At 45.7% G+C, this 70,603-nt stretch overlaps 1 protein-coding gene across 1 annotated transcript; it reads left to right on the forward strand.

The window, feature by feature from the left end:
* Window positions 1–30,128: 30,128 nt before the first annotated feature.
* LOC129329944 (ceramide synthase 4-like) lies at window positions 30,129–60,292 on the forward strand. Its single transcript, XM_054979704.1, has 11 exons — window positions 30,129–30,133; window positions 30,334–30,507; window positions 37,043–37,163; window positions 50,314–50,432; window positions 51,685–51,742; window positions 51,954–52,004; window positions 52,863–52,952; window positions 55,233–55,361; window positions 55,897–56,003; window positions 56,672–56,828; window positions 60,212–60,292. The coding sequence occupies exons 1-11, from the start codon at window positions 30,129–30,131 to the stop codon at window positions 60,290–60,292; spliced, it is 1,092 nt and encodes a 363-aa protein (XP_054835679.1).
* Window positions 60,293–70,603: the final 10,311 nt, after the last annotated feature.

Here is a 70,603-nt window from a genome sequence, read left to right on the forward strand (position 1 = left end):
AACTGCTCTAACTTTCCCTAAAATACTCAAATGTTTATTCTTCCAATCCTTCAATTTCTTTGTTATCTTTGTCCAAACCTTATTATAATTGATTTTTTGTAGCTTCTCTATGTTTCTAGCAAGATATACTCCTAAATATTTAATTTTACTTACTCCTGAATTCATCCCCGTTAGAACTAATATCTCTCTCTTTTAGTTTCCCTATCTACGTTAAGAAACACTATTTCAGATTTCTTAATATTGACACCAAGCCCCGAGCTTGACTTGAAATCTTCTAAAATAACTAGCAGTTCTCTTATTGCCTGTAGCGGATTACTTATTGTCAGCAGAATATCATCCGCAAAAAGATTTAACTTAAGTTCTTCCTTACCTATTTGAAATCCCTGAATTCTACCACTATTTCGAATCCTATCTGCTAGGGGTTCCATTGCTAATGCAAATAGCATCGGGGATAATGGGCAACCTTGCTTTACTCCTCTCTGGATTGAAATTTCTCTAGTATATCTATCGTTTATTCTAATAACTGCTTTACCGCCCCTATAAATTTCCCTTATAGTATTTAGGAACGGTCCAGTAAAACCAAATTTCTCCAATACCTGCATTAAATAATTATGATTTAAGGTGTCAAACGCCTTATAAACGTCTAATTTTAGCAGAGCTAGGGTTTTCTTTTCTTTACCAAACAAAACATTTAATATATTTCTCAATGGATGGGCTATAAATCTATTCTTGACAAAACCATATTGATCTTCCTTAACTAGTTTTGGTAAGTGTTTTTCCAATCTATTAGCTAGAACTTTTGCGAATATTTTGTAATCTTGATTCAATGAACTAATTGGCCTATAAAAATTTGTATCTAAAGGGTCTCTCTGGGGTTTTAGAATTGGAAGCTTTCTTCAATGAATCTGGCATTTTACCTTCTTTTAATATATAGTTAAATAATCTTTGCTTTTCTGATATCAGTAACTCCGCAGTTCCTTTATAATATTCTGCAGTGAATCCGTCCAAACCAGGGGATTTTCTATTTTTTAGACCCTTTAATACTTCTGCTATTTCCTGTCGTGTGATATCTTTATTCAGGCTCTCCCTCTGTTCTGTCGTTAAATTGTTGTCTAACTGTTCATCAAATTTTTGATTTTCTCCAGATTTAAATAACTGTTGATAAAATTGAGCAAATTCCTCTCTTATCTGAGTATTTTTAAAAAGCTGTTTATCCCCATCCCCCTTGATGCATCCAATTTTTTGCTTTTCCTTCCTTGTCTTTAAGTAATTGGACATTCTTTTCATTGTATTTATATTGATTCTGTGATATTCATTTTTCACTAATATTTCTTTCTTCCACATAGATAAAGAGTCTAAATTCTCTGGCTCTTTTTAAAGTTTTTTTAGGAGTTCTTGAGTCTGTCTACTGTAATTTTCCTGCAATTCTTTTTGTTTTTGTATAATTTCGCTTACTTTCCTGCTTCTTTCCTTATTGTTTTCCCTTCTAATTCTAATTTCTTTAGCAATATAAACTCCCCTTATGACTGCTTTAGCAGCATCCCAGAGCACTTCTTCCATAACTGAGTTCCTATTTTCTCTAAAATAGAGCTCTATATCTCTTCTTAAGTCCATCCGATCCTTTTCTGTTAACGGCATATTAGCCTTATATTGCCAAATATTCTCTTTCTGGTCTTTGCTTAATTTGAGTTGCACTATTAAAGGGGCATGATCCGAAATCCATATAGGTTCAGGTATTGTTTTCACCACCTCCGTCTCATTTGTTTCCTTTATCAAAATGTAGTCTATATATGAAAAAGTCTTAGATCTATTAGAAAAATATGTAGGTTGTGGTGTTTTCCCTCCATAAGTAAATGCGTCCTTCAATTTCCATTTCTTAAGTTTCAAAGTTTTACAGAGCAGAGGAATGGACATGAAAGAAAAGCCTATGAAAGAGATGTGTGGGAAAGGAAGGAAGATTTTCCTTTCAGAGATAGAACCAAGGGCAGATAAGCAATGGCAATCGGGTAATATTGTAATTGTGCTGTTGACCTAAGTTGTTTCTTCCAATAAGAATACCCCCGGACACTTATATCATGAAAGGTGGTCACCCACTTGATTTCCTTTATCATGCTATGGAGTGGTAAACACAGTTGCTGTAGGGACTTTTTGGAGGGCAATGTTGTATCCCTGCATGTTGATGTCCTATATTGTCAGGGCAAGCAGAGGCACATAGACAGCAACGTGTGGGCCTTTCCTGCCATCTCCTATCTGAGACCAATTAACTGAAGATACTGTGCTGCTTAGCCAGCCTCACCAACCACAAAAAAAGAAGCTGCCTGATGCTGAATCGAATCACTGATCCATAGAAGCCTTTTATTGCCTACTATTATCGATCCTTTACACCACCCGCTACCCAAGAAACTTTTAATGGGAGGTGAAGCCTGGGACCTTCTAGAAGCAAAGCCTGCTGCCAGTTCTGCCGCCAACCCAGTTCTGCCATCAAACACAGGAGAACACAGGCACCAAGTTTTACATATAGCCAATTTAAACCGCTCCTTAACCAACCACAGCTCTATAGGGAATAGGGCTGAGAAAGTTTTTTCATGGCTACCTGCAATCCTTGGAGCTGAGTTTCAAGTGCTGGGCCCCATCTTTCAAGCTCTGATCAGTCTCAGACCAGGGCACGCAAAAGATCCTCTTATCCCATACAAACCGAGCCCATTCGTTGAAATCTCCCTGAAAGGTCTTGCTCTGTGGGCTCCTATGTTCAGAGGCCCGGTAGGCAGCGTTTGTGGGGCAATTCAAACAGAGGCACTGTCTACATCACCCTGATCTACTGTGTTCCCATTGGGTGTTTCCTTGGAAGAAATTTATGCAATGGGGCAATATTGCCAGGAATTCCCATCATGACACAGATCTCTGTGTTTGGCTCTTTGTCTTTCCTTTGTCTTGATGCCTTCAGTTGATAATACTAATCATTAACACTTCTTATGCACTCAGTACTGGAGGAAAAAACAGACTAAAGACTACAGGATTAAATATGGCTTCACTCAGGTTAAAACAGATTCTGACATTCTGCCTCCCTTAAAATCTCCCCCCCCCCCGGTTTGTGAGGGTATGCTTGATGAAATTATTTAAGGAGTCTGGGTGCTTTTACATGGATAGACTCCACCCATTCTTGGTACCCTATTTCAAAGTCTTTCTAGCGAATCAAATAAAACAGCTTATTGTATTTAACTTTAGAGTCCAAAATTTCCTCCACCTCATAATGTACTTGATCATTGATGAGTGTGGGAAGGGGTACAGGAGCAGGATGCCACTGGTCTGGTGCAGGGGCTTTCTTTAACAGACTTATGTGAAAGGATGGGTGTACATGCGGAAGGTTTTTTGGTAGAGTTAATTCGACAGTTACTTTGTTGATTAATCGATTAACAGGAAATGGTCCTAAGTATTTTACAGCCAGTTTCTTACTGGATTGATTCATCCAAAGATTTTTTGTTGAAATATACACTTTGTCTCCTGGTTGCAATTCCCATTCCTTTGCACAGTGGCGATCTGCGTATTTCTTATAGTCTGCTTTGGCTTTGTTTAGTGCTGTTTGTATAGCTGTCCATTGCGAACTAAGGAAAGTCCACCATTGTTGTAAATCTCCGGCGGATTGTTGTTCTTGTGGCACTTCGAAGGGGAAAGCTTTCCCATCATATCCATGCACAATTTTGAAGGGAGTTTCTCCTGTTGAACTGTGGACTGCGTTATTGTATGCGTATTCGGTGAAATGAAGAACTTCCACCCAATTATCTTGCTGGAAATTAATATAGCATCGAAGAAACTGCTCTAATATTTGGTTAGTTTTTTCCGATTGTCCATCGCTTTGAGGGTGGAACGCGGAACTGATTCCTTGTTCTATTCCAGTTAAGTGAAGTAATTCCTTCCAAAAATTAGCAATAAATTGTCCGCCGCGGTCGGAAATCACCTTAGAAGGAAAGGAATGTAATTTAACAATATGCTTTATGAATATCTCAGCTAATTTTTTGGCGGTAGGTATGGTTGTGACGTCTCTATAGAAATTGGCAAACCCCAAAAATGATTGCAATTGTTTACGTGTACGTGGGGTTTGCCATTCTTGTACAGCTTTGATTTTGGCAGGATCCATTTGCAGCCCTTGTCCCGAAATGCAATAGCCCAAATAGTCTAGTTCAGATTGGTGGAATTCACATTTGGACAGTTTTATAGGGAGTTTATGGCACATTAATGTAGTTAGTACCTCTTTAACTAATTTGACATGCTCTTCTTTAGTTTTTGAATAAATTAAGACGTCATCTAGGTACACGACTACTCCCTTGTACAGAAATTTATGTAGGACTTCATTGATCATAGACATGTATACAGATGGTGCGCCAGATAAGCCAAAAGGCATGACCAAGTATTCATACTGCCCTAATGGCATGTTGAACGCAGTTTTCCACTCATCCCCTTCCTTAATTCTGACATGGAAGTAAGTATCTTTCAAGTCCAATTTTGTAAAGATCTTACCTTGTGCCACGACGATGAGTAGATCTCTGATAAGTGGAATGGGATAAGCATTGGTTGCTGACACTGCGTTAATTCCTCTGAAGTCTGTGCAAAGTCTTAATCCTCCATCCTTTTTTTTAACAAACAGAATGGGTGCAGCATGAGGGCTATTAGCTGGACGTATGAATCCTCTTTCCAAATTTTTGTCTATGAATTTTCTCAACTCTTCTCTTTCTAGTGGGCTCATGGAGTATAGTTTCCCTTTGGGGAGCTCCTCTCCTGGCAGGATTTCGATGGCGCAATCCATAGTGCGATGAGGGGGAAGAGTGTCAGCTTCTTCCTCACTAAACGCTTGTTGCAAACTTCTATATTTCTTGGGGATCTTGTTTAACTCCTCTTTTGTTAGTAGCGCAACATCCATTGCGGGGGGTTTGGCTTCCCCCATTCCATTTGCTAAGTATGAGGCTTACAATTCTCATGGTAAAAGTTTATTTTTCCTGTCGCCCAATCTATGTGGGGGTTATGATCCCATAACCATCGACTTCCCAGTACCAGAGGGTATTTGGCTGCTGGACTGATCACATAACACCGTTTCTCCCAGTGGTTTTTTAAACCAGTGGGTACTGGTTCCATTTCTAATACTACTGGGGGCATACTAGAACCGTCCATTTGTTCAAAAATAATAGGGTTCTCCAGTTCTTTAGCCTTGAGTCCCAATCCATGCACTAAGGCGGGGGCTATAATGTCTCTGGAACAGCCAGAATTAATTAATGCTTGTACACATATATGTGTCCCCTTTTTTGGGTTTACGAGCGTAACAGGTGTAAATAAGACAGACCCTTTTTCTCTCACCTCTCGGGGGGAGTTGTCTTGTTTGATCTGTCGGTCAGGTCTTTTCACGACAGATCCATCTCGTTTCCCGACTGGGGGCTGGGTGCTTCCTCCTCCCCTTCAGTAGTCAGCACATCTAGTTCCATTAAAACTTCATCAGCTTCCAAGCCTTTTTCTGGTTGGTTGCGTCTCGGAATCCCTCTTCCGCAGCCCGCTCTTGGAGCTGGGACAGGTCGCGCCAGAGCGGGAGGCGGTTGCGGCAGCAGCTGGTTGGGACATTGCACCGCAAAATGCCCACTCCGGCCACATTGAAGGCATAGTCCCTGCCGCCATCGGGCGTCCCTAGATGCATGGGCCGGGGGTCCCCCCTTTCCTCCCTTCTGAATTATGGAGGTTCTCCGGGTCCCCATGGCTTGTTGCTGTTCTACTAGTCGCACTTGTTGTATGCGATTCTCGACTTCACAGGCCAGTTGGATCCAAGTGAGAAGGGTTGGGGGGTCGTCTTGCATTAACGCCTGGTCTAGCAATCTGGGATTCATGCCCCCTTTAAACATTACTATCTTAGTTCCTTCATCACAATGAGAGCATTTAGCTGCTAATTGTCTGAATTTTGCAGCATATTCTCTGACTGGTTGCGTGCCCTGTTGTAACATTTGTAATTCCATACGAGATTGGTCCTCTTCCAAAGGGTCTTCATATTGCGCGCGTAACGCCGCCATTAGAGATTGTAAAGTATCCAGCTCCAGAGCGCTGGAGTCATACAAGGTCACATACCATTCGGCGGCCTTGCCTTCCAGTCTCGAAGCAAAGTGGTCAATACAACTTTCTTCGTCTGGAAATAAATGTCCCCATCTATTAAAAAATTGAATGGATTGAATGATGAAAAATCCCAACTTCCGTGTATCTCCATCAAATGTAGCTTCCAATTTAATCCACCCCCACAGTAATTCCGGCTCGATTCTTCTATCTGGCAACTGAGGAGGTGGCTGTATGGGTGCTTGTTGTATTCCCCGTGGTGGTCCCCTCGGTACCCCCATTGATCTGGGCCTTGGTGGGTTCCCTGGTGGAGGTACTCTTGGCGCCGTCCCTGGGGGTACTTGTAGTGGCGGGGACGGTTGAGTTACCATCTGTCTTGGCGTCAGTGGAGGAACTTGTCTCGGAGGTGGAATGACTTGCTGCCTTGGAGGAACAGTTTTATTGGGGGACGGTTGTTGGATGCTTTGAGTAGTGGAGGTTGGTGGAGTTGGAGCCAAAGGTGCTGGCAACACTGATTGAACTACCTCCGTGGCGATTCGTTGTTGCTGCGGAGCGGACGTTGCTCCCGGCGTTGTGTGAGCATCTTGTTGTTGCTGCAGTAGTGAAGAAGGATGCACACTCGAACCTGGTGTGGACTGCGTAGCTACCGACCTCGGAGCCTGTGGCGGTACTTGCCCCTGCGCTGACAATAGCGAGCATCGAGCTTGATCTGCCACGGCTCGTTCTTCTCTCTGCCCTTTCACCAACTCATTTATAAGAAATATGGCTTTTCCCAATTCCTCCTCCGTCGTCTCCATTCGCCTTTCCATGTGGCGATTGTATTTAGCCATCTCCCGCACTGCTCTACTCCCTCTGGAGCTGGTCTCGGAGGATGATCTCGCCGGAGGGGGAACGACATCTGATGGCCCCGCTTCCATAGGCCTCTCCTCATCCTCCATTGGTCTCTCCTCGTCCTCCATCGGTCTCTCCTCACTCTCGCTCGATCCCTCTTCCTGGGGACTTGGCCCTCGGCTATTATCAGGGGGTATCGGACTTGTTGAAGCATCTCCCTGCGTACACCTTTCTTCTTCCTCTGTCATACCGGTTAGTATCCCTTTTGCTAGGCCGGTGACAGCTGAAATCCCGGTATCCACCGCTCGGGTCCGATATTCCAATTGTTGTGTATGGCGATGCTCTCATGCTCTGGCTGAATTTACATCTGAGTAATCCCAACTCATGAGTTCATGTCTAGTGGTTTCCCAATCCTTGAGGCTGTCTTCGCCCCTGGGATCCCACTCCTCTAGGCGGCTCGCAGCTACATTCCATTTGTACCAGGGCTGTGTGCTGGCCCGCGCTTCCTCGGGTGTTCGTGTAGCCCGCCGTAGATTCCATATGATGCTGGGGCCTTCTGATTCCGTCGACCCGACAGTGCATCGAACATCAATCATGGAGCGAGAGAACATGGTTCCCGCTCTTCTCTCCCGCGTTTCTCTCAGCCGGGAGCCCCACTGCCAGGGAGTTGGCAGCCAAATTAGCTGAGTCTGTCTGTTAGCCCCTCGCACTTTTGGTCGCGCTCCGGCTATTCCTGGATCAGGTGGTTCAGCTCCTCCGTCCGGCACCGTTCCCGCTCCATCCTGGAGAACTCCCTCTTCAGGGACTTCGTAGGGTGCCTCACTAGGTAGTTTAGCAGGGTCTGGGATCTCCCCTGACCCATTCGCTGGTAGCAGCGGTAAGGAGTCGTCCTCCTCCTGTCCAGGGACAGGGAGATCAAGTAGAGATTCCTCAGATTCCATCTGCCCTGGGTGAGGTGGTTGTCGACTTCAAAGGGTGATTCTTGTCAAAATGTCAGACTATGCTACTTCAGAACTGATAGTCTGGTTCACTCCCTTCAGCAAGAAGACCAAGTCTTTCTATTTCCAAAGGATTTATTGTGAAAGACAGCATTCATCTCTGAGCATGCATAATCCAGGACAGAGATCCTGGCCGACCAAAGAAATTGACAAGAGTAACACATGAAAAGAAAAGAGTTACAATTCACACCCTTTGGCTCAGCCTCCGCCCTGAGTTCACATAGCAAAGTTTCTCAGAGACACGACATGCTGGCCAAGGACGAGTAGAAGATAAGAGAGTTTCCTTTCCCATGGTTGCAACTCTCTGCAGGTGTTGAGCCCTGGAGAAAAAAACAGACTAAAGACTACACAATTAAATATGGCTTCACTCAGGTTAAAACAGATTCTGACAACAGGCACATGTCAGAGTTGTAATGTTCAAGCAAAATAGCCTGAAGGACAAGTCCAAAAAGGGTGAGGCAGAAATCATGGCATGTCTGGGCTAAGCCTATGAGTTATGCATGCTGCTGATATAGGGCATCTCACAGATACTGACCTGGTCCTAAGAGCTGGGTCTTTGTGCACCATCCCAAACCAATGCCTGCTAATCTTTCCCTGCTCTCTTCCCTGAGTTCTCTACAACACCATTTTGTGTCATGCTGTTCCCAAGTCTCTGTGTGGAATCCAAATTGCACAACAAATGCTTCAGTATATTTTGAACTCAGTCACATTGAAGCAATGACAGATGAAGTTCTAGAACTAATGGCTAATTAAAAATCAGTGTGTGTCTAGGTCCATACAGCATACCCTTAAGTGTTCTTAAGGAACTCAAATGTGAACACGTTGCTCTACTAACTAATGTTAATAAACTACAGGACTGGTTTCCCTCCCAAGGGCTGAAGTGGTCAGGAATGAGCAATGGTGTCAATAGCTTCAAGGAGCTTTCCATTCCAAGCTCCTACAGCAGACTTCATAGAATTTGTGTCTGAAATTCTAAAATCCCCCAAGGCATTTTGAAATCTAGAAAGATTCATGAGCCTTTGTGGGAGAATCATTTTAACTGGTCCCCACTTTTTGTGGGGTGTCATTACAGCTATAACTTGTATTGGAAGTCTGCAGAAGTTGAAGGATTCATGAAGGATAATTGCAACCCCTTCTTCCTACCTACTGTTGCAGTGTTGGTGTAGGACTAACTAGCCAGGTGGAGTTAGCTGTGGATGAGAGACCACATCATTTCCCTCCAGTCATGTCTCTGTTATGCAGATCACACCTAGTTCCTCTTCCTGCAATCCCAGCATCATCATGCATCCCAGCATCCCATGCATCCCAGCATCCCAGCAATGCATGCAATCTTGTTCCTAACAGATGTAGTATTGCCTAGTATAAGTGTAGCTGTGGGGAGGGGGGGAGTTGTTACCTAAATGGGGGGTCTCCTTGTTAGTTGGGGGAATTAGCATTCAAGGAGATGCAGTGAGAAGAGGTAACTAGGGATCTCCATCAATTTATTCTTAGCAGAATGGGACTCATGGCAAGCAGAGGGGAATTAGCAGCAAGGAGGAGGCTATGTGAGAGGGGTAACAAATCAGGATACTCCACCAATTTTTACATGGTTCTCTCCCCAAGAAAACTATTTAAAGGGGGAAACACACATACAACAAGTAATTCACAAGCACACAAAATCAAAAAGAGTCCAGTAGCACCTTTAAGACTAACCAATTTTATTGTAGCATAAGCTTTCGAGAACCACAGTTCTCTTCGTCAGATGCATGGAGGGCAGAGAGAAACTGGTCAGATATAGAGGAGGAGAGGGGAGGGCGGAGTAGATGCAAACAGTTCCTTCTGCTATGGAGATGCAAACAGCTCCTTCTGATATGGAGATCAGTTTGCTTCTGTAAAGGAAATCAGTTACTTTTGATAATTCAGCAGCTGAATTGGAATTCACATGTAAATTTGACTCTGTCAAGCTGGGACTGAATAGGGACTATGAATGGTTATCACATTATCAAAAGTGGGGTAGTCCACGGAGGAAGAAGGCTTCAAATGGCCAGCATTCTCAACCAGCTTAGGGAAGGAGACCCTAAGGGTACAGCACTTGAATCTGAAGAAGCGTGCAAAGCCCAAGTTTTTATAGGGCAAATAATGTCTTGAGACTGGGGAGCCCCCCTCAGCCATTAGGACAAAGACCTTAAAGGTCACCTCCTGGGAATGACAAAGGTTTGAGTACTTTTGATTGGTGCTACCGGAGTGTGAAAAAGAAATCAGATTGGGTGTTCCTGGTGCTTCGCAAAGAAATGGTTGCTAATTAGTGTTCCCAGCGCTTGGCTAATGAATTTAGATCCTTGATTAGATGTTCTCAGGAAAGTTATAAACTTATCAGAGCTGATTGACAGCCCTCGATCGTAGGATAGGATTTAATTATAGAAAATAGAGGAGATTGGAATGTTTAGTTGATAACACGTGAGTACCCTTATTGTCAAGATTGCACATTCCACAGCTTGGAGGGGCAAAAGCCAATCACGCCCAGTCCTCGGCATTTGCATTCACATTCCATTCATGACTCACTTTCCTGGGTGGGACTCAGCAACGTTTTGCTTAGCTGGCTGGGACTCTAATGCAAATTAGGGCACAACCGATTCAAACGGCTTATGATTTTTATATCATAAGCTACTACAAAATGGCAGAAGCCGGGATCGACTGCTCACAGTATGCCGGGATTGTTCCCTTAGAGAACTCTCAAATGTACTGACTGCAAAGAATATAGATCTATTCAAGAATAACTATGAAAAATTGTGGACTCAGATAGAGCAAGATTTGATTAAATGGAATAGATTGGATTTGTCATGGTTGGGAAGAATTGCAGTAGTTAAGATGAATGTGTTGCCAAGAGTGATGTTTCTGTTACAAACAATACCAATCATCTTGGATTCTAAGCAGTTTGAAAAATGGCAGAGGAAAATATCGGACTTTGTCTGGGCAGGCAAGAAGCCTCGAGTAAAAATGAAAGTATTACAGGATGCAAAAGAGAGAGGTGGAATGCAACTGCCCAGACTCTACTATGATGCAATCTGTTTGGTGTGGCTGAAAGACTGGATGACGCTGAAAAACCGCAAATTACTGGCCTTAGAGGGATATAAAAAAATATTTGGATGGCATGCATATCTGTGGTATGATAAAGTAAAAGCAGACTCTATGTTTTTACACCATTATATTCGGAGAAGCCTCTTCACAATTTGGAAGAAGTACAGAGATTACCTACAGGAAGGAATTCCCTCCTGGGTGGTTCCTTACAAAGTAATAGATCCGAGAACTGTCGATAATGAACAACAGCGTTTAACGTACAAGGAGATAACATGAATAGAACTTTCTAAATTAAGAATAAAGACGCAAGATGAGCTGTCTCCAAGCTACGATTGGTTTCAATATAGACAGATTAGAGATCTCTACAATTCAGACTGTGCGAAGGGAGGGGTGAGAATGGAGAATTCGGAATTAGAGGAGGTAATTCTACAAGAGGATAAAAAGGAAATTTCTAAGACTTATAAAGTGTTGTTAAAATGGTACACAGAAGATGAGATAGTCAAAGTGCAAATGGTGAAGTGGGCTATAAATTTTAATAAAGAAATAACAATGGAGGCGTGGGAATACTTGTGGAAAAACACACTGAAGATCACGACATGCACTAATATTAAAGAGAATGTCTACAAAATGATTTATCGTTGGTACTTGACACCAAAGAAAATTGCGTTAGGGAATTTGAACATGTCCAATAAATAAATGCTGGAAATGTAAAAAGCATGAAGGATCTTTGTACCATATGTGGTGGACTTGCGAGGTAGCTAGGTAGTACTGGGGGGAAATAACCAGAGTGATAAGTGAAATTTTACAATTTCAAGTTAATAAGAACCCAGAACTTCTGCTACTGAATTTGGGAATGGAGGACATCCCAGCACAATATAGGACATTGTTATTTTACATGACAGCAGCGGCTAGACTTTTGTATGCGCAAAAGTGGAAAGTACAAGAAGTGCCAACTATCGAGGACTGGATTTACAAATTGCTGTACATGGCGGAAATGGACAAAATGACAAGGAAACTTTGGGACCTTGATCCAGGACAGTTTAATATGGATTGGGAGAAGTTGAAACAATATTTGGTGAAAAAATGGGAGGTGGGAGGAGAACTGTGGCAGTTTGAAAATTACTGAAATATAACAAAAGAAGAGGGAAGTGACTTTACCGGGGGGAGGAAAGTTAAAGGAGAAATTCTAAGCAATTATATTATTTGACTATTAAATATAGTATTAAGCAATAGAGGTGTTATTATAATAATTATAAAGAATTATAAGGATAGAAATTAATTAGTTTCATTTCTGGCAGATAACTGTTTAACGGAGAAATTATATAATCAAAATAGAATGAATATAAGAAAGGTGGAAAGAAATATATAGTAACATACAGAATATGAGTTAAATTGTTTAACCTGTGCCGAATGTATATTGTGTTCATAGAAGTACTCAGAAATATGCAGTGTATGGGTCAAATTGATTGATTATTGCCGGCAGATAATTGTATAATGGAGAAATTATATAATTAAAATATAATGAACATAAGATAGGTAGAAGGAAGTAAAGAGTAACATATAGAGTATAGGTTAAATTGATTGACTTATGTCGAATGTATATTATGTTTATAGAAGTACTTAAAGTCATGTAGAATGTGAGACAAATTGTTTGTCCCATATTGATGAGACTAGAATGTGTAAGATAGAGTATAGAGTACAAAAAATAGATAAATGATTATTATTATTAAAGGGTATATGCCAGGAATGTAATGTCTAGTTGATAAGTTAAGTGGGAAAGGGAACAGAGATAGCACGGTGTTATAATAGATAAGCTTAGAAGAGAGTGAAAGTATATGTTTATTAGAATAAAATAAGTATGAAATGAGTAGGGGGAAAATGGATAAGGGGTTGGAAAACTGTTGGAAGTCAACAAAAGGGGGGGGAAAGGGAGGGGGTTAGAACTGGAATATTTAAAGGAAATTGATTGTAATGAGCATAATACTGATTGATTTCTAATCCAATAAAAAGTTTTCAAAAAAAAAAAGAGAACTCTCAAATGTGTCAGACAGTGGCTTGCTAAAAGTTGCAATCCAGACTACCTCTTGCAATGAGACAAGAATCCATTGATTTCAAAAGATTTACTGAATATAAACAACCATTACAGTCCACTATCCAAGATACTAGGATCTTGGCTGATACACTAGTATTGTTACGAATGACAGGCAAAAGCTAAGGTACAGAATAGCAAATCCCTGCAGGCCCCATCCTCCTCCCATAGTTCTCAAAACAAACGGCTCAGAGCTGAGAAAGTGAAAGTTTCCCAAGGCTGGAAAGGTTGTAGTCATAACATTCCTCTTCTCTAAGATAGCTTCTACTCAACTGCTTACCACCTGCAAAAGAAGCACTTAAAACACTGACAGGATTAAAATGGAGTCTCTTTGGTTTGTACATACAAGAAACATAGTCAGAACATGACATTCTGCCCCCTCTAAAATGCTCTTCCCCCAGGCTTGAGAGGGTACATGCATTCAACAATTTAGGAGCATGAACATGAATAGATTCCACCCACTCATCATACCCAGAGTCAAAGTCCTTCCACCTGATGAGGTAAAACAACTTATTACGTTTGATTTTAGAGTCCAAAATTTGCTGTACTTCGTAATGGATCTGATCATCAATTAAGGTTGGTATGGGAGGAGCACGGGTGTGCCATTGATTTGCTGGGGGAACCTTTTTTAATAAGCTGATGTGAAAAGTAGGATGCACGTGACGTAGATTCTTTGGTAAATCAAGTGCTACAGTCACTTTGTTGATTACTTTACGAACAGGGAAAGGTCTCAAAAACTTCAACGCCAATTTACGGCTGGTTTGTGCAACTTTCAAATTTTTCGTGGACAAATAGACAAGATCACCAGGATGCAGTTCCCATTCAGCCACACAATGGCGATCGGCATATTTCTTATAATCCTGTTTAGCTTTGTCGAGATGTTTTTGAATAAGAGTCCATTGCTGAGCTGCCTCCCCCCACCATTCTGAAACATCTTTAGAAGCTGTAGCGGGGGGAAGAGCTTCAAAAGGAAATGGTTTAAAGTGATAACCATAAACTATTTTGAAAGGTGTTTCTCCAGTAGAAGCATGCACACTGTTGTTGTAGGAAAATTCTGCTAAAGGCAATAAATCAATCCAATTGTCTTCTTGGAAATTAATGTAGCAGCGGAGAAATTGTTCTAATATTTGATTAGTTTTTTCTGATTGCCTGTCGGTTTCCAGATGGTGGGCAGAGCTTAAACCTTGTTCAATGCCCATAAGTTGAAGAAGCTCCCACCAGAAGTTGGCAACGAATTGTCCGCCGCGGTCGGATATCACCTTCGATGGAAAAGAATGGAGTTTTACAATGTATTTTAGAAAGATGTCTGCCAACTTTTTTTGCTGAAGGCATAGTGGTACAAGGAATGAAGTGGGCTTGTTTTGAAAACAGATCTACTACAACCCAAATGCAGGTGTGATTTTTGGAGGGGGGAAGATCTGTGATGAAATCCATAGAAATGATTTCCCATGGTCTACTTGGGGTTTCAAAGGGTTGTAAAAGTCCAGGAGGCTTGCCTTTTCGCGTTTTGGCGCTGAGGCAAATGGGGCATGAAGCCACATATTGTGAAACATCTTTGCGCATGCCTGGCCACCAAAATTGCCTTTGGACCAGATGGAGAGTTTTTAGGTATCTGTAATGGCCAGCGGTTGGGGCATCATGACAGCGTTGCAATACTTCTTTTCTCAAACTAGCTGGTACATAGAATCGATCACCCCAAAGCCATTCCCCTTGTTCGGATTGAATCAGCTTCTCTCTGGGCACACTCTCCCCCTCCTTTTCCACTTCGCTTTTCAGTTTTTGTCTCCACCCCTGATCTGACTGAAGGTCGCGTTGTGCGGCTGCGTGTTGTGACCACTCCTCCTAGTTGCGTAGGCGAGAATACTGTATCCACTGTCTCCTCCCTCCTGCTTTTGAGTTGGGGCATGCGCGATAGGGCGCCGCAAGGAAATTTGTTTTACTGGGCAGGAATTTGAGAGTGAAATTGAATTTTGAAAAGTATTCCGCCCATCTCAACTGTTTGGCATTTAGTCTCCGAGGACTACGTAAAGCTTCCAAATTTTTGTGATCTGTCCAGACTTCGAAAGGATGGCGGGCCCCTTCTAACCAATGCCTCCAAGAGGAGAGTGCCGCCTTTACAGCAAAAGCTTCCTTTCCCCAAACATTCCAATTTCTCTCTGGTTCAGAAAATTTTCGAGAAAGATAAGCTCAAGGTTTAAGAACATTGTCCTCCCCCCGCTGTAGAAGGACACCCCCAATCACGGCGTCGCTGGCGTCCACCTGTACTATGAATGGACGATTTTCATCGGGGTGTTGCAGCACTGGCTCGGAGTTAAATTGCCGCTTTAGGAGATCAAAAGCTAATTGGCATTGTGGTGTTCACAATAGTTTAGCGTTTGGTTTCTTTGCTTGTTCCCCTTTGTTTTTAGTTTTTAACAGTTCAGTGAGGGGAAGAGTTATTTGGGCAAAGTTTTGTATAAATTCTCTGTAGAAATTGGCAAACCCCGGAAAGGATTGCAGTTCTTTACGGTTGGTGGGGGTTTGCCATTCTTGTACTGCTTTTACTTTGCCTGGATCCATTTTTAGCCCATCTTTTGAAATGCAATATCCTAAATAACTGAGTTCAGTTTTGTGGAATTCACATTTAGACAATTTGATGGGCAGTTTGTTGCACATTAGAGTAGTTAAAACTTTTTGTACTAAATTTACGTGTTCTTCTTCTGTTTCAGAGTAAATTAGGACATCATCTAGGTAAACAACTACTCCTTTATATAAAATTTCATGCAAAACTTCATTGATCATGGACATGAAAACAGAAGCGGCCCCAGCCAGGCCAAAAGGCATAACTAAATATTCGTACTGTCCTAAGGGCGTATTGAATGCGGTTTTCCATTCATCCCCCTCCCTTATACGAACGTGGAAGTAGGCATCTTTTAAATCTAATTTTGTGAAGATCTTACCTTGTGCCACGACATTGAGTAGATCTCTGATGAGAGGTATAGGATAAGCATTTGTGGAGGAGACTGCATTGAGTCCTCTGAAGTCAGTACATAGTCTTAATCCTCCATCTTTCTTTTTAACAAACAGTACTGGAGCAGCATGAGGACTGTTTGCTGGTCGGATGAATCCTCTTTGAAGATTAGTGTCAATGAATTTGCGGAGCTCCTCTCTTTCATTTGGGCTCATGGGATATAGTCTGCCTTTGGGTAAGGTGGCTCCTGGAATGATTTCCACTGCACAATCTGTCCTCCTATGTGGAGGTAAGGTGTTAGCTTCTTCTTCTGTGAAGGCTTGCAAATAAGCCCTTTATTTTTTAGGTATTTGATTAATTTCTTCTTGGGTTAAGAGTGCTTGTTCCATGAGGGCAGGATTGTTACCCCAATTCTGGTTCCAACGATGATTTTTGCAGCTATCGTGTTTAAAGCTAATGCTTCCAGCTGACCAGTCTATGTCTGGGTTGTGGTCCCACAACCATCTACTCCCCAAAATCAGAGGGTATTTAGCTGTAGAGCTAATTACAAATGATCTTGTTTCCCAGTGCTGACCCATGCCTGTGATTACAGGTATTGTTTCAGTAGTGACTGGGTTCATACTTGTACCATCCATTTGTTCAAAAATAACTGGAGTTTCGAGCTCCTTCATTGAGAGTACTAGTCCATTCACTAGAGCAGGTGCAATAATGTCTCTGGAGCAGCCGGAATCGATAAGGGCTTGAACACAAATATGAGTCTTTCTTTCAGGATTAACCAATGTAACAGGCATGCATAATATGGACCCTCTAGGTCTTTCCACTATGGGAGTCAACTGGGGCTTGATCTGCCGTTTGGGTCCCTTTACGACAGATCCATCTCGTTTCCCGAGTTGGGGCTTTTGGGTCCCTCTTCGCTGGTTAGGGTGGTTGGATCAAGGTCCATAATTTCTTCTAGCTCTAACCCTTTCTCGGGAGGATTTCTTCGGGTAGCCCCTCGCCCCCTTGCTGTCCGTGGAGTTGGCATTGGGCGGTATGGTGGGGGAGGGGTGGTAGAGACTGTTCGCCGTGGTGGGAACGGAGTTCTTTGCTCAGGACTGGATGGACATTGTGCCGCGAAGTGACCACTTTGGCCACAATGTAGGCATAGTCCTTGTTGCCATCTAGCATCTCTCACTCCTCTGGCTGCGTATCCTGTTCCCCTTCCCCCTCTTACAATTATTGAAGTCCGCCAGTGCCCTGTCGCTTGCTGTTGCTCTACAAGCCGTACTTCCTGCATGCGGTTTTCTACTTCACATGCCAATTGAATCCAACCCAAGAGTGTGGGGGGATTATCTTGTATAAGGGCTCGGTCCAGCAATCTGGGATTCATGCCTTGTTTAAACAAAATTATTTTGGTGGATTCCTCACACCTTGGACATTTAGCGGCTAGTTGTCAGAATTTAATAACATAGTCTCTGGCCGACATACTGCCTTGTCTAATGGTTTGTAACTCTGTTCGGCCTCTGCTGTCCTCTGAAGGATCTTCTTATTGGGCTCGGAGTGCTGCTACTAATCCCTGTAAGGATTCTAATTCCAGGGCCCCCAATTCATATAACGCTACATACCTTTCCGCCGCCTTTCCTTGCAACCAGGACCCCAGGTGTTCAATTTGACTAGCTTCGTTCTCAAATAAATGTCCCCAACGATTGAAGAGTTGTAGTCCTTGCACAAGAAAAAAACCCAACTTTGTAGGATCCCCATCGAACGTAGCTTCTAACTTTACCCATCCCATCAGTAACTCTTGAGGTCTGGCTACTGGTGCCAGAAGTGGGTAGTACGGTAAAGGCGCTGGTCCGTCTCGGCTGTAGCTCAGGTCTGTGTGGGATGGGTTGCATTAGAAGCGGTTGGGGTCTCGGTTGCGGGGGCCTCTGCGGTCTCAGAGGTGGAGGACCTTGTGGCCTCGGTGGTGGTCCTTGCGGTCTTGGGCCCGGAGGACCTCGTGGAAGTGGAGGGGGCCCTTGGGGTCGCAAAGGTGGAGGACCCTGCGGTACGTGCCCCAGCGCTGGACCTCGCGGGAGAGGTTGAAGGGGCGGCTGTTCTTGTGGTTGAAGAGGTTGGAGAGGCGGTGGGAGACCCGGAGGAATCTCCTCTGGCTGCAGAGGCTGTTCTCCTGGGAGGATTGGCAGTTCCTGCGGCTGGAGAGGAGGTTGATCTGGCTCACCTCCTCCTCCTTCATCTCCTGGTGGGCCTTCCGGGGGGGGCCTTACTGGCTCCTCTTCCTGGAGGTCTTGGGGTTGTTCAGGTGGTGGTATTACTGGTTCTTGCTGATCATCAGCTGGCAAGACCGGCTGCTCTTCCTGAGGGGGAACCGGATCTGGTACCGGACACATTCCAGGTAAAATTCTTTGAAGAGCTGCCACCCCTCGACTGATCGAAACTCTGGTGTGCTCTTCTTGCTGGGGCTCCTCTCCTGAGCCTTTTACGACCAACACTGACAACAAATGAACCGCATGTGCTAAACTCTCTTCCATGCTACTGATTCTTTCTTCCAATCTTTGCACATGTCTTGGAGTTGAGGTGTCCACCTCCTCCTCTGGTGAATCTTGGGGTTGTTCGGTCAGAAATTGTGTAGTCTCTATATATTCCACACAGGAAGCGGCCGCTCGGGGCCACGGCCGAATCTCTCCCATTCCGGTGGCCCCGGTACCTTCTCCTTCCTCCGATATACCTGCCAGGATTCCTTTTGCTAGCCCCATTATTGCTGAAATTCCAGCATCCACCACTAAAGTTCGGCTTTGTAACTGCTGCCAACTTTGATCACTTGACTCGCGTTGCCCCGTCCACGGGGTGACTTCTGCGTAGTCCCAACTCATCAGATCACGACGGGAGGTTTCCCATACCTGGGTGCTTTCAGAACCTCTTAGGTCCCACTGTATTTGGTCGGATTCTCTATTCCAGTAATACCACGGTTGACTACTGGAGACTTCCACTGACGAACCAACCACTTGATTTGCGATCAGGAAAACACCGTACTCGCTCTCCTCTCCCTCATCTCTCTCGGCCTTGAACCCCACTGCCTCGGTGTAGGTAGCGATATTAGGGGTTCCGCCGCTGCCCTTGGTCAAGCTCCCACTCCGTCAGGCATGAGGGTATACACCGTTGTACAGCTTGACACCATTCCCCCCGGAACGGGTTGATTTGTAGGTTCCAGTCCTTCCGAGTTGGAGGCATAAGGATCAAACAAAGGGTCCCTGTTGGACGCGGCCTTGGTATCCGTCTCCCCTGGCTTAGGCATTGAAACAGCTGTGATTCGTAACAAAATGTCAGACAGTGGCTTGCTAAAAGTTGCAATCCAGACTACCTCTTGCAATGAGACAAGAATCCATTGATTTCAAAAGATTTACTGAATATAAACAACCATTATAGTCCACTATCCAAGATACTAGGATCTTGGCTGATACACTAGTATTGTTACGAATGACAGGCAAAGGCTAAGGTGCAGAATAGCAAATCCCTGCAGGCCCCATCCTCCTCCCATAGTTCTCAAAACAAACGGCTTGGAGCTGAGAAAGTGAAAGTTTCCCAAGGCTGGAAAGGTTGTAGTCATAATATTCCTCTTCTCTAAGATATCTTCTACTGAACTGCTTACCACCTGCAAAAGAAGCACTTAAAACACTGACAGGATTAAAATGGAGTCTCTTTGGTTTGTACATACAAGAAACATAGTCAGAACATGACAAAATGAACAGGCAGATGTTTAACAGGAAAGATTCCTTTATTAATAGAGGAATCAGAGGCAAGCATACAGAAAACACACACCACATACACACAGCGCTAACTAAGAAAACAGTGAGGAAATGGGGGAGCAGTTTCAGGGAGGGCTATAGTTACAAGTCTTGAAGAAGGGAAGTCTCCAGAGGCAGCAAAACGACTAGCACTTAACAGAAGGGGAAGAGAGGACTCAGATATAATCAGAGGGTTGAGTAAGCGGGTCGAGAAAGAGATGAAGGGTATTGATGAGATTAACTTGGAGATGGGAGACCTCTTTGTTCTTAGTTATGTGTCACTCTCCAGAGCATGGGGGCATCAGCTAGCCAGACTACCTATGACTCACATTCTGGTAATTTTCCAGCTCCAGCCGGGCTGGGAACTGTTCTGCCTTGCTAGACAGTGCCATGTGCTCATGGCATATGAAGAAGGGTCTTGTGGGTCTTGTGATATCCATAAACTGCCCTTTTCAACATGAGAGAGGGGGCTGACTGCTAACAAAGTGGCCCTTGCACTGTCAGCACTTGTGATGCTACAGAGGTTAGATAAACAGTGGTCTCTATCAGCAGGGCTCTGTGATGCTGTCCATCTTTGATAAATCCAATCCCCATATCTCCCATCTCCCATCTGCACTGGAATTGTAAATTCGCCATACATTTTGTACCAGGAGGACAAGACTCTCTGTCTACTGAAAACTCTTGCCCTCCCGGAGAGCCAGTTTGGTGCAGTGGTTAAGAGCGCGGGACTCTAATCTGGAGAACTGGGTTTGATTCCCCACTTCTCCACTTGAAGCCAGCTGGGTGACCTTGGGTCAGTCACAGCTCTTCCAGAGCGCACCCAGCCCCACCCACCTCACAGGATGATTGTTGTGGGGATAATAATAACATACTTTGTAAACCACTCTGAGTGGGTGTTAAGTTGTCCTGAAGGGCAATATATAGATCTGTTGTAGTAGTTGTTGTTGTTGCAGTTGTTGCTGTTATACTGCAAACAATGCAGGATGGTATTGTGCATATGTCTGGCTGACACAGGTGCAAAACAATTTGGCCCTGCTTGGTGTACAAATGATTGATGATAGTCAGATGCTAAGCTTCTGTAAAGCTTATGCTAATGTAAATTAAAAGGAATTTGGCTGAAATAAATAATTAGAAAAAATTTAGAGGACACAGGAGATTATATGCAAGGAGGCACTGGACGTACTTGCTATTCTGTTCCTGGCAGACCCAGACATTTTGGTGCGTCAGTGACCGAGCAGCAAATGGTGAGAATGAGAGAACAGAGAGGCTCATGTTTCTCAATAACATTGAGCATGAAATCTAATTAGATATTGCAGCTCATTAGAGGTGTACATAATGAATAACGAGCCAAAAATATACACACAAATCACCGGTTCAGCTCATTAAAACATCTTGTGGAATGCTGAATAGACATGGGCATGAATCGAAATATGAAGCAAATTTTGCAAAACAACATTTTGTGGGGCCGCGGTTATCATGAAATTATCACGAAATTTATGACTTCTTGGCCTGTTTTGTTAGCTTCATTAATGATTTGTAATTACAGACAGGCTAGCACTGATCCATTGATTCCCTGGGCAACAATGGGCCCGGACCTTTCGTTGCCATTGGAAACCTCAATCATAGCCCACTTACCCTTGATTGGCAGCTCTCCTAGCCATATGGAGAGCTTCCATTCTGCCCTATATAGCCAGGAGCTGGGGGTCAATCCCCTAGGCAACCAAGGAGGTGGGCCTTCTGTAGCCATGGGCACACCAATCTCACCCCTCCAAACCCTGTTACACAGGTCTGCCAGCCAACCACAGACCTCCTGTTCTGCTCAGGATGAATGGCGGGGTTTTGGAGAAGCATCCAGCTCATCCTCCACATCCCAACCTTTTGGGACTGTCCCTGCCTGCCATCCACCCCTCACTCCATCTTCCCAGCCCAGCTCCACATCACGGCCGGTCCTTTATCCTCCTTTGATCCAGCAACTCCCCGTCCCCATTTCAGTCATGCACTCTGGCAGCACTTCCCTTCCCACCCTTCCCGTTGACCTTCCTGATCAACGTATTGCAAACTGGGATGGTGGGTGGAGGAGAGCCTGCCAAAGTCTCCCTGCGAGTTTGGCATCTCCGGGTATGCAGGGGGCCGTTGAAATGCCCTGGGTCCTGACGAATCATGAAACTAACTAATCATTTTGGCAAACGCATCAATGTTGTGATTCGCAATTCGTGGATCGCGACAAAACACGAAACTCTCGTTTTGTTTTTTTCCCATTTCGTGCTCATGTCTAATGCTGAAGCAAATCCAAAAAATGAGGCTGTAATGACGCCCTCCTTCAAAAAGTTTCTGTTTTTTCTTATGGTTCTTATCACACAGAAGCTGCACAATAAGGCCAGGCAGTGGGGTGGGTGATCCAGCAGGATCTTGTTTTCCTTAATGTCAAGTCTGTCTACGATCATCATGCAACCAATCTGCTCCAAAGGGGAGAGACTGAGCCCTTAGCATTAACTCTGTTGGCAGGAACGGGATGGGAGCGGTGTGCATGAGTGCATTTTCATTTTTTCATATGGCATTGGCACTGAGTGGCTCATCGGGATCAAAGGTTTGCTTTGCATCAGGGAGGGGAGCAACAGAGGCTATCATGCCATTGTCACCAGCCTCACCATCATTATCCTTCTCTGTGTGTATTTTCACATAATGCAAGGAAAGGCCAGCCCAGCAACATCCGTGTGGATGTGCATACAAGCGTTTGAAGAAAGAGGAATTTCCTCCATCCTCTGATCCCCCAGCTGCCACAATGGCTCACGTTATGCAGATGAGGGTGAAAAATGGAAAGAAAAAGCAATTATTAAAGGGGACCCACACTGAGGAAATCCTAGGCCGTTTAGTGGCCTTTTGCTGCTGCTGCCCTTTGCTTAGGTGCCATGGTCACTCACTGTGGCTTAAGAAGTCCTCCAACGATAGCGGGTCGAGGAGCAGCAGGAAAGATTTCATCTTGCCCAGAAAGTTATCAGGCTTTGGGGGCTTTTTGGATTGAAACTGTTGGCCCAGAGTTAAACGACTGGGAGGTAGCACTGTGCATTCCACACCTGCACATGCAAGCCCCGCCCCCACGTTTTCCACATGGAAGGACCAATCTGGGGAACTCGTTCGGTTCTGACCACCACTTTGTCTTCTTTTTCATACGACTCTTGAGTTTTTATTGGAAAGGGAAACTGGCTGTCCAGTCTCTCGCTTTAACAAGTAAAAAGTAGGGGGAAGGACTGCCATCCTCTCTCTGCTTCCCATCCCGTGAAGGAAAAACCAACATCTAGCCCTCTTTTTCTGTGAACTTTTACACACAATCCCAGGACAGGACAGCATCAAAGCAGATTAGGGTGAGGAGGATTTCCCACATCCCTCATCGTGGAAATGAAATGAATCCACAAGGCCCAGGGAAACATGGTATAACAGCAGAAGACAAAGGCAATAATTTATTGGTTTTGCTATAATAAAGCAATTTTTAAAAATTTCACTGCACTTTGCTGATTGGCAATGCTCTTTTCTGCTTGCATGCTGGGCTGCCTCGTTTCATAGAATCACAGAACCATGGGGTTGGAAGGATCCTCTAGGGTCATCTAGTCCAACTCCCTGCAAAATGCAGGAAATTCACAAATACCCCCTGACTGCCCCAGTGACCCCCTCCCCCTGCTCCATGCCCAGAAGATGGCGAAACATCTCCAGGATCCCTAGCCAAACCATTTCAACAGGGCCTCTTGCAGATACCACCCGCAGATACCACCTGCAAAATCAACAACTGCCCACACATATGCTTTCTCTGTGGTGGCTTGCACCAATTTTTAGCAGTTAAACCTCCTCCTCCTATTAAAAGGGCAGTTTACGGATATGGAATATTGTAAACCTCTTGCCAAAAGTATCAAACTCTGACTGGCCACAGGCAGATTGGATGCCAACCAGCCTGGGGACTGGAAAGTTACCAAGCCATGAGTCATAGGGGAATGACTGACTGAATGTCCACCTCGCCCTGGAGAGGAGCAGAGATAATGAGGCTTCCTGGGCATACCTCCCCACCTAATCTCATAAATGCCTTGCCTCTCTCACTTACCTAATAAGTGAGAGAACCTGATAGCCTTCCTGTCCAACACTTCTAGGTTATCAAGCTATATTTTTACCTATAGTCCACCCCAGGATAGACATGTCACACCTCTCCCAATTTATTGTCCTATCTTAAGACAAGCCATTAAGGTATTGTTTCTGGAAGCAAGGCATCAGTTTTGCTCCAGGGCATGTTTCGCCCTATAACTGGGCTATCCAGTCCCATGCTCCGTGCATGTGTGTCTTGGTACCTGTTCCTTTGGGCTCCTTCTCTCTGTGAAGCACTGGTCGTTTTGCTGCTCCTCCACAGACCTCCTCCTTCCCTCCAAGACTGGTAAATATCACCTTTTCCATTTCCTCACTGTTCTCTTAGTCAGCTCTGAGTGTACACTGTGCATGACTTTCTGTGTGTTTGCCTTTTACTGCTCTGTTAATAAAGAAACTTTTCCTGTAGAAAATCTGAGTTCTTTAAGGGAACAATCCTGGTATACATTGGTGGAGACTTCCCGGTTACCCCCTCTCACTGCATCACTTTTCATGCTAATTCCTCCAATTCATAAGGAGAAACACACACACACAAACCCCAATTTGGGTAACATTTATGGAATGGAGATCAGGGAAGTTCCCACTGTCCTGGCTTTTCATCAGCTGTGCAAAACTGAATTATTCAGGATGGCTTTCTACCCAGATTATAGGACTATAGAACTATAGGATTATAGGACCCAGATTATTATAAGAAATACTTCAGAAGGATACTTTGGTAGTGACAGGAACTATATGCGAGGTTTTGAATGCTGTATGCTCATGCAGCTAGAAGTTTCCACGTTGCTTAACATGCCATGTAAATTAGTTATGAGTTGTTTAAGAAAGATTTCATCTCTATGCTTGACGTTATGCTTATTTTCACACTTTCTGCCATTGTACCCTATTGTATCTGTTTTACTGAATGTCCTATGTTCATTATTGTACTTGATTGGAGAATGTCTTCCTTGGTTGTTGTGGGTTTTCCGGGCTGTATTGCCGTGGTCTTGGCATTGTAGTTCCTGACGTTTCGCCAGCAGCTGTGGCTGGCATCTTCAGAGGTGTAGCACCAAAAGACAGAGATCTCTCAGTGTCACAATGTGGAAAAGGTGTTGGCAGGTCATTTATATCTACTCAGGAGGGGTGGGGTTGAGCTGAGTCATCCTGTAAGAGTTTCCCAGGGTGTGGAATGCTAATGGCGGGAGGCTTCACTGTATCCTGAGGAGGTTCTTTTGCATATGGATTTGGAGCTACACCTCTGAAGATGCCAGCCACAGCTGCTGGCGAAACGTCAGGAACTACAATGCCAAGACCACGGCAATACAGCCCGGAAAACCCACAACAACCATCGTTCTCCGGCCGTGAAAGCCTTCGACAATACGTCTTCCTTGTTAGTTGTGTTTTATTTCACTTCCACTGTGTAATCTGCCTTGGATCTCAGTGAAAAAGGTGGACAATCAATCACTCTGGAACCCCCTGGGAACTGATCCTGAAATGGAAACTTTCTTGGTACACACCCCTTACACCTCATCCCATGGAAGAATCACACACAGGAACTTTTCCGCCCTCTTAAATGGACCTTAACAACAAAAAATGTAAAAAGCAGGATTTCTTTTCCAAATGTCATTGGCCAGTTCAAGACGGTGCTGTTGCTTTTCTGCTTGAGTGCAAGCTAATGGTTTGCTTGCAGTTTCCCGCCATAGGAGTCAGTGGAACGAGGAGCATGCCCCCATTGGACACATAGAAACATAGAGCTGGAAGGGGCCCTGATGATCACATGGTCCAGCCCCCTGCACAGTGCAGGGAATTCATAGCAATCTCCCCCACTCACCTCCCCAATGACCCCTGCTCTATTTCAGCATGGAGAGCAGGCAGCACTCAGCCTCTTATCTGAATGACAAACAAAATCGGCCGTTCCTGTATCAAGCTGTCGAACACAGAGGGAAACCATACCCACAGGAAACAGGTTGACAATTAATAGAAAATTTGTAATTATTAAGTGCAATTGAAAGTGCAAAGTGCTACTCATTCATAAATACTTCCATAAATCCATTCGTAAATACAGGAGACAATAGTACATTCTTAACAGTCATACAAAAAGACCTTATCAAATAACTAATTCCGGGTACCTAACAGTCTTTATACAAATACCTCCATTCATCAAACCAATCCCAATACATTAATGCAGAAGTCTTCTATTTTTTTCTCAGTCCTTCACCTCGGTAGGATGATCACAGCTGTAATAAGGCATGTTTCAACTTAACGTTCTTGTAAGGGTTGAACTATTCAGTCCTTAACGATCCTTCAGCCTAATAAGGTGTTAATAGCTGCTGTAAAGTGTATTTCCACATAACGTCCTTCCCATCAAGGTACAATTATGTCAGCAGCAGTAGAGCAAAAACAGCAAATGCTCAATCTGACGCCGGCTGCGAGCAGATTTCGCGCCTGCTTGGCTTCTTCAGGAGCGTATGCTATAATTGTTGAAAGAAGGCATCCTAAACACTTGAATCAAATGGCCCGGTAAAGGCGGCGATACTCTTTCGCATGCCTTATCTGAATGAAGCAGTTGCTATTTTGTCTGTGATTCTTTGAGAAGGAAATACTAGAGATGGGATCAATGATCTAGATGATTTGTCAGAAAGAATAAATCACAGCCTCGCCTTCTTCTAACAAAGCAACTTTTGGGTCTTCCACTATATTTATATATGGAACACTTAGGAATGAACTTGTTTGGAACAAATTATTGCAAAAGTGCAAAAAGTGCCTTAATAAATATACAATTTCAATAAATACAATCAATCAAAATCCTTTTCCTATGTCCAGGTCGTTATGGTAAATACTTATGTCCAGCGAAACTGTGGTAAATGCCACAATGGGCTCAATCGTAAATGTCCGGATGGTCACAAAGCTAAAGGAGGAGGTGACTCCAGTCCAATACAAGTCGCAGAAATATCCAAAATTGTGCCGATGGGATTATGCGAGCATATTATACAATTCCCGTTTCCTATGTATCACACTTCTTCTGGGTACAATTAAAACCGGAAGGTCACCATTTTGCTAATTGCTCTAGAGTGACTGCCGTCAATATTCCTTTTTATCTCAATCCATAACGAGCATATATCAAATGACATGTCCTGGACATAGGAAAAGGATTTTGATTGATTGTATTTATTGAAATTGTATATTTATGAAGGCACTTTTTGCACTTTTGCACTTATTTAAAAAGGAAAATTATACAATCTAATTGCAGGCTAACGGTTTATTCCCGGGCTTGTTGTTTCTAGCCATTACTATCCGGGTTTCTCCCTGCTGTTTTTGCCTGGAACAAATTATTGACAACACAGCACTTTAATCACCCCTACGGGAATTCTTTGATGTACATGGAGTAGCGCAATAACGATGTAATTTTGTAACAAAATAATTGCAACATATGTATTATTCAGCATGACCTCTTTATTGTAACTTGATAGTCAGGCATATTACAATTAGAACTGGCAACCTAGTGCAATAATTATGTTCATCTGTTGAGTATACTGTTGGCACAAGCACTTTAAGAAAAATTTCTTAGGAGGCAGATTGAGTGATGTAAAAAAACTTTATTATGCTATCATCATTAAGAGTATATGTTCTGAATGTGCCATATGATTTAAAAAAGGACTTTTCTGTGCTAGCCAAATTAAATTGTCTTTAATTACATCCATTTTCTTGATTGTTATGCTTAGTTAGGTTTCATGATTTTTTTCTTGGTATTTTTTTCTTGATATCGTGATTCTCTCTTGTTTGCTCTATGCCCAAAGGAAGGCAAAAAATCTCCAGGATAACCAGCCAATTTGGCCTGCAGGAAAATTCCCTCCTGACCCCAAAGTGGTAATCGGCATTATACTGAGCATATAAGAAAGGGCCACAAGAACCTAGCACGGGCTCATCCCATTGATAGTGCCCCCTTGTTTGTTTATGCCAGAAACTTGATGAGTTGATGGTTCGGAGGAAGGACTGTACTCTCTGTGATTTTGGTGCTGTGCAAAACTGCTGCCCCAGAGCCTCCGATTGTTTCCACCTCCCCTTACCCATTGAAAAGAAAAGCCATGAAAATCATGAGAATGAAAAAAAAACCACTAATGAATGACTTTCAAGTCCAAGCCGGTAACACTCAACAGAAAATGATGAATCACAATAACCATTTCACTCAACAGCCTCTCAACAGGCTCAAAAACAGTCGTTTTCATTATTCTTACAGCTCAGGTTATTTATTGTGCACATCCCTAACTGTAACCCGCTGGCCTACACTTTCTACATCAGTGGATGGACCTCTAGCATTCGCGGTGGAATCCAGGGCTCCAGAGACGAGGTCTATCCCTGTTCGCATATGCGGAGGAAAAAGGCTTCCAGGCTTGTGGACCAAGGGACAGCTACCACTTTCTCACTCCCACCCTCCTCTCCTCTTTCTCCTTTTCACCTTCCTGCTCATGGGCAAATGGATCAAGCCTTTAGTGCTAAGCAAGTTAACATAGTCATTTTTAAGTCATATAGATATCGTTGTCCCCAATGCCAAACCTTAAATAAAGCATTAAATCCACTTTAACTCAGGATAACCCATCAGCCTATTTGGTATACCATAAAAGGGAAATATCTCTCATCTGCATTAATTGCTCCAACATGTGCATCAAACATGGGTTGTATTAGCATAACCACATTAAAAGTCATTAAGGAAACTCTTCGAGGAGCATCACGCCCCAGGAGTAAAGACTCTCATCTTCACCTGAATGAACGAAATCAATCATTCATTCATCCACTGGTCACCCACTGCAAAGTCAAGCACCATACTTCCCAAACATAACCATAATTAAAGGTATGGCCCAATCTAAATGTTTGCATATACCAAGTGTCCAAATTGTATTTAATATTGTTTGCATCTTGTATAGGTAACAATAGTATACAGAGCAACGAACCTTTCATGACCCACTTATTTACAATTACGCAGTCTTGTTTTAGTAAATAATATGTATATAGATTGTTATGCTTTACTAGCAACCAAGCCTGTTGTAGGAAAAAATACAAAAGGCTCTAGAAAGGGGAGGGTGGGCAAGTGGGCATTCCCTCCGCCTCTGACACTGATAACAGCTGGATGAAGGTGGCAGGGGGGGCAGACATGGCCACTTCCTCTGCACCTGATCCCTGCTGAGTGAAGGGGGCCAAGAATTGCCACCTGATCCTGGCCAGGTGAAGGGGCAGGCATTGCCACCTGCTCTGCGTCTGATCCTGGCTGAGTGAAGAGGAGGTGGGCATTGCCACCTTCTCCATGCCTGATCCTAGCTGGGTGAAGGGGGGTGGACATTTGCACCTGCTCCCGCTCCTCAGCCCAGCTGGTTGAAGGGAAGCGGGCATTGCCACCTTCTCCGCTCCTGATACCAGCTGGGTGAAGGTGGGGGATGGCATTGACACCTGCTCTGCTCCTGATCTCAGCCAGGTGAAGAGGGGAGTGGGCATTGCTACCTGTTCCATGCCTGATCCCAGCTGGGTGAAGGCAGCAGGCGGACATTGCCACCTTCTCCGCTCCTGATCCCAGTTGGGTGAAGATGGGGACCAGGCATTGCCACCTGCTTTGCTCCTGATTCCAACTGTGTGAAGGTGGAGGGTGGACATTGCCATCTGCTCCAATCCTGGTCCCAGCTTGATGAAGGTGGAGGGTGGACATTGACACCTGCTTTGCTCTTGATCCCAGCTGGGTGAAGGCAGAGGGTGAGCATTGCCATCTGCTCCGCTGCTGATCCCTGCTGGGTGAAGGCAGGGGATGGGATTTGCCACCTGCTCCGCTCCTGATTCCAGCTGGTTGAAGGTGGGGGATGGGCATTGCCACCTGCTTCACTCCTGATCACAGCTGGGTGAATGCAGGGGGCAGGCATTGCCGCCTGCTCCACACCTGATCCCGCACTGTGGCATACTCTCTGGAGGTCTGGCTGCCTCATCTGGGCTTCCCTTCACAGCAGTGTCCTCTGGAGGTGCACTAAGGTAAGAAGTAAGTTGTCTTGAATATGCTTAGCATTTTATATAGTAGGATTCCTATACTTCATTTAAAGAGTTGTATTTTCCATGACATCTTTGAATTCTGTACATTAAGATGTTATACCTGTTTACTGTTTGTGTTTTATCAGAAAAGTTATAAAAATAAAGTTTAAAAAAGTTTTATTCCTCTCTTGATTAACTATTGATGATTTTAAAAGAATCTTTAAGAGAAAAAAGTCTCCTCAGCCTAAAGAATGAGGTGAGGAAATAATGGAGAACAGTAGTGGATAACATCCTCCATTTGTACTGGCAAAAAGAGAACTGAGGGAGGAGCATCAAGGGCTCGAGCGGCGGTCCAGTCTTCTAGAAAGCACTGAAATTTTTCCATGGACTGAAAAGAAGCTGTGTTGATCAATTCTGCTGATTTTTACTGTCCTTTCCTTTTCCTCTTGCTGATAGGGTAATGCTGCCGATAACCAAGTGGCTGTGGAAAGATGAGTTTTGGTTTCCTCCAGGACTCACCTGGGAGGACATGAAAGAGACTGAAGAAATTCGCTACCCTCAGCCCCGTCACCTCCTCCTCAGCATCCCTTTTACAGCCCTCATCCTCATCCTAGAGTTTGTCTTCAAAAGGCAAGTGTTATCCCACTGCAAACATGTCAGCACAAGCCAACTATTTTTTTTTTTTTAGAAAATTTTTATTGGTGAGTATACTTTTCAAATTCAATACATACATTCCCTCAATATCTAATTAACCCTATCCCCCACCCTTTTCCTCCCCCCTCTCTATCGACTTCCAACAGCTTTCCAACCCTTACCCCCTCTTATTACTTGATAATTCCCTTAGTCTAAGCACATTCTAATTTTTTTCCAGGTATTCTATCATATATATCAAATATCCTATCAATATAGCATGCTTCTATCAATTATACTATCAAATATTCTATCAGTATAATATACATCTATCAATTATACTATCAATATAGTATAAATCTTATACCCCTCAATATAGACCAGTATGATATGATATGATATGATATGATATGATATGATATGATATGATATGATATGATATGATATGATATGATATGATATGATATATAACAAAAGTCTTAGTTTAAACATATTCTATTTCTTTTAAACATATATTCTATCAAATATACTATTGTCATTATATGTATTAACACCCCTACTGTGCACCCTGCCACCAATGTGGCACCGCACACAGCACCATACTGCACATTCATTATATAATATACAATCTAATCTACCAACATAATAGTATATATAGTATGCCCCATCAGTATATTTGTTTAACTATTCCCTTATTCCTATACTCTGATAAAGGTATTACTTATCATAACCTCCCTATCTTATTCTTTAAAAAATCAGTTCTAAATTTCATCCCTCTTCTGCTATATTATAATCCAAGCTTAGATTAAAATAGATATAAATTCTTAATGGTAAAGTCACTTCTCTCTTCTGTTTAAAATGTCTTATTTCAAAAGTTCTCAAACTGCCACAGTTCTCCTTTCACATCCCATTTTTTTTCCAAAAATTGTTTCAGTTTCACCCAGTCCGCCAAATACTGTCCCGGATCTAGGTCTTTAAGTTTTCTTGTCATTTTATCCATCTCTGCCATGTACAGCAATTTGTAAATCCAGTCCTCTACAGTAGGTACTTCTTGCACTTTCCATTTCTGTGCATACAGTAATCTTGCTGCAGCTGTCATATAAAATAACAATGTTCTATTTTGCACTGGGACATTCTCCATTCCCAAATTTAGCAGCAGCAGTTCTGGGTTCTTATTTATTTGGGTTTGTAACACCTCATTAATTACTTCTATTATATCTCCCCAGTACTGCTTCGCTACTTCACAAGTCCACCACATATGGTATAATGATCCTTCGTGCTTTTTGCATTTCCAGCACTTATCTGACATTTTAGTGTTCCCCAGCGCAATTTTCTTCGGTGTTAGGTACCATCTGTATATCATCTTGTATACATTTTCTTTAATATTTGTACACGTTGTAATCTTAATTGTATTCTTCCACAAGTGCTCCCATGCCTCCATTGCTATTTCTTTATGAAAATTTATTGCCCACTTCACCATCTGTACTTTCACTGTTTCATCCTCAGTGTACCATTTTAGAAGTATCTTATAGATCTTTGAGATTTGTTTCTTGCCTTCTTGTAGCATTACTTCTTCCAATTCTGTATTTTCCATTCTTATTCCTCCCCTTGAACAGTCCGATTTATAAAGATCCCTTATCTGTCTGTATTGAAACCAACTATAGCAAGGAGACAATTCTTCTTGTGACTTTATTCTTAATGTTGAATATTGTATTTGTGTTATCTCCTTATAAGTTAAACGTTGCTGTTCGTTCTCGACAGTTCTCGGGTCTATTACTTCATACGGGACCACCCAAGAGGGGATTTGATCTTCCAGATACATCTTATATTTCTTCCAGATTGTGAAGAGGCTTCTTCTAATATAGTGATGCAGAAACAGAGAGTCCACTTTTATTTTATCATACCATAGGTATGCATGCCATCCAAATATTTTCTTATAACCTTCCAATGCCAGAAGCTTAGCGCAAGCCAACTATTTACCTTCTTACCTTCCAGGGCTATGCCCTTGCCAAAGCTCTTCCAATTGGAAAGTATCTAAAAAAGACCTCTCCATGTTTGCTCTCTTGTCTTGATGCTCCCAGGGAAGTATCAATCTTCATTCTGTTTCTTTTTATTCACTTATTGATACCGCATTTTCATCCCCAGTTGAAGACCTAAAGCAAATTACATTTCTTTTCCCTACTCCATTTTCTTCCCATAACAAACACCCGGGGGGGGGGGGTTAAGCTGAGAGAAAATGGCCGTTTCCACACTATTCACCTTCATCCAGAATGGGGCGCAACATTGCGAAAAAAACATGGAAGATAGCATCTTCTTGTGCGAGTTTTGCGCGACGTCGTGCAAAACTTGCGCGAGAAGACACTATCTTGTGCAGGTTTTTTGCGACGTTGAGCCCTGTTCCGGATGAAGGTGAGTAGTGCGGAAATGGCCAATGAGTGGTCCCAGATCACCCAGCAAGCTTCCATGGCACTGTAGAGATCCTAACCCATATTATTTATTATTTATTTATCTAGGATGTTTCTCTGCTGCCTCTTCAGAGTCCTGCTTGAGGTGGCACTAAATTTGAAAAAGTCACAATATAAAATAAATTCTTAAAAACAAGCCATTGGACATATATAGTGTAAAAACTATCCACAAAAGAGAAGCAGATCGTTTAAAAGCACATCATAAAATAAATCTCCTAATTCATCATTAGCAGCAATCTTTATTGCATTAGCCAAAAGTCATAGCGAAAATATAAGAAAAATTAAATATCAATGAAGATAAAATTTAAAAAGAATAAAATAAAAATTTCAGGTATTTTTGCAGAAGGATTAAAATATAAAATCAATGTATAAATATCTAATAATAAAACACCGTATATGACCCAGAGTAGAACAGGCACTGGTCAGCTATGCTTGGGTTGGCACACCGCATCATCTTTTTAACCTTTATGATGGGGGCTGAAAACCTGGCCATTGAGAGAGTAATGGATTTGTTCCTATCTGCCAAACAAAACTAATTTCTCCTGGTCTGATATTCCTGGGAGTCAGGATGTAACGGCCCTCAAAATCTGCTGAGCCTCAAATATCGGACACTGGAATGTGACATGGGACAAATCCTCAATGGACTTATAATCAGAGCAGCTCCACTCTTTACTATATGGAATCCCATTGTAGCGGCCTTCTAAGAATGCAAGCACTAAAATATCTAGGCATGCCTTAGTGAAGTCCTTTCTCTGGTCATAATTCATTATATAGGAAAAATACGCTGGAAGTGTTGGAGGGAGGGAAGCAACTGCATATAAAGTAAGGTTGTTCTCAAGATGCCTACTAGTCCAGCACCAGTTTGAGTACTCTGTTCTAACAATCTTTGTTTTATTCCAAATTTGGCTGCATAGATTCCAAGGGCCCTCAAGTATTCTTCTGAGAACCCAAGGACAGCCACTAATCTCAATACAAAGTTGCACCATGAATTATCCTCTCTCTCTCCATGGGCCAAAGTAAAAAGGCCTGAAGACATGCAAAAGATTATTTTCAGCCAATAGTTAATGGCTGCTTTATGAATTAAGGTTATTTTTTAGGGTAGAGATAATTCTACTTTAACCGTAGGTGAGGATGTTGAAGAAGGAACCTCTAACAACAGGCAGGCAATTTTGTTTTAAGCAACTTCTAAAGACTGGAGTTTTCCAGAACCCCCAGCTGGGGCTCTGTATAGAAGCTGAGGCAGTGTGGAGAAGACGTTGGCAGGTAATTTATATCTACTCAGGAAGGTGGGTTTCTCCACACTGTGACACTGAGAGATCTCTGTCTTTTGGTGCTACACCTCTGAAGATGCCAGTCACAGCTGCTGGCGAAACGTCAGGAACTACAATGCCAAGATGACAGCTATACAGCCCGGAAAATCCACAACCACCATCGTTCTCCAGCCGTGAAAGCCTTCGACAATATAAAATGCCTCATGCTTAAGAATGAATATACTAAGGGAGAGAAAGCTCTTGGCTTCCTCCCAAGCATCTTTCCATGTCCAAAAACAGTGTTTGTGGGGGGCTTGTTTTTCCCATTTCTGCTGCTGCACATGGAGGCATTGTCACTATTGTGTGACTCTCCTGGTAAGTTTCAGGTCCTCTCCTTCCTTGGGAGGTTATAGAGACCTGGCAACCCTTGGTCTACCTTAATCACAATCGCTCTTTGTAGAGACAGGCTCTTCAGTGCCCTTTAGAAAGGGTGCTCTGAACAAAGTCAAGCCCTAACTACTGGTGTCCAGTAATACAAGGTCCAAAATGTTCACTTATAGGAGTGGGCTTTCCAAAGGCTCCTGCTCTTCAGGCTTCCTACCTGTTGCTTGGGGCTGTGAAGAAATCAGCAGTTCCTTCAATCACTCTAGGCCTTCTCTTTCCTGCTGCAGGCCAGACTAGGGTTGGCAGGTCCCTTCACTCTCCTGGCGGAAGATCGGGATAGTGGCTCTTACCTCCCTTGTTCCCCTCTTCTTCCTCTCTCTCTCTCTCACTCCTTGCTGCCGCGATAATGTCACTTCCAAGAAGTGACATCATCACGTGGGCCAGAGGGCAGCCTGGGAGCGCCCCCACACTCGCCAAAAGGCTGGATCCCCCCCCCCCTGGTGGGGCCTGATTCGGCCCAAACAGGCCTGCTGTGGGGTACAGTTTGCAATAATATAGATTAAAACACATTATACTAATCAATACTAAGCTAATACATAGTAATGGCTTGTATTCTGGATGGACTTTTAAACTTTTCACGAACCGTCTATGCATTTTTTTAGAGTGTTAGGTAACTAAGACAGGTGCGCTTTAATCTTTTGACAGCTAATTAAAAATAGTGGACTCCATCTAGATTAATATTTCTTTATCAGAGACTGGACCAATAGTGATCTAGTATCTTAACTCTTCCTGTCATTTCTCACAGATTTATGGCTTTGTTTTGCAAGTTAGATATAATGTCATTTTTTGGCTAATTAGAAGGATATACAATAGAAATTATGAATATTCAATGAAGCATTAAACCAGTCATAGTTTGCTATTATGCTATTACATGAAAAGATCATAGATATTTGCATATGATAACCTATAAAACATGCTAATCTAGATAATGAGTTAGAGTTCTGATTGGAAGAGATCTCATGAAAATTAGGTGAGATTCTTATCTTTGCAATGTAGGCTATGAAAATCTTTATGCATTTCGTAAGAACTTTGATTATTTTTAAACTTAAGAGTTAGTTAGGAAATGTTAGCAAATTTAATTCTGATTGCCTTTCTGTTTTCTATTTTTGTAGGACTTATATTAATAATCATATATTTTTAACTACTTGCTTCATTAAAAAATAGAGTGTATTTTCAATAAAAGAAACTAACAGGTGTCTGAGTACTTTGATTAGAAGCAGCAAAGCAATAAAGAACCTTTTACAAATAAATGTACTGATAAGCAAACGGCTCAAAGAACAATTTTGCTTGACAGGTCTTGAACTAGTTGCTGAACACAATCCAAAAGAAAAGATAAAACTTTCATTTGGAGTAGTGGAAGCTTAGTTAAGACATAGGCAAAAGCGCCTGTTACAGCCATTGCGGGGTGCAGGACTGTGCCGCACCACCTAATTGGGGGCAGAGGGTGGGACGTGGGAGCAGGGGATCCCCCACTCCAGGCGGGGGCATGGCAAGCCTAAGCCAGATTGACTCACTTTGGGGGAAGGAGTTTTAAACAATATCTAACAGTTTGATAAACTGCTTCTTTATAAAAGCTTCTAAAAGGGAAATTCTAACATTTAATTTTTCCCTGGGATTGCTAGGGTTCCTCAGTGCAAGTGGGGAATACCCCACTCCCAGCTTCTGCCCCCTGCCGCCTCTTACCTGGCTGGAGGGGGGAGGTGTGGGGAATGGACCCAGGAGCTCTGGAGCATGCTCCCACGTACTTCAGATCATTGTCCTGCCAGGAATGATCCCCCCAAGTAGGGTTGCCAGCCTCCCAGTGGTAGCTGGAGATCTCCCAAAATTACAACTGATCTCCAGGCAGCAGAGAAAAGTTCACCTGGAGAAAATGGCTGCTCTGAAGGGTAAACTCTATGGCATCATACCCCATTGAGGCCCCTCTCCTCCCCAAACCCCACCTGCTCCAGGCTCCAGGAATTTCCCAACCTGGACCTGGCAACCCTACCCCCAAGACACCCCCAGCCCCCAGTTTGGAGTCCAGGGGACCTGATAACTGTTTCCTCTGTCACCTGAGCATGAATATTGTCAAGGAGTCAAAAGATGCAAAGGAAGGACCTGGGAGTTGCCATGCAATGTACAAAAGACTGTTCTGAAAGCAGTGTTCACATTTCTGTGCATTTGAGTGGAGGACTCAAGAAGTGTGTGGAATACAGGGCCAAGGGAAATTAAGACCTAATCAAGCTTTAAAAAGTTAAAGGAGAGGGAAATCTATTCAGCTTTACTGATCCGTAGCTCATACTGACCCTGGAGTAGACTTTGTGTGTTTAAAGCTGGCCCCGAAAGAAGGATGTGAAATGGGTGCCCAACTGATCCCATGTTTACTGTCTTTCGCAGGGCCATTGCTCTTCCCCTGAGCAGAAAAATGGGGCTGAAGGAGAAGGTGCGAAAGAAAGTTTCTCCAAATGTTGTGCTTGAAGCTTATTACAAGACACACCACCGAAAGAAACCTGCAGAGGTGAGTAAACACACACACACTACATCACATATTTATTCCACCCTTCTAAGGAACTCAGGGAAGCAGGCAACCCCTTCTATGCAGTTTTATCCTGACAACAAGACTGTGAAGTATGTTAAACTGTGACAGTTGAAGGGTAACCCAGGGAAATTAATGGATTTGAACCCTCTCAAATTAGCTGTTCCTGGAGCAGGTGATCAGAGCAGGTGAACAGGGTGCGCTAACAGGAATTTCATGTGGAACTGGTGCAAGAGGTAAATGGGGCAATTGTGATTTTTTGTTTGTTTCTTGTCCTTTATGGGGTTTCTTTGTGAGCCTGAAGCTCTTGATGTGTGCTCAACTGCAGAGTCCTAATTAGAGATGGGCATGAACTGAAAAATGAACGAAAATTAAGCATGGACCAGGCCGGTTTGTGGTTCGCGAACCAGCGGTTCGTCAAATCCCATTTCTGACGAACCGCCATGAACTTTAGGCTGGTTCATTTGGTTCATTTTTTGGTTCATCACTGCAGACAGCCTGGTGCCAATCAATCAGTTTCCTAGGCAACAGGGGATAGACTTCCTGCAGACCTTCTGCCGACCTGGAAGTGACCTGCTGGCCCAGAAGTGATGATTTTCTGAGCTGGATGTGACGTTTTCACAAACCAAACGAACCGGTTCGCGAACCAGGGGCAGATTCGTGAAAGTTCGTGGTTCATGAAATTTGACGAACCACGAACCACATGGTTTGGGTTTTTTCCAGTTTGCGCCCATCTCTAGTCCTAATCAGAGGATTTTCTGCTCATTGAAGTGAATGTCCTGATAAAGCCTGGTATCGCCTCACCTTCTCTGGAGGAGCCACAAGTCACAGCAGAGATCAAAGCTTTAACAAGTCAGACAGCAGCTCCTGGAAAGTAAGGTCTGAGCTTGTGGACAGGGCATGGATATAGGGGAGTTTCATGTGGGAGCTGAGCAAAAGAGGTTGAGGGGAAGCAAGCAACAATCCAGAAATAAGCCTTCTCTGAAGGACACATGAGTAAACCTCCTGTGTGCTGAAGTCTGGAGGTTACAGTACTACAAGTCAAGCTTCTTTGTCCATGATTCTTCACAGTTTCAAGTAATCTGTGAAACCTCATTCGCTACATCAAACCTCCTGATGCCCTTGGATTGGCGTTTTCATGCAATTTTGCTACAGCAATGCACTTCAGTCTGTACCATGCCTCTCTGTTTGGGAGCTGTGCAAATTCAGAACTGCTTTGCCACGGTTCAGTGCAGATCCTTCCTCTGTAGGTGCTCAAAAACTCTCATGATCAGATCTGCCATTACCTGATAAGTCACGCAGATTTCAGGGGTTGACAGAAAGAAGGGCTATTGGTTCACAAGGGGATTGATGGCAGTGGCAAGCAATTGGAGCATGGGACAGAGGCATTGAGAAGGGATATATCAGCCCAAATGAAGGATGTCTAGGGGCAACCCATTTGCAGAGCCGTTCCATCCCCTATTTTGTTATTTGCAGGGCCAAAACATCATCTGTGCTTGGCTGAGTTGACACTGAGCTGTCCCTATGTGGGGATCAAATCGGGCCTTGGCCACACCTTCCCAGCGCCTTTTGTCCACAGCTGTCTTTATGCTGTAACCTCCCCAACTTCATATGACAGGTGGTGATATCAGGGCTCTAGCGGAGTGCCTACAGCCCTGTAGCTTTCCTCCTTTGTTTCTGCCTGCTTGCCCTGGTGGTTAGAGTGCTGGTCTCTGGTGTGGGAGGGTTTGGGTTTAAGGCTTGAGCAGCTGGGCACTGGTGAGGAGACCGGCTTGAGAGGTACCCAACTGCTGTGCTGTGCTGTACTGTCATAAGTGGGGGTTGCAATGATAGAGAGGCCAGAGGTGCCGCTGTAACTCCTCTTTGTATGGGTTCTATGGGGATTAGGACGCAAACTTCCATACAATTTTAAGTTAAGAAAAATGTTTTTAAAACCTTTTAACAATTAAAACAATACAACTATTATTTTTCTTTAACTAAACTCTTAAGTGCAACCATTCAGAAACTTTAAACCAACCATGTCTTTGAAAAGGTAAACAGTTCAACTTGTCTGATTCCGCCAAGGGATAGAGTTGTTTTTTCCCCCCAAAAAATCCTTCCACTTTGAAGCAACTGGAGCCCAAGCTTCTGTCCTCGCCTTGGGGAATTACAGGCCTGCAAAAATAATTCAGTCCTAGTAACACCAACCAAACACAATACATAAACACCACTTTTAGTTATATTGTTCACATATATCATTTCTGATTACCTTATTCAAGGTGATAAGAGCATATTAATTTTTATTAAGCTCTGCAGCAACAGCTTCTTCCGCAGCTGCCTGGCTTTAGCTACTGACGCCACCTTTCTGGGCTAAACCAATTACCACATAGGGGCTACACCATTGTACCTCCTCGTCAGTGTCAAAAGCACTTTAGGCACCCTTTCCCTTAGGATTGTGCTGCAAGTATCCTACCATCTTTTGTATCCAGTACCAAGATCAAACGAAGAAGTTTTACAATCAACAGTCGGTAGAAGCTTACCTCATCTATCTAAAAAAGTAAATTATTTTTGCTGACTGTCTGAAGAAATATTATGATATCTATACATGTATTTATTTATTTATTTATTTATTTATTTATTTATTTTTGTTCTGCTGTCCCCGCAAGTGGGCTCAGAGCGGATCATAGAATTTTAAAATGTACAATAAAATAGAATAAAATTTAGCAGTAACATAAATAATTTAATAAATTTAATATATATATATATATATATATATATATATATATATATATATATATATATATATATATATATATATTTATAAATAATAAATATATTTAATAAATATATATATTATATTTACAGCGCAATCCTATGGCCGGCCCCAACGCCGACGCGGCTGCACTGGTGGTGTGGCGGCGCCGCCGGGCCGGATCCTGTGCCAGCAAAGTGTGGCCGCAGCGGCGCCCGCAGCGGCGCAGAGATGCAATTTTGGAGAACCAGAAAGTGTTGTGGGTGGGTCCGATCCACGGCCGCCGCCAGGCGCAGCCAAAGGGCGCTGTTCCTGACAAGCGTCAGGGGGAGGGGCCAGGAAAGGCGCAGCCTATGGGCAGCACGCGATCCCGGCCAGGCCCCAGAGCAGCAGGCAAACCGCGCCCATGCTGGCAGACTGCCTCGGCTCGTGTGTCGGGCGGGGCTCGCAGTCGGGAAGGAGAGGGGTGGGCGTAGTCTGAGAAGCCTTTCCCCCGTTTGCCCAATGTAGCACCAAGTCCCTGGCGGCCGCGTCCAGAGAGGTTGGCATGGGACTGGCAGGCGCCCTGCCATGAGGAATCCAGGGCAGCAGCCAGTCTCTGGCAGCAGGGGACAGCCCCCAAGTGGCGCCGAAGGGGAGGGCTGGCCTGAGGCCACCACCAAGAGGCAGACACAGCGGGCCTGCCCCCTCGTCCCCATCCCAAGGCAAAGAACACAGACACCCATTGCACAGAAATCAGCCTTTATTATTATATCATCCCACCTCCCCCAGCAGACGTGAGGAAGGGGAGGCGTGTAGGAGAGCCGTCTGTGCAGCAAAACACCCCACCCCACCCCCAAGGCGGCAGCGGCGGTCACCGGCGAGGCCGGCGGCCGGACCCCCTTGGCCGTCCACGGGCCCGGCCTCTCGCACGCAACTGGGCCCGAGGGAGGGGTGCCTCTGGGGCGGGTGGAGCTGCTGCAGCGGGTGGGGCCGGAGGGTCGAGGATGGCGACGAGCCGCCCGAGCAGGGCTTCGGCACGGACTTGAGAGGCACGGACCCCTTCCCCCACTTCCAGTACCGCAGCCATGAACTCCCGGCCGCGGTTGTTCGCCTCCTCCCATGCAGCGTGCACCTCTAGCCGCTCCCTCTCGATCGCCGCCCACATTGCGGCTAGTGTCGGGGGAAGCCGCTGGGCAGGGCGGGGGCCGCGAGCCCGTGCGCCTGGAAGGATCCCCTCCATGGGCCCCTCCCCCTCAGAGGCGGAGCCAGGTCCTTCCCGCACACGGCCCATGGCACCCGGGGGCGGGGGGGCTGGAGGGGATGGTGCTGCAGGCTGGGACAGCTCCTCGAGCGGCTCTGTCGATGAGGTGTCCTGAACCGGCGGAGTCCCAGGGCCACCTTCACCCTCCACCGACACAGGGAAGCCGAGCGACTGCAGGAGAGCTGCTCCGGCAGCAGAGGTCCTCCGGGAGGGTGGCAGCTCGCGCAGCTGGGCAATCACCTCCCCGCCTATCTCCAGGCGCATGGTCCCTGCTGGAGCGAGACATGGGTGGGAAGAGGCCCCAGGGAGGGAAGAGCAGCGGCCCAACATGGGCTGCCACAGGCCACCGAGCCGGGCCAAGCACACCCATTCCAACTGCGGCCGCAGCCCCTCGTCTTGAGACCGGTCGGCGCCATGAGTGGCCTTGGATGTGTGGCCGAGGCCGGCGGCCGAGCCGGTCCCTGGCCCCACCAGCAGCAGGGCCACAGATACATACCGTGCTCCGGATCCATGCCCCCCGACGGGCCCGGTTGAGGCTCCTCGTCGCTGGCAGCAGGGGCTTGCTGTGGCGGTGGAAGGGCTGCCGGTTCCTGGGCCCCGCTCTCTGCCAGGGGGGGCACAGACTCCGCTGCCTCTGCCTCCGCCTGGCTTGGGTCTGGACCCTCAGGGGCCGTGCCTACTCACGGGAGAGGCCCTGTCACACATGTGCCACGATCCATACGTCCCCCCCCTCGTCTCCCTGAATCCACAAATACTAACCGGGCAGGACCTCAACGCCCAGGCCGCCCACCACCGCCTCCGGGATGACTGCTCGCATGACCGCCTCTGGGCCTGGGAGCCCCTCGTCAAGGGCCCGCTCATAAGGAACCCCCTGAGACATGAGGAGGCGCACTCGTTTGCGCGCGGGCCCGAAAGAATCATTCCAGCGCTTCATTGCCGAGTGAGCAGTGCGGGGCGCGTTGCCCACAGCCGAGACCCTGTCAGCTGCCATCTGCCAGAATGCCCGTCGTCGAGACCGGGACGAGGCGCCCCTGTGCGTGCTCAGGGCGACCTCCGCATTCTCCACCACGAGCCCAAAAAGCAGCACTCTCTCGGCCTCTGTCCAGTTTGCCTGGCGCTGGCTTCCGCCACCACTAGTGCTCTCAGCAGACATGGGGGTAGTGCCCGCTGGAATGTCCGGTCCCCGAGATAAGTGGTGGGAACCAGCCACCTAGTCATGTGCTCACCCATCCCCTCGGCAAGATGGAGGAGGGCACAGGGGGTGCAGGACCGGGAAGGGTGGCTGGGACGGCCCATGCAGCGGACAGAGGACCTGCTCCTGAGCACCACTTGCAACGGGCCGCTGAGACCGGTAGGCCTGCTGCTGTGCGTGGGGGGGGGGGTTCAGGGTGCTGGAACTCAACCTGCGTTCCTTCCAGGCAGGACCTTGATCATCCCCGCCTGGTGCCCGCCACTGCCGCCGCGGCTCCCAGCCATCCGGACCAGCCACCTCCTGCCAGCCGTGTTTGTCCGAGCGGCCCTCAGGCGGCGCCGCCTCAGACGCCGCCGCCGGTTCCAGGCCAGGGTGCCATCCCTGCTCCTGGGCGACATGACTTGCCTGGACCGCTTCCGCCTGGACAGGGCAGCCATACAGGCTCTGTGCGAGGAGCTCGCGCCCTCCCTTCAGGGGCAAGCTGCGGCTCCCCGGGGCATCCCCGTCCTCCAGAGGGTCCTGCTGTCCCTCCGCTACCTTGCGACCGGCTCCTTCCAGGGAGTCATGGCTGAGGCCTTGGAGGTCTCCCAGTCATCCGCCAGCCGCTGCCTGCATGCCTTCCTGGACGCCCTAGTTGGTCGGATCCGCGAGCACATCCACTTTCCCACCTCGGAGGCAGAGTTGGCACCCATCCGGGCTGGCTTCTCCTCCTTTGCAGGCTTCCCCAATGTGATTGGAGCAGTCGACTGCATGCATGTGGCCATATGCGCTCCCAGAGAGGAGCCGCAGGTCTACAGGAATCGGCACCGGTTCTACAGTATCAACGTCCAGGCAGCCTGTGACCACCAGGGGATCTTCACGGACCTCGTTGCCTAGTTCCCGGGAAGCGTCCACGACGCACAGATCTTCACCACCTCCGGCCTGAACAGGCTCCTGTCATCATGGCCTGAGGGGAGAGGCTGGCTCCTAGGTCAGGAGTTGGTGGGGGAGCTGTGAGGGGACGGGGATGGGAAGGGAGATCCTAACTCCGCCTCCCCTTGCAGGTGACCGTGGCTATCCATTGCTGCCTTACCTCCTGACGCCATACCCTGCGGATGAGCCCGCCGACAGAGCCAACAACAACCAGGCCCACCGGCGCACGAGGATGGTGATCGAACGTGCTTTCGGTCAGCTGAAAATGCGCTTCAGATGCCTCCATCACACGGGCGGCCGCCTGACCATGCAGCCGTTCACCGTCGCCAAGCTCGTGGCTGCCTGTGTCATGCTGCACAATATTGCCGTGCGCCAGCAGCTCCCCTTGCCAGCCACAGAGGGCCCAGGCGAGGACCCCTGGCTGCCGCCCGCCGGTCGCCTTTCTCCTGACGCCCCTGCAGAGCCCCAGGAGCATGACCGAGCTGTGCGAGACAGGGTCGCAGAGCACCTGTGGCATGCTGCGCGCTGAGGGCCATGCCTGGCCATGGGGGGCTCGGCCGGCCAAACACTCGCCCTTTACGCCCCTATGGTGTCCCAGGCGGCCCCTCCGAGTCCCCGCTCCCTCAACCCCTGCATGTAGAGAGCATGGGAAAGCCGCCCCGGCCAGCAGCCACCGCCCCCCATGGACGGGCTGCACGGGAAAAGCGGTTAACGAACTTGGCTTTATTCCCAATCGATTCCAGGGCCGCATCAGGCGCCCAGAGAGCAGCTTGCCAACCCAGAACCCCGGCCTCAGCAGCCAGGAGGGTGAGGGCTAGGTAGCGCGTCGGAGCAGGGGGAGGCCAGCGGCCCCGCCACGGCATCCCCGTTACAGAGCAGGGGCCCGGCTGGGGTCCAAGATGCCTGTGCCTGGGATGGCATATCGGCAGCTGCCCGGCCGTCTGCGGGGACGGGCTCCAGCTTCGGCCGCTTCCTGCCAGGCCCCTCCACTGGGTCACCCTCTGGGTCTTCAGCGGGTGGCGGGTAGCGGGGTGGAGACCAGGCGGTGAAGCCCCTCCCAAGTTCCTCCTCATCTGGCGAGGGGCTCCGGGCGGGCGCCGCTGTGGGGGCAAGAGGTGGGGGATGGGAGCGTCAGGGCACCTGTGGGCTCTGGGGTTGTTGTCGCGGCCGCAGGCCGCCCCACCCCACATGCCCGTGCCCCTCCTGTTGGCGAGACTCACATGGTGCCGCTGCCCGCGCCTGCTGGAATGCCCCGTGAACCCGGTCCATGGCAGCCATCCACCTGTCATTGATGGTCCCTGCAGAGGGGGGAGAGAGGGAGGGGGGGCACCCGTTGGTGGCAGCCCGGCATCTGCTGCAAGCACCTGCAACCTGCGCCTCGACGGAAGTGGCTGGGACGCCTCCGGGCCCTTATGGCCTGCCCTCTGTGGCAGCGGAGGAGGCTCCCTGGATGGCGCCGAGGACCCTGACTTACTGCGCGCAGGGCCCGCAGCCACCTCCTCTTCCAGGAGGTCATGCTCCACCTCGCACAGCGCCATGTCTAGCCACGCTCGTATGAGGTGGGCCTCCTCCGCACGGCCAGGGAAGAGCTCCTCCAGGTAAACTGGCCGCGCAGTCATCGCACCCTCATCTGCCAGGAGGTCATTCCCGGCTGCCTTGGCAATGAGCTGGGCCCCGAGCCTGGCCGCCCACTGCTCCCGCCACCCGTCGCCCTCCATGCAGCCGGGACCGCTGTGGGTATAGTGTTTCTGTGCTGCCCACCGAACTACACCGCCCGCCGGCATGACCTTGGAGGGTCTGAGATGTAACAATTCCCTATCTTCTGTCTGGCAGCTGCATAGTTCATGGATAGGTTCAGCACAGGCCCCCCCCGTCTCAGACCTGTGGGTTGGAGGGGAGGGGGCCGTGGTGGTTGGCTTCCTATGGCCCCAGGGCCCTCTTCCCTTGCGGGGATGCTGTGCTGCTCAAGTGCATCCTTGCAGGACGTGAACCCTTGGGCCTGGCTGTACGTTGCGCCGTGGGACTGGGAATAAAGCTCATCTACACATGGACCCGTGTCTGCCTGCGATACTTTGGTGAACTGCCAGCCATATCCTGCCCTGGCACCATGAGCGCATGACCAGGCCCGCGGTGACAGCGCATCCCTTCCAAGGGGGGGGGCTTAGGATGCACAAGGACTGGCCAGGGGCCGCTCTGGCATGTCTTCCATATTGCCCTAACGCACCTGCCCTGCCTGGCATGCCGCCCTGAGCTGGGGCAGTCACGCAACCTGCCATCGGGGGGCCCTCCCGGGCCTGGGGTGGCCACCCAGCCTGCATGGCCCGGCCGGGGAAGGGGCACGCTGTGGCAGCCAGCCGGGAGGCCTCGGGCTCCCGCATTTTAGCCACTTTGCGCAGCTGATGCGCTCTTCCACTGCCCCTGAGGGCGGGGCCAGCGGCCTTCCCTGCAGGATTGGCGGGGCTGGCAGCCTCGGAGTGGTTCCCCCCCCCCCGGCAGGGCAACGCGAGTGGCCACAATTGCTGAACGCAGGAGACGGCGCCGAGCCAGGGCGGAGCCATGCGCAGCCTCGGACACACCCCACCCCTCCCAACAACCATGGCCTGTTGGCGTGGGAGGCTGGCAACTGCTCCACGGGATTGGATGTGAGGCAGGACGCCCTGGGGTGGAAGGTGTTGGAATGACCAATGGGGCTGCTGCAGACGCCCGAGGGGCTGGACCCACTCTGGGAGGCGGCCGCTCATGGGACTGTGTTGCTGGGGCTGCGGCTGCGATGGAGGCGACCCTCCCCAGGCGCGCGAGACCTCCTGCCCGGGATATGGCATCCGCCTGCCACCACCCTGGATTCTCCATTGGTGGGGGCTAGGGTTCCCGCGAGTGGACCGTTTCCCCTGCCATCTCCCGCCCCCTTGCAGCGGCAGCTCGCACCACCCTCTCCCTTGCTTATCGGGTGCCAGCTACTCTCCCCACCGGGGATTGATCCCCCTCCCCGCTCACATGCCCCGCCCCAACCCTCTACCTGGCCATAGATGCAGGGGGGTTAGCCGTGTTAGCCTGTGGTAGCGAATTCAAAAAGGGTCCCATAGCACCTTTAAAACTATCCAATTTTATTGTGGCATAGGCTTCTGAGAATCAAGTTCTCTTCGGCAGATGGGTGGTACAGACACTGGTCAAATACAGAGGAGGAGGGGGGGGAGGAGGGAGGGAGGGGGCGGGGAGGCAAGACGGGGTGTGTCGGATACATTTGTGGCAATGTGCAGGTGGGGAGATGTGACGGGAGTGTTGGGGGAGGGGCGGAGGACGAAGTCAGACTCGCAGACACAGAAAACAGTTGTTGTACATCTCGTTTTATTGCACTGGAAAGAGCGGGCTTGCGTTTAGGCTGGCGAGGGAGCCGGAGCATTCCACACAGCCCTCCTTCCCGCTCGGAGGGGCGGGGCTGGGATGCAGGCCGCGGCGCGACGGTGCTTCCTGGGCTGCAGCCAACCGTCCGTCAGAGATGTTTGGGGAGGGCGGGGCGTGGGGGAGCAGCCATGCCCTGGACGTGCCTGTGGGGGAAAAAGACACGTGTGGGCTTTGCCTCATTCCACTGGCAAGGCAAGCCCCACACTCCGCCATCCGGGGGGGGGTTGCACATGGTCGAGGGCAGCAGCTGATGCATGACGGTCTGGTGAGGATGCACTCGGCCTTGGCAAGCCTTTACCTTTAAGGGAGAGAATGAGCTGGTCACAACAAACACCTGGCCACATGTGGTTTTCGAGGCGCCTGCCTCTGAGGCAGCCAGGGGCGGCCATGGTTGCCCCCCACCCCTGCTGGGCCTCACCCAAAGCAGCAAGTGAGCGGGTGGGTTCAGGTGAATGGGCGGTTTGCACTAATCTGCGGAATGCCCCCCCCACCTCCTCCTTACCTGTCAGCGCTCCGTCGGTCATCACCAGGTGGGAGCGCCAGAGTCAGGGCACCTGCAAGGAAACGGGAGAGCATGCGGTTAATTTGCAAAGTGTCATTCCCTTCTGCCACGGAAGGGTTAGTTTGTTTGTGCTTAGTTAGAAGCAACTAGCATGCATCAGTTAGCTGTGGAGTCATTCTTTCTATCACGGTAGAAAGAGAGTTAGGCAGACATTTGCACCTCTTCCCCTTTATGCGAAGTTCCCCCAGTTTTTCGCAAAGTCCCCCGAGTGCATTCTGCGCCTGCCAATGTGAATGCCCTCAGCCCGTTTCGGTTTTCAAAGGGGCAATGCCACTCAGCAGACGGGCAGAGCCTCCGGCCGAGTGCTCACTTACCTGGGGGTTTGGGCGGCGCTGGCCAGATGTTTTGTAGGGCGCGGTCGCAGGTGATTGGGTGCAGAGAGGGGGTCTCGTCCACGCCGGGCGCGCACGCTGATTGGTCCCCGGGATAGTTCTCATCCTATGCTCCTTCGGGCCATAGGGGCGGGGCGAGGCGCTCAGAGAGGGGGCTGATTTTTCGCCGTTCCATGGACGCCTATGGGCTACGCCTTCTTTTTCCGTGGCGTAGCTTTTTTGCGCCGCTGTGGGCGTTCCCGCTTCTGGAGGAGCTTAGGGAGCGGACTAACTCCGACCCCGCCTTGCTCCCCGCCCCCCCCTGCGTCGGCGTAGGGCTCTACGCCACTTCTGCGCCGCCGCCCGGGCGCCTGTGGCTTGCACCGGTGCTGGCCCGCCGGCGGGCCAGCGCCGCGTCCCAGCGCGGGCGGAAGGCAACTTACGCGGGCGTACGGGCTAGATGCGCCCTCGCAAGCCTTAGTTCGGTTCCTGTTCACTTTCCGTGCCCTTCTTAGGATTGGGCTGTTAATTTATTATTATATTTATATTCCGCCCTCCCCGCTTTCGCAGGCTCAGGGCGGATATATTTAATAATATATAATAATAATATATAAACATAGGTTTAATATATATAAAAAACATGAATATATAAATGTCTAAAAACAGCGAATGAATCTACAAATGATACAAATGGATCTGGAAACAAGCAGTCTCCCCTGAATCCTCCCTCGTCTCTCTCGATTTTTCTCTTTTTGTTTTGACGTTGAGATCTGGGCATAATGCCAGCTAAACATAACAGCTTGGTTGTGTTTGGGTATATGTGTCTCCACGTGTACATGTATATCTTTTCCCCTCTAAGTATCTCTAAGCTTTAGACAGATATATGGTCCATAAATATTTATGTTTATTTATTTAACTATAAAGAGAGGAGCAGCTGGTATTGTGGAGCTCTGGCATCCTAACCTGGAGTAAAGCTTTCCCTCCCTTTCTTTTCCTTTATTTTTGTTCTCTCCCCCCACCCACCCCCGCCTTTCACTTGTGGTATGGGGTGGGAACTCTTGTGGTAGGGCAGTTGCTGGCAGAAAACAAAACCTACAATATTTGTATATAAATATTTGAGGTCGGTTAATAATTACAATGCCCTTACCTGGATAGCCCAGGAGAGCTTGATCTCATCAGATTTCAGAAGGTAAGCAGGGTCAGCTTTGGTCAGTAATTGGATGGGAGACCTCCAATGAAGACCAGGGTTGCAGAGGCAGGCGATGGCAAACCACCTCTCTTAGTCTCTTGCCTTGAAAACCCCACCAGAGGTTGCCATAAGTCAACTATTACTTGAGGGCAGGATTTCATTTTTCATTCAATAATTACAACACAGAGAGCCTTAGAGATGAATGGATTAACTATCTGGACCATCCAATTTTGCTAAAGCAATGGCTTTAAGCCATATACTTGTCGCTACTGTGGCTCTTAAGTTGTGTGACTTATTCAGCAGAAAATTATGTTTAGTGTAGATTGGACACCACAACATCTTTTTACTGACAATGTAAGCACAGTGTCTAACAATTGGTGTAATTCAGAAGATGCATCTCTTAAGCATATGTTTTGGACATATTCAGCCATTTTTGGGAGGAAGTTGTTAGTCATATTAATTTTTTGTTAGATAACTTATTTTTGAGGATGTTCATGTGCTGTTAAATTTCTTTCTAACCTGTTGAAATCTAACTGTTGGTCAATGGAAATGGGCCCTCCGTGCCCTTACAGTTGCTAAAAAAAACATATACTTCAGCAATGGAAAGACAAAAGCCCTCTTCCTGTAATTCCCTGGATTCAAGGCCTTATAAACTTAGCAACATTTGAGCCTATCTCATATAGAAGGCAAATGTGTATGGACTTATTTTTTGATATTTGGAAATCTTTTATTGATATCTATGTATAGATTTGCTACTAGAGTCTTTGTGGCCAGCACTGTTTTCTTTTTTTCTTTGTTTGCTTCTTTATTTTTTCGTATTTTGCGCTAAAAATATATATTTTTTAAAAAACAACACTTACCCGAACATGAAGGGAGAGGGATCACTGAAGAAATGCCAAGTGAAAAAAAATGGGATGATTGCATCAAAAATCATCTCATTTCCCCAGTACTGAAAACCTTTCTTAGATTTTTGGTCTGGGATACTTGGTTTAACTATTGATTTTTTAAAACTGTTTCATTTACGTAAATGTGATATCCATTGTCATAATATATACGGTTTGTACAAATCTAAATTTTTTTATCTATACAAATCTAAACTTTTTAAAAGGCCAAAGTAATTGATAAGAAGTTTAAATTGACAGACCATGGAGAACTGGTCCAGACTCAAGTTGCTGCTTCCTCTTGAATATCTCTGTTGTGACAAGGTGGGTCGTTTTCTACAGAGATCTCTTATCACGACTTGATAAATGTGAGAAGAATCTTCAGTGAGTTAAATTTCCAGACAACGTACTCACCAGTCTGTGAGAACATACTAAGGAAGGAAGTGAGCTAGAATTTTTTCATGCTGACCTTTTTGTTTTCTATCAGTATGGATTTTTAAATATGGAGGAGAACTTGAATTCCCTGCATACACAAAATTAGCATATGGGGAAGAGCAAGTTTTTGGCCTAATTTTCTCTCTGATGTTATTTTTTAGTATGTAGGGAAGTTTTTAAAGTGGATCATCCAATTGTCCTGCACACAGAAAGCTAACTTCTCTTGGAATAGATATGGCTATTTTTACCCTAATGTTGGGTGTCTTTTTCCTAGAGGGAACTGAATGGACTGGCCAAGCAATGCAACATGCAACCCCGGCAGGTGGAGAGATGGTTTCGATCCCGTCTCAAGCAAGACCAACCCACCTTGACAGAGAAATTCTGTGAATCTAGGTGAGCCAGGAAGGATTTTGCACTTCTGAACAGGAGCAGAAAGGAATTCACGAAAAGGGCAAATCTCTCTTGGGGTTCTTAGAGCATTGAATTATTTCTCTGGTCTGGAGAGATTGTTTTGGATGTGAACTGCCTAGATCAGATGAAAGGGCATTTTAGCCCAACCAGCCATGCACTTCTGAGAAATCTACAAACATGATATGAAGGCAATAATGCTCCCCCTATTGTTCATGTGAACAACTGGAAGTTAGAGAGAGACTGCCTCAAAACATGGAGCTTCTATCAGCTATCCTGACTAACTGCTGTTGAGAGGCTCCTATAAGAGGATCTGTGGTGAATCAAAATCAAGGTTACATCCAAACAGAGCTTTTCCTCCAATTTATCAACCAGACTGCACCAGGGTGGGTTTTTAAAAAAATTATTTGTTTATTTTCAGAACAAAGAGGGGTACAAAAAATAGAAGGGGGGATAACAGGGTCAGAGGAGCAATAAGATTTTGCACTACAAGAGTTGTTATAATAAAATTCAGAGTGCAAAAAGCATACCTTAATCAGAGTTCATCAATATTGCATCTCCTATTCCAACTCCTGTGTATCTTCTCAAACTGAATATGATCCTTTTCCTACACAGTATTCAATTTTAGATCAACTAAAGGTCAAAACAAGCAGTCTCCATGTACATTCAGCCAAGTCCTTACTTCCAACATTTGCAGGAATTCTACTACAAAGTTGTCTGCCATATTTGTCAGGGAAAATTTACTCCTCTTATTCTCTTTCCTCCACCCAGGAGCAGTGCTAGGGTTTCTGGCGCCCGCAGCCAGCCGGCTGGCTAGCCGGCCGCACACATGCACGCACACACACCAGCCTGCATGATGATGCCACATGTGACATCATCATGGGCGTGTATTATAACTTCATGTAAAGAATTTCTTAACATTTGTCCAAAATCTACTGTCACTCAGTTTCATTGGCTAAGCTTTGAGTTCTAGCATTGTTGTGAGACAAGCAGCTCAATCTGTGAATAAATTATGTAAGGAGATCCTTGCCGAGTGTACAATACTCTGGTTGTTGTGGATTTTCCAGGCTGTATCGCCATGGCATTGTAGTTCCTGATGTTTCGCCAGCAGCTGTGACTGGCATCTTCAGATGTGTAGCACCGAAAGACAAGAGATCTCTCAGTGTACAATACTCTTTTCTCCCACTTTCTTCTGCCCAGCTGATCCCTGATGTGTGTTTCTCCGCTTGTTTTATAGTTGGATAGCCACCTGTAATATGATTTCCTTCGTTGTGGGCCTGGCCGTCCTCTGTGATGTGAGTATGGAGTCCCCCAGGGGTTCTGTAAACCAATTTCAATAGGGCAGCCAACCGGATTGTCCCATTGGATGGTCACAAGGATTGGCTGTTTTCCTTCCTGATGGGCAACCCGTATGTTGAGGATGGGGATGCCATCACACGCATCCACCTTCTCTCCTGATTGCGTGAAATTCCCATGTGACTAGTGTCAAGTTCTATCCCACTGCAGAAATCCTGGTTCTGGGATGTCCACGAGTGCTGGAATGGGTACCCGCACCAGGTAAGTGGCTGAGAAATCGTCAAAAATAGAATGAACTGACAGACATGGAGGCTACTCCAAAGCATGGCTGCTATGCAAGGACTGCTCCACCTGTCCTGGCTTCTCTAACCTGATCATGACCATTGACCTCTAAGTAGACTCAGAATACAGTATGTGGAGGATCTCCTCTTCCCATCCAGGCATTCACAGGAACACTCTCTCTAAATGTGGATGCTCCGTTTTTGCCTTTGTGGCTAATAGCCATTGATAGACGCTTCTGTGAATTTGTCTCAGAGTTCTTGTTCTTCTGTTCACCTCTGTCAGGCTTTATGGTGGGAGGTCCCAAGAGAAGGTCTTTTCAGAGGCAGCACTGCAGCTCTGGAATGGCCTCCTAAGAGATTTGCATCTGGCCCCCTTCCATGCTGGTATTTCCCTGAACTATGTAAGTGGGACTTTGGTGTTTGAATGCCTCCCTCAAGCCTTCCTAGTTAAACAGAACCACCAAGCATAAAGTCTACCTCTAAATAATCCAATGTTCCTTCTGGGCTACTCTGAGGCAGTGGAAACTGAATATGGGACAAGATCATTACTTCCAAAAGGGTTGGCTTGCACCTGTTGACATTTCTTCTCAATAAAAATATTAAATCTTTGATGCTGGTGGCTTGGCATTTCTTTGGTCAGGGAGAAGCACCCCTTTTGCCACTAACTGTGCCCTCTTCGAGAGTCTGAATGTAAATCAGTTTTCCCCGTCACTGCATTGTTGGAAGCCATGGCCACCACAACCATGCAGAAGCACAGAGGGCTCGACTCGATGATCACTCCTTGCTTATCCAACGGGATAATCCAGATTCATCCCTCCATTCTCTCTTTTTCTTCCAGCCACTCCTGTCCTCTGTCTTTACCTACTACATGCTGCAGCTTTCCATCTACTGCGCTTCATCCATCACCCTTGGTTTCTATGTAAAGAAGGTGAGTGAGAAGAGGCCATTGGGATCTAAAGAATCCCCACCCATAACTTCTGCTCCAGTATAGGTCCCTTAGGTCCCCTTTTGGTTTATAGTATGAGATGCAGCATCACAAGGAATGATAATTGCACACTGAAAAATGTCAGTAAAGATGTAGATGTCTTTTGGATGTGAAAATGGGCAGAGCAGACGGCACCTGTATGGGAATGTCGGTTTACAGCACTCTCAATGTTCACTGTGCTCTCATGGTGACCATGTGCCTATGACTGGGCTGAACAACTTCACCTTGCAGAAGGAATCTCCTATAGTGATACATTTTAAAAAATGTTAATGGAAAATATTATGCATTGGGGAAGCATTCTAGCCTAGGCCGTTTCCAGATGGCTTACCTGCACCCGGGACGTCGCGCCACGTTTCGGATCGTGCTGGGGAAAACGCGAAATATCGCGTTTTCTCACGCGAGTTTTGCGCAACATCGCGCAAAACTCGCGCGAGAAAAAGTGATATTTCGCGTTTTCCCCGGCACGATCCGAAACGTGTCACGACGTCCCAGGTGCAGGTAAGCCAGCTGGAAACGGCCCTAGTTTCCCTCTATATCAGGGAAATATTTTTTTCTCCTGAACGGAGGGGCAACTTTCTCCTCTCAAATTCCCATGGAAACTGCTTTTAGCACCCTCCCCCAATCTGAATTTCTCCTCGGATTATGGAGGCCCAAATTCTCCTGGTTCTGTTTCCAAAATGGAACTGGCAAGTGAGTGAGTTTTCTCCAGGAATTTCCTTCCAAGCCAGAATGTTTTATTTACTGAGCATATTTACTAAATACACAGATTTGGAGGGGAAAGCCATAGGCAGGTGGAATAATACAGAATTCCAGAAAATACTAGAAAAGTTGCAAGCTATAGTATCACGCTACGTAAGCATCCTCCAACCCTTGAGAGGTGGATCGAGGTTGTGTCTTCCCCACCACTCCTATATGCATTGTCGACTCAGGGCAGAGGCAAAGTGAGCCAAAACATTACAAAGACTCTAACTGGGGAATTCCTTTCTGGGAACAGTCAGAACTTTCACGTACAGATTCAAAATCTCCTCCAAGAGAAATTTTGACTGCTCAGTTCCAAAGTAAAGATGAAAGGTTTTCTGGCATCCAGGACTAAAATTACAGATGTGTGCCAATGAGCATGCTGCGGTCACAGGAGATGATAGAAGAGGTGTTCAACTAGAAAACCTTTGAGATTCACCTCCCATCGGAAGGACAAGACATGATAGTATCTAATTCCTACTTCTATTTTTTCTCCCTTGTTGGTCTGTATGAAATGCCATATCTCGAACCGGAAATATAGCTTGGGATTTATTGACAACTCAAAACAGGAAAAGCATGGCTTATAAAATCATATGAATCCATTTGCAACAGTGGAGGGGAGGATCCAAACGGCTTCCCTTGAGGTATTTTGGGACTGTAGTTGTAAGTAGAGATGGGCACGAACAGCAATATGAACAAAAAAAGCCACGAACAGCCCAATCCGCTGTTCATGAGCAAGCTGTTCGTGAGGCCCCGTTCCCGGCAAACGTGTTCGTTCCAAGCCCTCTTCGTGGCATTCATCAGCCGTTCATAAAGCCAGACAGCCTGGCACCTTCTGGCTTGTAACCCCTCAAAGTAGCTTCCAGCAGACAGTCCAATTTTTGCCACTGTGAAGAGAAAATGATATGAAAGGGGGAGACCCATGGATCATGCCTTTCCCGGGGTGCAATCTTTCTGAAACTTGGGGGCTCTTCAGCAGACAGTGAGGGGTATGTCCCCTGCAAATTTGGTGGGTATTGGACATTGGGAAGGTCAGTTTGTAACCCCTCAAATTAGCTTCCAGCAGACAGTCCAGTTTTTGCCACTGTGAAGAGAACATGACATGGACTCTCCTTTCCCTGGCTCAAGTTCAGCTAAGTCCTAAGGGGGCCATTCTGGCTCCCATGAACCTCCAGCTATGAACATGTTCGTGAACATGTCATGTCCATTGATGTTTGTGAATCCCTGTTCATGGATGGCAACGAACAACAAACATTGTGTTTGGTTTTTTTCCTGTTCATGCCCATCTCTAGTTGTAAGTGTGCTTTGAAATGTTGCTGGCTTGTGCCCAAGGTTTCCTTAATGAGAGCCTCCCCAGACCTTTTGAACTCCTGTAAAGCAAGTTAGAAATATTAAATGCTGTTTTGTTGTCATTCTGCAGTGGGCAGCGTCATCTTGTGTTCCCTCTTGGTGGTCCATCAGCTGTCTCCTCTCTTCCCACTCCAGGACTTTAAAGAACAACTTGTCCACCATGCTGCGTCAGTCATCCTCATCAGCTACTCATATTGTGCCAACTACCTCCGTATTGGAACCGTGATTATGTTCATCCTTGAAAGTTCCACATTTTTCTTGGATGTGAGTGTGGCTCACTACTTCCACAAAAGGGAAGGCCAAAGGAGCTGACCTGGCCTGATCTGATGAAGAGAGCTGTGGTTCTCGAAAGCTTATGCTACAGTAAAATTGGTTAGTCATAAAGGTGCCACTGGACTCTTTACTATTTTGCTACGACAGACTAACACAGCTAACTCCTCTGGATCTATGAGGGAGAATCCTGCGAGATAGAGTTTATAACAGTCATTTTTCCCAGCACATATAGGCCATTTCCACACACGTTGAATAATGCACTTTCAATGCACTTTCGCATTGAAAGTGGATTTTTTGTTCCACACATGGAAAATCAGTTTCAAATGTTCACTAAAGAGTATTGAAAGTGGATTATCCAACGTGTGTGGAAGCAGCCATACTCTCCAGAATTGGACTTCCCAGCATCCTTTGGTTAGGGGGGATGACCGCAGTTTAAAGGTGGCCTTAGTTTGCAGTGTAGATGTGTCCTGGATGACTGCATGGTAGAGTTCTTTTGATCTGTGTGCTTTTTGTGTTCCCCCTCCAGCTCACCAAGGCCTTCAACTATGCAAAATGGCATAGGACTAGTGAATTTCTCTTTATCTTATTCTCTGTCATTTTCATCTTCGTCCGCCTGGTGATTTTCCCCTACAAGTAAGTTTTGCTTCTGGGACACATGTTTAAGCCTCTCTGCAATTTTACAGTCAGTCTCATCAGATCTGCTAATCAGAGACCATTTCATAACTTAGTGGTGACCCCCACCTGTTTGGTTGTACATACGGAATTTAAAAATGGAAGTACTGAAGTTCCTAATGCATTGGTTCCATTTCAGGAACAAAAATAAATAATGTGAAGAGCCAAAACTGGGGCAAGAAATTCAGTTGAGGAGAACAAGTTTAAGAAGGATCTCAAAGGGAACTCTCCCACATTGGGCACCACCACCTTTGTCATACTAGAATGTTAGAAAGCATCAGGGCTTTTTTTCAGCTGGAACACGGTGGAACGGAGTTCCAGAACCTCTTGAAAATGGTCACATGGCTGGTGGCCCCGCCCCCTGATCTTCAGACAGAGGGAAATTTAGATTGCTCTCCGCGCCGCTTGGTGGCGCAGACGGCAATCTAAATTCCCCTCTGTCTGAAGATCAGGGGGCAGAGCCACCAGCCATGTGACCATTTTCTCCGAGGGCAACCCACTGAGTTCCACCACCTCTTTTCCCAGAAAAAAAGCCCCGGAAAGCATAAACCAGCAGGTTCATTCCCCCAAATTGCTAATGATGTTAAGAACTTCATTATCTCATGATTTCCCCCTTCTTTGCCCCACAGAGTGCTCTACAACACATTCTATTATCCCATAGAATTCTACCCACCCTTCTTTGGCTACTACTTCATGAACGCCCTTCTGATGGTCATCCAACTGCTCAGCATCATCTGGTCCTGCCTCATCATCCCCATGGTGTACAAGTTCCTTAAATATGACACGGTAGGAGCAGAGCACAGTCAGGGGAGGGGATACCCATTTAAGCCCAGCAAAAAAGATCATGGAATCTTGAATCCCCCAAATCTAACCACTGTTTGTGGACTCTCAGTGTGGAAATTCGGCATTCGTTGTGTTGTAGCAGTTTAACCTGAAAACAGTGACCCATTTCAGAACAGGAGCACGTTCAGAATAAACAAAACAATCACAGAGACAGAGATGCACACAGAGATACTTAGAAACACACAAGGGTTGTTTCCGCATGTCTTACTGTTGCGCGAGACTCATGGAACGAGGGCATCTTCATGGCACGATTTCTGACATCATCGCACCACGATCCTGTTTTTGTGGTGTGATGGCGTCAGAAATCACGCCATGAAAATGCCTTCATGCCCTCATTTGTGAGTCTTGTGTGATGGTAAGACGTGTGGAAACGACCAAGGTTTCACACAAGTGCAGACCCACTTGTTTCAGCATAAAAGACGATGAGATGTAAGGTGCCACATACATTTTCAGCACACATTAATTATCCTTTAGAAACAAAAGGAATCTGTTGTAAGGATAGTGGCCATTTCCACACGACTTACCTTCCTCTGGAACATCGCAGAACATCGCGAAAAACACGCGGAAGATAGCATCTTCTCGCACAAAATCGCACTAGGAAGACGCGATCATCCAGGAGTTTTGTGCAACATCACATCTTCCTGTCGCGATTTCACACGAGAAGACGCTATCTTCCGCGTGTTTTTTGCAATGTTCCGCGACGTTCCGGAGGAAGGTAAGTCGTGTGGAAACAGCCAGTGATAACTCATATGAAATGATAATTACTAGTTCACTTTTCCTGGTTTTAGCTAATGATATTATTTGTTTGATTAGAACTCTGCATCTCTTGTTTCAGACAGAACATGAAATTCTGCAATCTCTGTGTCATATGTGACAAGATTTTACAGGACAAAAAACGTGATATGATTTAGAACAAAGAACATGATACAGACATTAAAACATTACTAGAAGGCTGACCACATCAGTTATTACATCTCCACATGCCACAGGTACTAAACTAAGAGAAGGATGACCCCCTCAATTTAATTATGTTTATACAGTTGTGACACCTGTGAGCAAGATAGGACTAATGTCTATGGCCAGAAACCCCTTCCATTACCTTTTTAACAAAAGGTACTTACCTGACAATTCCCAATATTGCATCTGCCATCTTTACCACACCCTCAAGGGCTGGTGCAGCATTCAGATCTCGCTGATAACCTTAGGCAAGTGAGCAATATGGCCTTTCAGCTCTCCTTCTTGTAATATGAGGGTGATAATATTAGCTTGTTTTACAGGGCTGTTTCAAGGGTTGTTCTGAGAATTGATCTGACCCTAACTAAATATTATCATCAAAACAGAATAATAAAACCTTCAACCAGTAGTAGGTACAAGTACATGTTGTGTGAAGAAGTTGTGGGGCCAGGTGGATAGCACTTTTGGGCCCTTTGCTTTAGAGGAGAGTTTCAGAACCCTTCCCAGACCTTTGATCTACACCCTTAGGTACATGTAAAAGCCCTGAAAAGCACTATACAAACACTAAATCATACTAAGACCTCTTTCCACAATCACCACCACTTCAGACTCCTTCAGAGTATATTTAAAGTTGGGCCCTATTTGCAGCACTTTATACCTCTCTGATGGAAGGGTTTTTTTCCAAAACATTTGAAAGAGGTAGTTATTAGAGTGTTTCTCAACCTTTTTTCCATGGAAGAACCCCAACCTGTGAAAATGTTACAGGCCAGAAAAAGCTAATGATGGGGAGCAGAACTCAATTGTTGCATGCTCTCTCTCTCTCTCTCTCTCTCTCTCTCTTGTCAGCAAACATAACTGTAATAAACGCCATGTTTCAAAGGATATTTTGAATTTTTCATGGTATTTCTTATTATTTATATATTAATTTATTTATTCCATGATATCTAGTGGAACTCAAGCCGATGTCCTGAGGAACCCCAGGGTTCCTTGGAACCTGTTTGGGAAACGCTGTATTAGACCATTTCTTGAGAAGACATCTTTAGATAAGCAGCTCTTGGCTAATTATAGATCTATCTCAAACATTCCCTTCTTGGGAACCATTGTTGGCACAGCAACACTAGAAATATTTGAAAGAGGCTGTGGCAATATTCCCTCATTTATGGCTCAGGGAATTAGGGATTTACACTGCTGGTGGTGGTCTTCAGCTGCTAGATCTTATGAGGCCCCCTCCCCATTCTGAGGCGGATTTTCCCACCAAAATTCAGTTTGCCTGCTTTTGCTGACAGTTAGATACAATTTTGGCTTTTTAGCCCAGCCCAGGAACTTGATGGGGGGAAGCAGGAGCCATTTTCCTTTTTGTTGAAAATGGCACTGGAGACAGTATAATGTTTAAAAGTAAGTAACAACTTTATTTAACAAGCAGGGATTAAATAAGTGTAACAGGGAATGAAAGTGCCGAGGTAAAGTTTTGTTTGCAGTACAAAATATACTTTGAGTAACAAGCAAAATAGTTTCCTTGAAGCTTAGTTTCTTATATTCTTGGTTCATAGCAGTGAGAAGTGTTTTACTTAATACTTTAGTTACACCAACAACGTTTCTTCACAGAGTTTCCTATGACAACTCAGGCTTCCTGGAGTTAGTTTAAAACTGTTTTCCGTTCACAACAGAACTGGGGCCCTCAGAGCCAAACCCCCTTTAGAAACTGGACAGGAATTAATCTTCTCCTAAGAAGATATAACTTTTCTTGGTTTGGCTTGAAAAGGAGTCCAAGCTACTACCCAATCACTCTTGCCAAAACGTAGTCCCAGTTCTATGGTGTCTGTGTCAAGCAGACTTCAGCTTCTGCTAACACTTATACTAAGAATTCTTAAATAGAATTCTTCTTTAGGACAGTGGTGTTACAGTGAAGGCAAAAATTTCCTCTTCCCTCACTCCAGAGGGGAACCCTTCTGACTTTCTCTGTCAGACTCACTCACAATCTCTCTCTGAACAATCCTGTCAGAAAATCTTCAGCGAGGTTTCTAACTGACCAATGAAAGAAGAGAGAGTAGCCTGTCACGCAAGCTGTCTATTCCAAGCAAGAGTTAACTCTTTCCTTCCCAGATCTCTGACTGCTGCACTTAGAAAATGTGCTTTCAAGTGCAATCCATCATAGACCTCAATGCCAGTTGACCTATCTCCAGCTTTTATCCCTCTTAGTCCCTTTCTCCCCTCTTCCATATTCCAGTGTCCAAACAGTCATGGCACAATTGACTCAGATTCTGTCTGTACCTGGTGATGAATAAAAAAGGAGAAGAGGATAAAATTTGGTGGGGAAAATAGAGAAGGAAGGACCGTCAAAACTGGTGCTGAGTTTTCTGGTTCTCTTGCAGATGAAAAACGATGTGAGGAGTGACTCAGAAGACAGCGAGAAGGACAAAGAAGAGACAGAGCAGAAGGAAGCCAAGTACTGAATAGTGCATGTGAAGCCTTCCAGTGAGGCAAACAATGGCCTCAGGGTCTTTTGGGTTTGCATAAACAACACACGAGGAGAGCTGAGCCCTCTCCTCCCCCCTGCACTGTGGTCCCTCTCTAAATCAGGCCCTTGAAGCATTTGGGCAATGAGTTCCTCACACCACCTAACGCAAAAAAATGGACTGCTGCAAATCCCACTACTGCCATGGTTCAAATCCCACTACTGCCATGAGCTCAGTAGGTGCTTATTCCTCTCCACCCCAGCTCCCCAGCTGTATTGTGGGGATAATAATAACAATAACTTGTTCACCGCTCTGGGAGAGGCACTAATCTGTCTAGAAGAGCGGTATATAAGTGCAGTTATCATCATCATCATCATTAATCGAACAGGTACTCCTGCACACAGGGAGGGAGGAAAACTATTAGAAATAGGTATTTAAATTTGCTAGCAGAGTCACTCAGTCAGAAGCGTTTCAACCAACATGCAGGCAAATAAATTGTAGAAAAGATAAGAGTTTACAGTTTATTGAGGTAGATGCCACTCACAGCATTTTCTTGTACAAGAAAGAAAGGATCATAGTCTAAAACTTTACATTCCTTGTACTGCAGCCAACTAATTCTGCATCGTGGCCACTTGGGTGTAAGAGGGAAATTCCCCACTGGAGGGGAGAGAGATGCCAATGAAACCTCTTCCTTTGGAAGTCACAAAGCGACAGAGGGAATCTCTCTCAGTGGAGACGTCACCTATTCAAACAAAAGCTGCCATGCTGCGTCCCTCCTGGGGACAGAGCAGTCTCAGTGCTAGTCCAGAGGAGATGCTGGCAGACCCAAGACTGGCTCTCCTGCATGCTTTTCCTTAGTTACAGGAGTAGAGGGGGGCTTCATTGTTTCCCTTTGCCATTGTAACAGACCCAAATAATTCCCCGGAGCTTTTGTTTCCCCACTTGGAGAGTATATGTACATTGTACAGATAGCCTATATATTTTTCCCAACGGGGCAAAATCGCAGTGTGTGGTGGCAAACTGTCTGAAAACAAAGAGCAGAACCACAAGTGACAAAAGGCACAGATTGGACACTTGTCTGCTTCCCTCAAGTTTTGATGGGAAATGTAGGCGTCCTGGTCTCGCAGCTTCGCTCTCTGACTGCTGTCCAATGGACTTTTCAACTGTCACTTGTCCAACATTCCGCCAAACTGCCTACATTTCCCATCAAAACTTGAGGGAAGCAGACAAGTGTCCAATCTGTGCCTTTTGTCACTTGTGGTTCTGCTCAAAGAAAGGAAAGAGTTCAACCCCCACCACCATCTGGAAACCTCAGTCCAAACCAGGGCCTCCCTTAGAGCCAAGCTACAAGTGACGCCTGACACAGGTTGGACACTTGTCAGCTTCCCTCAAGTTTTGATGGGAAATGTAGGCGTCCTGGTTTTACAGCTTGGCTCTCCATTACAGCGGCAAGACCAGGATGCCTACATTTCCCATCAGAACTTGAGGGAAGCTGACACGTGTCCAACCTGTGTAAGGCGTCACTTGTAGCTTGACTCTGAGTCTGATATTTTGGAAGGGTTACTGGAGGGCCATTCACTGCTCTTCCAGAGCCTCGTTTGATCTCATTCACAGTTTGATTTGTTGAAAAGCACAAAGAGCCCTACAGGACCTGCATCCTTGAGCGTTTAACCCCATTCCACAGAATGTGCAAAATAGAAATGTTCAGGCGGACATTTTTTAAGGGAATTGTTCTATTATAATTCAAAAGGCAGCTTTTATAAGGGAATCGGGTTTATAAATAAATTTATATTTCCTATTCTCAAGGAAATCTCCGTATTTCAAAATTCTTTTAAATAATTCTTTGTGAATTTGGTATCTTAGATAAAACTAAAACTATTATGCCTTCAGTGGTTTTTTGTTTTTTTAGGGAATTAGAACTGTTCTATTATAATTCAAAAGGCAGCTTTTATAAGGGAATTGGGTTGTGTATTGTACATATGTTTATTGTACGTATCCTCATCTTGCTTTTACTGCCCTGTCTTCTAATGTGGTCATCCACGTTCTGCAGTATTTCTAGTATATTATGCCTTCACTGGTTTTTTGTTTCCAATCTTTTCTAATTCTGTACTCGTAATCCTACTGCATTGAGCACTGAATATTTTATGGCATTTTATTGCATTTTTTTTGTAATCTGTCTTGAGTCTCAAGAAGAAAAGTGCGCTGTAAGACTAGTAAATGAATAAATCATTTGGGAATGAGGTTGGGTTAGTTTCTTCACTTATCTGCAAGACTGAAACATCTTATAAAATTCACCACTGGAAGGCGCTGAAGTAGGTATTTTGTTAAGACCAAAATTTCCTTCTACCTCCAGAATGAAGTGATTGTTCTTAGATGAGCAAATTTGAGTTCAGAAGCACCTTAAAGACCAACAAGAGAGGTTTGGACAGCACGGATGCTGGTCCTTACATGGTATCCCCCAGGCCGCCCATGACACTGCATATTGCCAAAGCTCAGCTCAGGTTAGCCTTTCCTTCCTGTCAGGTGTAGAGATGGGCACAAACAGCAATACGAATTTTAAAAAGCCACAAACAGCCCAATCAGCTGTTCGCGAACAAGTTGTTCGTGAGGTCCCATTCTAAACGAACTCTAAATGAACAGGTGTTCGTTGCAAGCCTTGTTCATTGCTGTTCGTCAAGCCAGACAGTCTCGCACCTGCAATCAATTCCCTTGGCAACCGGCGGCAGGGACTGCCTGAACTCTGTCTGAACTCCTGCTGTTGCCCTGGAAACCCCAATCTAAGCCCAATTGTAGGCTGGAGTAGGCATGCCACACAGCCTCCGTTAATTGCTCCTTACATTTCTACATTCCTGATCTCCTGGTCAGTTGGCATGCCACACAGGAAGACTCAGGACATAGTTTAAATGTTTCACAATAACTCTCTCATCTTTCACAGAGCACAATATTCCCATACACTCGTAAGTAATAATTCTTACATGTCTTAAGGTTCACTGTGTTCCTCTCACTATGCTTCATAGATAAGACAAAAGCCTGATCACAGCATATTTGCTCAGTTGGCTGTGACTGGTTTAGAAATGTGTAACTGTTGCTATAGACATATTTGGGCATTGCTCTTTTCCGGGTTCCTGAAAGCTTTCTCAATAAAACACTTGCCTCCATGTTGGAGGGACAGACTTTGCATCCAGATCGGTCTCGTGTCGTTACTACACCCAATTTAGCTTGATAGGCAGGTCTTCCTTCCAAGTGTGGAGCTCCAAATTTGTTACAAGGAAGCAAAGAGCAGGGGGGAGGGGGTCTCCAAGCTCTGCTTTTGCAGACAGCGAGGGAGAGAGAGTTGTTGTTTGCATTTTGAGAGAGAGGCAGGGAGAGTTCATTGGAGCTTGAATTCTCTTTGTGTGGTGGGACAGGGATCTACCTTTTCAAGTTCCAGGGCTGCTGCCAGGCTCTGGGCCAAGCTATTATTTATTATTGGTACATTTCCTGCTGCCTGCTCAGGTAGGGTTTCTGGGAGTGGTGCAGTAGGAATCTTGATGGCTGGAGGAGAGCCTGCTGGCCCCCACGAACAACAAACAAACATGTTTGTGAACAGGTCATATTCGTCAATGTTCGTTGTTCGTTGTTCGTGGATGGCAACGAACAACGAACACCATGTTCGGGAGGTTTTCTGTTCGTGCCCATGTCTAGTCAGGTGCAGCCAAACTCCACCCACACCCACCACTTTGGTGAAGGGGGTTGTAGAATGGCCTTGGCAGCACCAGCGGAATAAAGAAAGCCAATAACATGAGTTGGGATAATCAAAAGGCCAACTTTATTTTCATTGCTCTGGAGGATCTGCACCACACCCTGGCCATAATCCATTTCCAAACCTGGTTGGAGTGCAGGCAATGGGTGGGATGGAGAAGAGTCAGATCTCCTCTATTTATATATCCCTGATCATACCAGCCAAATCACTCTTGCTCTTAGCACTAAGCCATCACATGGATATGGATCATGCTCCTCCTTGCCAAGCCTTCGTTAATTCTCAAGGGAGGTGTGACACATCCCATGCCCCCTAGCTGTGAGGTCCATGGGTCAGTGATGATGGCACCCCTGAAGGTGTTCCTGTCCTAAATTCTTGAAGGCACTGGGGCCCAGCTTCTGGGATGAGGATTACCCCTTCATCTTCCAAATTTATGCCTCAGGGTGTTCACCTAACCTGTACCATGTACCATTCAAGCAACATTTTCTTGCCTTCGTTAATTCTCAAGGGAGGTGTGACACATCCCATGCCCCCTAGCTGTGAGGTCCATGGGTCAGTGATGATGGCACCCCTGAAGGTGTTCCTGTCCTAAATTCTTGAAGGCACTGGGGCCCAGCTTCTGGGATGAGGATTACCCCTTCATCTTCCAAATTTATGCCTCAGGGTGTTCACCTAACCTGTACCGTGTACCATTCAAGCAACATTTTCTTGCACTGCCACCACCGTGTGAGGGGTTTAGCTTGCTGCTTGCCCTACCCTAATGCCCAACCTGCCTTTTATGGCCTGTATGAGGCCCTGCTGCAGATCCCCCAGGAAGATGCCATAGCCCTCATCAGAAAGATGGGCAGCATCTACCCTGTACAGTTGTGTGGAAAAACAATGCCTCATACCAGGATGTTCAATATGTGTGCCACCCATACCTGCAATCCCATGTCACACCTCACCATTCACCTTAGCCCATATCCTTTTTTTTTAATAAAGTTTTTTATTTTTTAATATCTAACATAAAAAAACTACAGAAGACTACAAAAGTATAAAGGGGAGGGGAAAGAAAAAAAAGGGGGGGAAGGGAGAACTGGGGAAAGGGAAAATCAACATACAAACAACAAACACTACACTACATGTCTTGTATTCCCTTCATACTACAATTTTTCTTAAAAGTTAACTTTCTAATATGCTGTCAGATTGGTAGGTCTTATACAATACAGATTATATTCAGGATCAGAACTTCTTCCCCCCCCCCCCTTGCGTCTCGGTCTCAATTCTCTCTGCGCAGCTGGAGCAGCTGCGCCCACTCTTTCCTCCCCCCCACTTTCCCCTTCAGACTTCGAACTTTCTTCCTGATGAAACTCCTGATGGTTGAACAAAAAGTCTGTCAGCTGCGCGTCCGATGTGATCTTGTAAGTTTGATCTTTATATCTGAACCAGATGCCTTCTGGAAACAGCCACTTATATTTTATATCACATTTCCTCAAGAAAGCCGCAAGTCCTTTATATTTGAATCTTCTTTTACGAGCCAAAAATGGAACATCCTTCAATATTTTAACCTTATTGCCCAAATAGTCCAAGTCCACATTATACGAATTGTCTAAGATGGTGTCCCGAGTCTTCTTAGATGAAAGTCAATAATAATCTCGCGAGGCAACTGCCGCTTCATTGCATACTTTGAAGATGTCCGCCGGACTTCCAAAATATCGTTTTTTATCTCTTCTTTAGTTGCCTTTGCGAATGGCGCCAAAAGTCCAGACACCAAATCTTTTAAATTTTCACTTTGCTCTTCTTTTACATTTTGAGGACGCAATACCGTTTGGGCACGGTCCACTTGTAATCCTATTATTTGATTCTCCAAAAGCTTCACTTCCTTACTTGTTGCTTTGATGAGTACTGCGTTCTCGTGCGCAGACTGCTCTGCTCCGGTCGCTGTTTCTTTAATGGCTTTCACCTCGCTCTCCACTGAATCAACCTTTTGCCCCATTTCATTCAGTTTCGCTACAAAGGGCTGCACAGCATCGAAAACTGCTCGTCTCACCAGCTCTTCCAAAGTTTCCCCCTTCCCCTGTAACATCACCATCACCGATTTACTCATTGCTGGGCTCTGCTTTCTCGTCGCCATCTTAGGGGGGGGGCGCCAACTAAGTTCCGAAACTTGGTGCAGGGGAAGAAGTCTGCGCCTTTTTAGCTTCAATTCCCACCGATCCTTCGCATACGCTTAAAAATCAGAAGGGATTCGCTTACTTACAGGTCTTCACCTTAAATCTGCTTATTGCCATTCTCCATGGCCTGGCAGCACACGCGGTGCTGCGCAAGTCTGCCGGCCTCCGTTGGAGCAAGCGGGCAATTTATCCCCTGCATTACTTCCAGAGGGTTCTTCCTGCGGCGCCCCGGATCCAGGCTCCCTCCCTGGGAGTCCCGGAGGTTAACCCTCGCGGGTCAACCGCCCAGTCAGCCTGCTCAGACAGTTCCCCCCGGACCTGCGGAGAGGAACGTCCGACATGGCCGGGAAAACGAAACCGAATCACCTTAGCCCATATCCTTTTCACACACTCCGAGCTCTCCTGTGGAGCTTATCTGAACATACCATCAGAGCTCCCAGAACAGCTGCCTTCAGGTGCTCCATGTCTGCTAAGATCTGAAAACAATGGACTTTCTTGCATGTTCCCCCATGTTCTTCTCAGCCAGATTAATTATTATGATACAGGCTGAGGAGGAGTAACCTCCAGGTGTTGCTAGAGGACAGGAAACAACGGGCTCCACATCATGTCCTTTGTCCCCTGTCATATGATGCGGACTGTGTCACTCATGCCTAGCTGTGAGCCAAAGCCTCCATTGGCTGTCCTATATCTGGCCTGATTTTTTTTTTTTACTTTATTCATGAAAAGAAAGAAAAAAAAACGGTGGAAAATCTATACACAGGCTTTTGTAAAAGTTCTTGAAATATCTAAATCTAAGTCCATACACAGTTGCCATCTATATGTGATATGTTAATAAGGTTTATAAGGTAATAAGGTCCTCAGTCCAATGAATTATTGGAACTGGGCTTTTGCCTTTCCAGTGCTATAGTATAATTCTTTTAGTGAATATGAGGGCACAGAGGGTCCATTTTAATTAATGTTGGTTAAGCTCCAGGAGACAGGAAAATAGTTTAAAAGCACATAAACAACTTCAAAAAGAAATGAATATTCTAATACAAAATGATTATGAGTGGTTACTTGCCCACAAAGGACTGAATCGCTGGACATGTACAAAACCTAAGTTTAAGAGATGCATCTCTTAAATTGCATCACCAACAATGGCCACTGTACTTAATTCCTTACTAAAAAGTTACTGTGGTGTCCAATATACCCTAAACATTTTTTTTTGCTGAATAAGTCGCAGTTTAAGATCCATAGAAGCAACAGATACAAGGCTTATATCCATACCCTTTTTCTTTGGCAGAACTGGACACTCTTGGTCATTATTCCAATCAACTCTGAGACTTTGCTTATCATATTTCTTAACTCATATCCAGTATTTATAAACAAACATTGTAGGTTTGTTCTCTGTATTGATTCTGTAAGAGTTTCCAAAGGGGGGTGGTGGTGGAGATTCTGAAACATAGCTTTAGGGCCATATTGAAATACCAACAAATGTTGCAATTGAAAGTATTATCATTCACCAAAAGTTAACAAATCATATCTAGACTTCAGATGAGAAAATTAAAAAAAACCTCATCATTAGAGACCGTCAATTGACTCAGAGTAAGAATCTTCCTCTGCCCAAGTTTTTGGTCAGTTTGCTACCCAGACAAAACAGCTTCCCAAAGGGGATCTTTTGATACTCTTGGCATGGGAAATAATACTTGCAGGGAGAAATGAATAGTATGTATATTTTATGATGCTCCATTGATGCATAAGCTTAACAAGTGTTTCTTTAAACACTTGCTTTGAGATTTAATGATACTTAATATATTATATATTGTGTATATATATTTCTACATGTATCTTAATGTACATTTATATTAATTTTGAGCTACATAATCAAAGCAAGCTTTCCATTTTTCCTGAAATTCTAGGATTGGCCTATTATGTATGTAAGATGTTAATTTTGCCAGTGATTCATATTCTTATAGCTTATTCATCCATTCTCTCAAATCTGGACAGCATTCTGCCTTCCATTTTGCTGCATAAACTACTCTTGCTACTGTCGCCATATATTTAAAATAGTTTGTTGTGATTTTTATAATATTACTTGGTAACATATTTGATGACATATTTGTAGGCTACAAAACACAGAGAAACTTCAGTATCTTTTGCATTTCTTCGTGTATTTCTATCCAATATTTGCTTGCTTTCTTGCAGACCCACCAGATGTGATAGAATGTCGCATCCCTATTTTGACGGTTCCAGCACTTTCCTCTGTAATCCTTATTAGCTTTTTCAGTGGCCTTAGGAGTAATATAACATCTGAAGAACATTTTATACCAATTCTCCCTTAATATTTGACATTCTGTAAATTTCATTTCTTTAGTCCATAAAATTTCCCACTGGCTCATACATATATTTTCTCCAAAATTATGCATCCATTTTATCATGCAATTTTTTATTTGCAATAAAATTTTATCTGCTTTTCCTAATAGGTGTTTTGGCACGCACAGACACCCCATGTACACAGGTGCAGCCCCACCCAAAGCCCCAGTGGAGAACTGGATGCTGACTATAGCTGTAACCAATCACCCTCCACCCCTGCACCCAATCACAGCCCACCCCCAGTGCTACATAGACCCTAGCCAGTATGCCCAATAGTTAAGTAGGTTGGACACATGCCATGGAACTATGTCTCAGAGGTCTCTAAGCCTTGTGGGTTGAGAACATACAGTGTTGCACTTCTGTGGCAGGAGAGGCACAGAGAGGACGTTGACGGAGCGCCACTGATGGAGCACTTAACATTAACACCCACTGGGGAGAGCAAAGTCCATGTCTAACAATTACAATTTTTACAGGATCTTTATCCCACCGTTCAGCCCTCATAGGGTCACCAAGGCAGCTAACAAATTAAAACACATTAAAATCTCATCTTAAAAATCATTAGAAACAGCATACAAATACGGCATAAGTTTGAAGTTTAATTTAAATCTAAATTTAAAAGCAGGGCTTAAAATGAATACAAAAAACAACACATTGGGGAAGGAGGAGGGATCATTGAGGGAATGCCAAGTGAAACGAAAAAGTGTTCATCCGCTGATGGAAGATGGCAACAGAAGGGGACAGGTGAATCTCCCAGTCTAATTTCAGAACCTTAATAGCTACCCCACCCTGACTTGGATAGCCCAGGCAAGCCCAATCTCATCAGATCTCAGAAGCTAAGCAGGGTTGGCCGTGGTTAGTAATTGGATGGGAAACCTCCAAGGAAGACCAGGGTTGCAGAGGCAGGCAACGGCAAACCACCTCTGAAGTCTCTTGCCTTGAAAACGCCATCAGGGGTTGCCATAAGTCAACTATGACTTAACGGCACTCTCCCCCAGCAATAGATGCCCCATCTCCACAGTCTCAACCCAAAGTGGTTTCCATGCACTGACAGGTGAGCAGGGGTGGGAATCCAGCTGCCCCGCCCAGGAGTCTTCACCTGCCTCCCCTGTTCCCCTCGCACAAGCTGGGGAGCCGCCCCAACAATGCCCCATGCCCCACCATGGAAATGTACCCTGGAGAGTGGCTTCTGTACGGGACTTTTGAATGAACTGTTAACTATTTATTAGTATTTATTACATCACCTATCACTTTGCATTTTTGAAAGTTAGATAACATTTCCTAAAAAGCTGATATTAGATTGTTCTTCTTACTGTATTCCTTTGGTGTGATTTTCCACTGAGGCTTTACGGTTATTACCAGGGGAGCTTCTCTCTCTCTTTTTTTCACTTTCTGAAGAGGAGGCCGTGATGCTGTCAGCCCAGAATTGCCAACTGTGGATTGGAAATTTTCTGTAGATTTGGGGGAGGGGGGGAGGGAGCAGAACCTGAGGAGGGCAGAGTTTGGAGAGGGAAGGGATCACAGTGGGGTGTAATGCTAAAGAATCTGCCCATCAAAACAGCCATTTCCTCCAGGAGAAGAGCCAGTTTAGTGTAATGGTTAAGAGCAGCGGGACTGTAATCTGGAGAGCCGGGTTTGATTCCCCACCGAGGCTTTGCTTATCGTATTTCTTAACTCATATCCAGTATTTATAAACAAACATTGTAGGTTTTTGTCGAAGGCTCTCACAGCTGGAGAACGATGGTTGTTGTCGATTTTCCAGGCTGTATAGCCGTGGTCTTGGCATTGTAGTTTCTGACGTTTCGCCAGCAGCTGTGGCTGGCATTTTCAGAGAGATCTCTGTCTTTTGGTGCTACGCCTCTGAAAATGCCAGTCACAGCTGCTGGCGAAATGACAGGACCTACAATGCCAAGACCATGGCCATACAGCCCATTGTAGGTTTTTTCTCTGTACTGATTCTGTAAGAGTTTCCAAAAGGGGAAGGGAGAGTCTGAAACACAACTTTAGAGCTATATTTAAATACCAACAAATGTTGGGGGGGTGTAGGTGCTCTGGCTTGGGGAGGTC

This window comes from Eublepharis macularius, chromosome 5 (genome assembly GCF_028583425.1).
Source record: "Eublepharis macularius isolate TG4126 chromosome 5, MPM_Emac_v1.0, whole genome shotgun sequence".
Lineage (NCBI taxonomy): Eukaryota > Metazoa > Chordata > Lepidosauria > Squamata > Eublepharidae > Eublepharis > Eublepharis macularius.

What these genes read in the sequence shown, in the direction of transcription:
- LOC129329944 (XM_054979704.1), top strand. An exon ending in CTAGAGTTTGTCTTCAAAAG is followed by an intron (nt 30,508 to 37,042) that starts GCAAGTGTTATC and finishes TGTCTTTCGCAG; the next exon opens with GGCCATTGCTCTTCCCCTGA. An exon ending in AGTTCCTTAAATATGACACG is followed by an intron (nt 56,829 to 60,211) that starts GTAGGAGCAGAG and finishes GTTCTCTTGCAG; the next exon opens with ATGAAAAACGATGTGAGGAG.